The following is a 72089-nucleotide window of genomic DNA, read 5'->3' on the forward strand; positions in this document are numbered from 1 at the left end:
GTGTTAGTACATTTTATCCCTTTGAGAAAAAGCCCATTACAGGCAAGACTGTGCCCTCTCTGCAGAGAAAGCAAAGGAATTAATTCAGTTGGTCCAATGAAAACTAAAACTTGGACAATTATCAGAATCCTTTGTCTTTCTGATATGATTTTTAAGTATAGTGCTGTGAGAATTTTATAAATGGGTGAATTCCAATACTTTCATATATTTGGCTGAAAAGATTTTGCTTATAGGAGCTTAGTTAACTTTGAATGATAATCATTAAAAGTTGTGATAGTAACAGTGATCCTTCTTTCTGGAATAAGTTTATAACACTGCAAACTGAAAGCAATTCCTGAAAATTGTTGTCAGCAGAGGTACTGTCTACATTTTGTTTTGCACAATTTCATTTTTCCACTTACAGTGTTACTTCATATGCCCTTCTTAACTTTACAAACATGGTGGGTAAATGATTGTGCTGTGACCATGATCTTCAGGAAGTTATCTGACTCTTCACTTCTGCATAACTACATCAGACTCTTTCAGAGCTCACTTTACTCATACCCAAGGGTGTGCACCAGACCAAAATGACTGTTCAGTTATATTCTCTCATTCATTTGAAAATTCAGGCTCAAAGAGATGAAATTTATGTTGTTTCCCAGACTCTTTGGGGAGGTAAGCAAATATCTACCTTATTGAAAAAAATCTTAATTCTTCAGCATAAGAAATAAAAGCCAGATTGAGAGAATCCAGAATAACCAAAATAATTATTTATATTATCTTCGAAGATAGCTCTAAAGAGAAATTAACCACCATTATCATGTAGATGGTGATAAAGAGGGAAATGACAGGTCATGGAAAGTCTGATTTAATATTTTCTGAACTGTTCATTCTTCAACAACCAGGATAATAATAATGATGGCAGTGGTAATTCTCAAAAGGAATTAGACATTTGCATACTGCTCAGCCTGTGAGATGATAGCCATTTGGAAAGACGAGGATGTTGTTGGGCAGGTAAGAAGCTATGCCCAGGAATGCTAATTGCCTCCTATTGTGATGACCATGGTTTCATTTATTACCATGGGCTAATGGCTTTACTTACATTACCTGATTGAATCCACACAACACTTAATGAGGTGGGCACTGTTCTCACGGTTTTACAGATGAGGAAACTGGGGAGTCAGAGTTTATGAAACTTGCCTAAAGTCACAGAGCATAAGGTGGAGAGAGAGGAGTGCCAACATGTATGCTCCTTGAGATCGTCAGACCCAATTTACTGTATGAAATTAAAGGCATAAAATTTGGGCGGGAGAAATATTTCCCAAAGTTACATGCTGTTTTTTTTTAATCCTCTATAATGTATATCCCCAGTCCAATTTCTTCAAGAGCTGTCCCCATTCTCAGTTTGCATAGTGTAAAATTTTTGGCAACAAACCTGCCAGAATGACTGAAGGCTTCACCCAAGAGTTTCCACATTGCATTAAATAATAAAGTCTCCAAACTGCCTGAAAGATAATTATTTATGTATGAAATAATTATATTGTATTTTGATATGAGAAAATTTCTCTCCTCAAAGTCTATATGAATAACCACCACTTATGGCTGAAAACATTAAGAGGAGTGGCTTTTACTTTCAAAAGATTGCAAAACACTTTCCCAGCACCTTCATTTCAGAAAGTAATATTCCTATTGAAAGTTCCTTTAGACTTTTCCCTGAACCGGGTCTTCTGTGACCCTGGCTTCCAGAGTTGTCATCTGCAATGTCTACTCTGGTCTAAGGAGGAGCCCCTCACCTTCGCTGTCCACAAAGCCCAGCCTCAGGAGCGAGAGGGAGGAAGAACAAGCCCAGATGCTGTCACAGTGAAAAATTTCTAGTGAGGCATAAGCCTTCACACACATAGTTTCAAGAGAGATTTCAGCCAGACCTAGCAGTCCCAGTAGTTGTCAGAGACTCTGGTTGATTCCCACCTTCAGCAAAAATCCTTTAGGGCAGCAAGCGCAGCAGGAAACCTGTCATTAACAACCACCATAGTGTCACATCAGCGATTCTCAGGAGTGTCGGCTCCACTATTTAACTCAGCTATTTACCTCATCTGGGAGAGCTTTGTTTGATTGTCAGAAAATAGAACATGTACATTTGTCTGTCATAAACACACACAAGCTCTCCAGAGCACAAATAAACAAAACGATCATGTACATTGGTAAATGTGTTTGCATTATTTAACTAAACCAGATGAAGCATGTGAATAACCCTGCATATCAAGTACCATCGAGTAACTCACTTGTAATCTGTCTTGTACAATACAGCCATTGCCACTCATTCCACTCACCCAATTCAGACCCTGGAAATGTACTATTTTTAGACTGGCTTTGTACACTACTATTTACAAAGCGCACTGTTAAATCCTTTGAATAGCAGCCAAGAAGTTGGGTGAGAACCTAGAAACCTGCCACACAGATCAGCATCCTAATCAACCCTGGGACAGCCAGCACTAAAGATCTGCCTTTGTTTCCTTTTCTTCTTTCCCTTTGTCTCCAAAGGAATATCAATGTAAAAAGGCAAGGGGACAAAGAGGTGGGCCTTATCTGTTCTTGTTGTTCAAATGGGTTGCTTTACTCACTCTCCTAGATAACAGCCCATGTGTCAACATCTTTGGCAGTTTAAGTTGTTCTTTGTCAAAACCACTTTTGGAAACGATTTGACCATTTATTTACTTGGAAGCCAATGTGAACGTAGCAGGTGCGTCATGGAAAACTCTGACTTAGGTGCTTCACAGCAGTTTGGATTTGGTCACATGACAGCCCACTGCTCCTGGCCAATCCACTGCTGGTGAGCTGGCCAAGTGGCCACACGGGAAGGAGGGACAGAAAAGAAAATAGTAGGCAAAGTGTTGGCGTGAGGCAGGTGGTGGATGAGGCAATCGCAGAGAAAGGATTGCAACACCAGGGAGGAGATGAAGGGCCTCATCATTTGGCAGCCAACAAGAAACCTGAAAGAACTAAGTTTGGCTCTGTTTCTACAGCTTGAGAAAAGCTGAGAACGGAAGCAATGACTGGGCTAATTCTGGACAAAATTTTTTAAAAATGATTTTTGAGAGGAATCCAGATCCTTGCTTCAATTCTTAGCTTCTATGTAAATTGCTCATTTTCCAAAATTCTTTAATTTTTTTCAGGTGACTTGAAGTGATTTGTATTTCATGGGATCATTTGAGACATCCCTGGTAGCCTAAAATGTGAAGAGTTTAATCCTTTTCCTTTTGCTCACCTTCCTCATGGTGCCATTTTGTTTCTTCCCTTAGCCTGGATTGGCCAGTGAAAGTGGTAAAGCCAGACTGTAGCCAAACAGTGGTATCCTGTCCTACTCCTGTACCTGTACTTGGATGTCCTCATGTTCTCCACAGTAGTATATCTTTCTCCTTACAGAACTAGTCAGAGAAATAGAAATGGATTTTGAGTACTTTGGATGAAAAGTGGTTCTGAATCTAAGGCATTTTTATTATTTCAAGTTAATAGGGTCTTTATGTTCTTTATAATATTAGAGATATTTTGTGAGAAAGTAGTGTGCGAAAACGATAAACAACAATGACAACAAAAGTTATCTGCTTTTCCAGCCCATGTGTGCCAGGTACTATTCTGGACACTTTATACAGTATCTCTACCCATACCAACAGCTCTGCAAGTTAAGTATCATTTTCCACATTGTGAGAGAGCACTGAGAATTAGAAGGGTACTCTGGCAAGGTCACCAGCCAATCAATGGCAGATCTGAAATTCAAACCTAGGTTTGTTGTGTCCTTTCTACCACACAAGGCAACACTATTTGCAAATGTGAACCCATTCCAAGCTGTCAAAGGGAAACTGGCTTTACCTTGATGAATGTCAAGTATATATATTGGGTTCAGATATTTTAACAGATTCAATACGTTTATCTCAGGATTCCTAGAGAAGAGTAATAGGACTGTTACTGGGTTCTCACTTGTAGAATTATGCTTATCTGCTACTACTTTTAATTCTTCAGTATCTTCTAAGTATTCCATTTCACCTGATTCTTTTCCTGGAATGGTGGTATGGAGAACATGGTCTATAGTAACAGTGCATAAGAATAGCCTGGCTTTCCTTTAGATGCATGAATAAAGGAGAAAAGAAAATTTCCCCAAACCTGAGCATGTAGGCAGCACCATTATATGTCAGGCCTGCACACATACACAGTTTGACCCAAACCAATCATTGGACAAAGCTTGGGCAAGGATTGGTGCTAAATAGGAAAGGGAGCAAAGGTCATGAAGAGTTGCAAAGAAAACAGGAAGCAGGTATTGGTAAATTTCACATGTACAATAGTATTGCTATTAGAGTGAATGTCTGCTCAGTATATTATTCTCACTTTCTTCCTCTGTGTCCATTTATTGGTTGGTCACCATCACCCTATTGGGTCCTAGTATAGGTCCTTTTTCTCTTATTTTTTTATTTGAGTATAGTTGACACACAAGGCAGTATACGTCTTAATATAGATTCTAGAAAGTGAAAACTGCCTTTTATAGTTCTAAAACCAAAGCTTTGGGCCTCAATGTGGATTGTAGATATCAGTATACTCTTTATTACCTGGGCTTTTTTCGTTTGCTTGTATCTCCATGTTCCATTTCTGTTTTGTCTAAAAAGAAAATGAAATAGAATTACCTCCTACACTCATACTGCTATTGACATTAAATTTCATCTTCTTTTATTATGATCAGCAAAGTTACTCATAACATTGGAATTTGTTTTTTTGCTTTTAGAGTTATAGCTACTGCTGTTGTTGGAATAATTAGTATTGCTTTGGCACTGTATTCCACCTAAACTCATGGCATTTGTGTACTATTTACCTTTCAGAAAAGCTATTTTCAAAGAAGAAAAAGAAAATGGGAGTACAGACTTCCAACAGCACACATTTTTTCTGCTCTCTCCTTGGCTCCAAAAGAGGATGCGTGAAACAGAATTTCAGGCTGTAATTAATGCAGCTCTTCATAAGATAAGAGGTTCTTTTATCTATAGAAAAATTGCTGCATTAATTCTCAATGAGAATCAAAAGGCTTTGGTTAATGCTCTTTCTACAAGAGGAATTCACCTTTTCTCCTCTCTACATACTTGCAATCAAATTTTAATATATTGTTACAGGAAACTGGAGGTGAATAAACATGCAATGATAATAATATTATTTTATAGGTCTAAGTCTATAAGCCTTAAATATTATGTGTAGATAAATTTTGAATATAGATTACATACAGAATGTCCAAATAATATGGAATTTATAGTAATGTACTTTCAAGCACAGACCTTAATTGAATACAACTTAGTTCTGGCTCTTTGGGGGGCAGGTAAACAAATTGGGAAATGCATCCTCATTTGACATAGTGAGGAAAAAGGGCTATATATAATTCCTTGTTATGTCCTAAAGTACTGTCCAAACAAGAAAGAAACCTCTGCTGTTTCTATCTTGATTTACATATCTCCTTGTAAAACACACACTGCAATTTAGAAATCATATTTTCTTTATGTATGTTTTATGTGTGGGCTTGGAATGATTGATGATGTATTGGCACTATGTTCTGCCCAAATGCATGGTATTTGTATACCATTTAACTTTCTTAAAAATTTATTTTCAAACAAACAAAAATAAGAAGAATGGGAGTACAGAAATGACTAGAAGTTAGAGACCACAAGATTCTTCCCTAAGGTCCTGTCAAAGAAGACCCCACTGTAAGGTAGTAAGACCTGTGTCGCATTGGTAATTCGTTGGCCTTTTGTATGGTCCTCATTTTCCACATCCATACACAGTCAGATAACCATTCTTTCCCTTCTGTCATGATACCATGTGAGGTAGGTGTTAAAGGAGCACAAAGGCTTTGTCATCGGCACAAAGGCTAGGATGGTCAATCAAAGAAGGAAATTAGGTAGTTTTACTAAAAAATGTGCATGGTTTCTGGTGTGATTACTGCAAGTAAAAATAGGAAGTTTCAGCAACAAAGTTATTGTCATTTAATGTATAGTAGCAATTTTTACTTAGGTGAAAAGATGTTTGTAATACTTCAAAAAAAAGAGAAGACAATAATATAGAGAGTAGCAGTATAATTCTGTGTCTGTCCAGTGCTTACTTCTCCCTTGCACATCCACACCTGTGTGTGCACACATACACCCATGCAGAAAAGTGTTCTTTCTAACATGTTCACAGAGACAAGACTTTTAAGCTCAGAACCTCTTGAGAGTAAGAAACTTTTCTTGGTAGACCACCAACTGATTCTGAGAGAACAAACCTAACAGAGCCATTTTCCTTGGTTCTTTTTGCTCATATTGTTCACGTTCACACAAGGAGGGCTGTTAGGTAGGGTAAGACCCACAAAGGAGATAAAAGTGAATTATTCTGCTCTAGCTGTCAAGCAATCCTAAGCTTCAGTTAACCCGGTATCTCTTTTCCTTGCCTCTGGCCCTCAGTTTTCCTTTTGTATCCTGAAAATACCATTGACATTAAATTGGGTCAGTGGGAAAAAAATCTGTCACCAGCTACAGCTTACAATTTTGGCCCCCAAGAAAACATTTGGTAAACAACTCTTATCTTGAGTGCACACTATACAAGGCTCTGAGGGTGGTATTTGAATCTATTCATCTTAGGAAAAGATGTTGGTTATTTTACACTCAAATTTCCACAATTAGAACATTTGCCTAATGCCATTCCAATGTGCTATGTTTTACAGAAGGACTTTCATTTTTCATTTTTTTAAAAGATTTTATTTTTAAGTAATCTCTACACTCAACATGGGGCTTGAATTTACAACCCAGAGATTAAGAGTTGCACACTCTACCAACTAAGCCAGCCAGGTGCCCCTACAAAAAGACTTAAATCAATATAAGTAGATATATACTCCATAGAAGTCCTTGCAATATACATCAGTGGACATGTGTAAATATTTTCATAGTAACACTATTTTAAATAGACTAAACTATTTGGAAATAGCCTAAATAACCATTGAGAGGAAAATAAAGTGTGGCATAGTCCAATATGGAATTCCGTAAAACAGTAAAAATGGACTACAACTATATACAACAATATGGATGTTTCTTAACATAATAATGTGTGAAAAAGCAAGTTCCAAAGATTACTTACAGCATAAAATCCACTTTAAAGGAAAAAAGTAACTAAAACATTCCCTTGGGGGTTATGTGTATACATAGAGTGATAACACTATATAAAAGTGCAAAGAATAGTGGCTATATTAGGTATGGGGAGGGAGGGATGTGGGATGGAAGAATGGTATATAGGTAGATAACTGTCAATGATTTGAATGTGAAACATTATGTTTGCTTATGAAAATGACAAACATTAATAATCAAATAAAAAGACCATGCATGGGGTAAAACTCAATATGAAATAAAGTATTGGCAGATTATATGGTGATATTTACATAAAAATACAGGAAACAGTTTCGTGCAAAATAAAATAAGTAACTGAAGTCATCATAAGGACAACATACTACAGGATCTGGATCTGGCCACTTCCACTTATCCCTCACATCTGATCTATCCTTCCCTGATTCCTTTAGGAGCCATCTCCCTTCTAGTTTGAGTCCTTAATAAGTGGATATTCCCTATGACTTTGTCATTAATTCTCTTCTCTTGTCTCTGTATACTCTCTCCTTTGAAGACCACATTCACTCCCTGTTTCTCCAACTGCCTTTCAGAAGATCCCCAGACTTAATCCACTCAACACTGATTTCCCTCCAACAGCATTAATCCCAGCTGATCACAGATATATTTCTCTTTGGATTCGAGGCATTTCCTCAGTCAACCACCAGGGTGACCATGAACTAGTCACATAAGCTATCAATTGATTTCCTCATCTCTGAAAAGAGAGATTTGTGCATATAATTTTTTTTAATTTTTTTATGTTTATTTATTTTTGAGAAAGAGAAACAGAGCATTAGTGGGGGAGGGGCAGAGAGAGAGACACAGAATCCTAAGCAGGCTCCAGGCTCTGAGCTGTCAGCACAGAGCCCAACACAGGGCTCCAACCCATGAACCATGAAAGCATGACCTGAGCCCAAGCCAGACACTTAACCAACTGAGCCACCCAGGTGCCCCATTGTGCATATAATTTCTAAGGTCCTTACCACCTCTAAATTTCTATGAATTTATGATTATTGACTCTTCTTGACAAAAAGCTGTTTGTCCAGGATACCACCATTATTCTTGGCTTATCTTTGACTCATATCTAGTTCTGTTTGCTTATACCCAATCTGATACCAAATTTTGTCATTTCTTCTTTTGAAATGTCCCTTAAATTCACCCCATTTTTTCCTATTCCCCTGGTTTTACCTTAATCCTGGACATTATCAGTTTATACTTTTATTACTTTAAATATATCTTAACAGATTTTCCTGCTTCCCATTCTGTCCTTGTTTCAAAAACCACTTCCAGATTATTCATGGAAGTAGCTTAGAAAAATTGTCAGGGGTGCCTGGGTGGCTCAGTTGGTTAAGCTCCTGACTTGGCTCAGGTCATGATCTCGCAGTTCACGAGTTCGAGCCCCGGATCAGGCTCTGTGCTGACAGCTCAGAGCCTGGAGCCTGCTTCAGATTCTGTGTCTCCCTCTCTCTCTCTCTGCCTCTCCCTTGCTTACACTCTTGTCTCTCTCTCAAAAGTAATAAACATAAAACATTTTTTTAAAAAAAGAGAAAAATTATGTCAGACCAGTTTAAAAGCCCATTATCCTGTATTACCTTCTAAAGCAATTTTAGTACTGCTAACAACTTTAAGATCTTCTGTAATGCATAAGATCTTTCCGACTTTCTCTCTCACCAAGTCTCAGCACTTATATTGCGCTGAAACTAGAGTCATCAATGTCAAAAATTTCTGCCTCTGAACCTTTATGCCAATTCCTCAAGCCAAAATGTTCTTTTCTCTCTTTTTTTAAAACCAAAGTACCAACTAAAATTTCACCTATTTACATATTTCTCCATATCTCAAATCTCTGGTTAACTTCCTCTCTCTTCTCATTCAAATACCACAGTAGTTAACATTTGATTATAGACAACTGATTATTATTTTTTAATTTTTCAAATTATTGAGGTCTTAAAATCTTCCAACTGAGCTATAATATTCCTGAAGGTAGGAACCATATCTCAAACCTTTCTTATAGTCCCCTTAGTATTCATTCAGTAAATATTAATCTCTAGAACTAAAAATATGTACATCTTTAAAAAAATAATATCTATGACAATATGTTCAATTTATCCCTTACTGAGCATTTGTATAATGCACTGTGATAGGCACAAAGGTCCTTCAAAGTTGAGTATATACTTATTCTCCTGAAGAAGCTCAGAATCTATTGAGCTTGGGGTAATACATCTTTCTTTCTTTCTTTCTTTCTTTCTTTCTTTCTTTCTTTCTTTCTTTCTTTCTTTCTCTTTCTCCTCTCCTTTCTTTCTCCTCTTCTTTCTTTCTTTCTTTCTTTCTTTCTCCTCTTCTTTCTTTCTTTCTTTCTTTCTTTCTTTCTTTCTTTCTTTCTCCTCTCCTTTCTTTCTCCTTTCTTTCTTTCTTTCTTTCTTTCTTTCTTTCTTTCTTTCTTTCCTCCTTTCTTTCTTTTAATGTTTATTTTTGAGAGAGAGAGAGAGAGAGAGCAAGTGCGAGCAGAGGAGGGGCAGAGAGAAAGGGGGACAGAGGATCTAAAGCAGGCTCTGTACTGACAGCAGCAAGCCAATATGGGGCTCAAACTTAAAAATCGTGAGATCATGACCTGAGCCAAAATCAAGAACTGGATGCTTAACTAGCCACCCAGGTGTCCAGTTATCTAATTTTTTTTATGGTTGGAGACAGTTATTAAGCTTCTTTAGAGTAGAATTGCAAAATTATTAAATACTAATTTCTGTGGGTACAGATATGGTTAAACCAGCTGATAAATGGTTAATACCTGGTGCTAAGTGGTACAAAAATAATGCCACACATTTGATATTTGGGGATAGTTATGCCTTTTTCTTAGCCAAAGTCCAGAGCTCAACCAACTGAGCCACCCAGGTGCCCCATCTGCTTTCAAATTTTTAGACCTAAAACTAGTCTCTCTCTAGAGATCCCATTTATGTCCAAGTGCCTTTAACTTCCCTAATAGGAGGTTTCATAGGCACTCACCTCCAATTCAACTTGTTCATTGTTTGCTTCTATACCTGTCTCCCCGGTACAGCTTTGTCAATTTTTGCTTTATATAATTTAAAGCTATGTTATTAGCTCTATTTAAAAATTGTTGGGGCACCTGGGTGGCGCAGTCGGTTAAGCGTCGGACTTCAGCCAGGTCACGATCTCGCGGTCCATGAGTTCGAGCCCCGCGTCAGGCTCTGGGTTGATGGCTCGGAGCCTGGAGCCTGTTTCCGATTCTGTCTCCCTCTCTCTCTGCCCCTCCCCCGTTCATGCTCTGTCTCCCTCTGTCCCAAAAATAAATTAAAAAAAAAAAAAACGTTGATAAAAATTGTTATGTTTTGGGGCACCTGGATGGCTCAGTTGGTTAAGCAGCCAACTTCGACTCTCAGGTCATGATCTCACGATTTGTGAGTTTGAGCCCCACATCAGACTCCACAATGTCATTGCAGAGCCTGCTTGGGATTCTCTCTCTGTCCCTCCCCTCTTCTCTTTTTTTCTGTCTCTCAAGATAAACTTAAAAAAATTTTTTTTTTAATTGCTATGTTTTAGGGGTGCCTGGCTGATTCAGTCAGTAGAGCATGTGACTCTTGACCTCAGGGTTGTAGGCTTGAGCCCCAGGTTGGTTATAGAGGATACTTAAAAATAAAATCTATTAAAAATTTTTGTTATATTGTCCTGGAAGCTCTTCCTCTTATCATTTAATCCCCAATGATATTTCAGTCCTTAAAGAATATTTCATTTGATACTAATATAGAAACCATAGCTTTCTTTTGTTTAGAATTTGCCTATTTTATTTTCAATTCTTTTCCTTGAAACTATACTCTTAAATTTTAGGTATTGTAAAGAGTGTAAAGATGAGTTCTTTTTTTCTCTCAGTCCAACTGAGAATCTCTACCTTTAATTGGAGGATTTAATCCATTTATATATATTGTGATTTCTAATCAAAGTTATTTCTCTTTTTTTGGATCTTTTCTTTGCCTGTTTTTTCTTCCTTTAAAAAATTATTCCTAGCCCTCTTTTGGATCAATTATTTTTCCCTATCCCCCTACCCCCACTATTGCTTTGGACAGTATATACCCTATAACTATTCTCTTAATGTTTATCCTTAAATGTAAAAAACATATTCAGGGGCACCTGGGTGGCTTAGTTGGTTGAACATCCGACTTTGGCTCAGGTCATGATCTTGTGGTTTGTGAGGTCTAGTCCCACATCAGGTTCACTGCTGTCAGCTTGGAGCGCATTTCGAATTCTCTGTCCCCCTCTCTCTGCCCCTCTCCCACTTGTGCTCTCTCTCAAAAATAAAATAACACTAAAAAAAATTCATATACTTAATCAGTTGCTCTACTAATTTTTCAAACACAAGAAACTTACACCCTTTTAACTTTATTTTCCAAGTAATTGTTGTTTGAATTTTAGTTATTTCTCTGTATTAACCCCAAAGTAGATATTATTATTTAATTACATATGCATTCAGTTACATATTTAACAATTACTTTGCTCATCATTCTTTATTATGCTTAAATTGTCTGGGTAAAATTTTTCTTCCTGAAGTACATCTTTCAGAAATTCTGCTATCAAGTTTATTGTATATATGTATATGTATATTTCTATAAATAAATATATGTGTATGTTGGATGTTGGTATGTGCAGAAATTTTTTTTAATGTTTATTTATTTTTGAGAGGTAGAGAGAGAGAGAGAGAGAGAGCAAAAGCAGGGAAAGAGCAGAGAAAAAGGGAGACACAGAATCTGAAGCAGGCTCAAGGCTCTGAGCTGTCAGCACAGAGCCCAACATGGGACTCGAACTCACGAATCACGAGATCATGACCCAGCCAAAGTTGGACACTTAACCCAACTGAGCCACCCAGGCACCCCAGAGATTTTTTTTTTTAAACTCATGCCCTTTCATGATTATCAGAGTACATATTTATAGGTTGACAGTTATTTTTTTCTCAGCATTTCGAAGATACTATTCTTTAGGCTTCTATTGCTATCAGCATAATAACTTAAAAAAATTTTTTTTAAGCAAGCAGGGGAGGGGCAGAGAGAGAGGGAGACACAGAATCCAAAGCAGGTTTCAGGCTCTGAGCTGTCAGCACAGAGTCCAAGTGGGACTTGAACCCAGGAGTTGTGAGATCATGCCCTGAGCTGAAGTTGGAAGCTCAACCCACTGAGTCACCCAGGAGCCCCTTAGCATAATAACTTATAAAGATAGCATGTCTTTTTTCTCTGATTACTTTTAATATATTTTCTGTGGGACCCAAGGAATTTAACAAAAATCTCCTACCCCTGGACAAGCAGAGCAAGACTAACTCCATTTTGTGCTACACCCACCATCTCATGTATAACCTCCACATGACCTGCTTATTGCTTAAGACACTCCCCCACCCTAGTCAAGCCGCTGAGCACACCCTTACTGGAAACCGGCTCATATAGGAATGTGGAACCCCTAACCGTCAAAGAATGTAAACCCCGCCTTTTGCCCGCCAAACTTGTGCGCTAGTTCTTAAACCTCGCCTTTTGCCTGCCAAACTTGCGCGCCAATTCTGACCAGAGTGATAGGCTAGTTCAAACAGTTACTATAGGGTAAATTGTAATTCAATTGGCCACCTGTGTGTGGACTGACATGACTGTGCAACTTTCTGTGTGTGTTACAATCTCATTGGCCACTGGCCCCTATAAAACTGCTACTCCTCTTAACCTAGGGGTCCAAGTCCCTGCTCCGCTGTGTCGGGTATCCTTGGGCCCAAGCTCGAGCTTGCAAATAAACCCTCGTGCGTTTGCATTGGTATTGGGTCCTTGGTGGTCTCTCAGATTCGAAATCAGGGGCATTACATTCTCTTTCCTTTGATTTTTTTTTTTTCCACACAGTTTCCCCACAATGTGTCTAAGTGTATATTTTCATTTGGGTCTCATTGTGCTTTCAGAATCTGAGGACTCATGTCTTTATTCTGGAAAATTCTCAGCTATTATTTCTTTGAATATTGTGTCTCCCTGATTATCTCTATTCTCTTTTTCTAGTAATCCAAATAATTCTTCTCATTCTTCCATATCTTTTACTGTTTTAAATATCTTTATCTTCCAATTTACTAATTTTCCTTTTTTGTAAAAAAATTTCTATGTAATGGAGTTTTTAAATTAAGCCATTATATATTTTTTAGAAGTTCTGTTTTCTTCATTTTCCTGATTTTTAATCTTCAAGTAGCTTATTCTTTTCTTATGGTTTAAAGTAATTCCTTCAGGTCTTTATTTTTAAATGATCTTTTTATAGTTTCTTTTTCTATTTTTAATGTTTATTTATTTATTTTTGAGATAGAGAGAGCACAGTGGGGAAGGGGCAGAGGGAGGGAGAGAATTCTAAGGAGCCTCCACCCTGTCGGCACAGAGCCTCACGCAGGGTCAGAACTCATGAACTATGAGATCATGGCCTGAGCCGAAATGAAGTCAGATGGCTGACTGAGCCACCCAGGTGCTCTTGCTTATTTTATAGTCTTAAGCTAGTAGTTCTATTATCTGAAGGCACTGGGAATTTAACTCTGCTGTTTGTGGTCTCTGTGGCTTCTTATTCATGGTGAAGTTCCTCTTTCCCCACATGTGTTTTATAGTTTTTGATTAAGCTCATCTTTAGCAAGGCTTTATCTGTAGGAATCCCACATGGATTACATTGAAGGTATGTCCCTACTAAGCAGTTTTCCATTTGCCTCTAATGGGCAAATCTGTGTTATCACTCGGTCTTTTTATGTGGGTATCTAGACTGAAAGATTTCTGAACCATTCAAACAGTGTAAATTCAAACCCAAATCTACATGAAGCTTTTTTCCCCCTTCCACCCAAAGCCCAGGCCAAGACAGGCAAAATTCCTTATCACCTCCCAGTGCCCATAGTTGATTTTTTTTTTCTTTTATTGAGGGTATAGCCCTCATCAGTCCTGGCTTTATGTAACCTTCTCAGTTCTAACTCTACTTCACAGGCACTCAACGCCTAATTTCCTGTATTTGTATGGACTTTTGAGATTATATCCAAGACCAGAAAGTTCGCTAGAATATCAATTCACACCTAGCTTTTAGGTTTTTTTTCTCTCTTAATTTTTAGTACTTGGGGATTTACTTTCCATAACTGTAAGCTCAACTATGCATTTAATGCTATTTTTCAGAAGGAACTCCACTGTCAGATCTGATTTATGCTATCTTCTGAAATTCAAGTACACTGATTTAGATCTGGCTCTTGCTTCTCCATCAACCTTTGTGAACTTGACATTTTATACTATTCTAGAAGCAACCTTACCCAGGACTCAGACTTTGGATCCCTTCCCTCCATTCCTACTCCTGCCCCAACTTCCAGGGATCCTGGCCAGGGCCAGACTCTGTACTCCTGCCAGCCTAGAAGGTAATATTGGCCAATGATAGCCTCCTATCTCATTACTGAATCAATACTCCCTTACCATCAGGTCCATCCTTAACACTGCCTCTAGAATGACTTTTTCTAAAACCCAGATCTGATTATATCACCCCCTATATAAAATCCTCTGCATCAAAATGAAGCCTATTCTATTAAAAAAAGAAAGAGTGTTATATTATTTTTAAAAAGTCAATGTTCTAAGAGCCAAAGAAAGGCTGTAGAGATGTTCTAGATTAAAAGAGTAAAAGGATACAACTAAATGCAATGCTTTATCTTAGAATGGATCCTATACTGGAAGGGAGAAAATGCTTTAAAAGATGTCACTACTTTAGTCGACAAAATTGGCATATGAACTCCAGATTAGATAAAAAGTATTGTATTAATTAGGATTAAATTTTATTAATTAGGATTTAAATTGCATTAAAAAGGATTAAATTTAAAGTTGATAACCATTCAATGATTATGAAGAGAGTATCCCTATTGTTAGGAAAAGTACACAGAAATATCTAGAAGAGGACCATGATTACTCTTAAATGGCATTTTAAAAAGAATGTATGTATACGTATATGTATGTGCACATGTATGTATGTATGTATGTATGTATAATGAAAAGGAGAGTGAGAAATCAAATGAAAAGCAAATGGGACAAAATATTAACAATAAGTGAATCTGGGCATAGGATATATATTGGTGTTTCTTGTACTATATAAACTTGTAACTTTTCGGTAAATTGAAATTATTTATACACAAAAATTTTAAAACGAAGCAAAACACAAAACCCTCCATTGTTTCTCCACTGCCAGAGGATGTAATTAGACACTTAGCAGCTTGGCTCTGACCCCATTCTAGCTGCAACTGCTACCATTTCCCCTCTCTTGCCCCAATTAGCAGGTTCCTGCTTCCCTTTCCCCAAACATACCACAGCTTCCTATCTTTGCATATGCAGGTCCCTCTGCCTGGAGTTCTTTCTGCTTTCCTGCTCAGAAAATCCTCATTTCCCCAAGGTCCAGCTCACAATGATCTCTTCCATGAAGTTTTCTGAAAACTCTTACAGAAAGCTAGAAACAATATACTATGTTTAAAATAAGAAATTTGTAAAATAAAAGATTTTGAAAGAGTTGGCTCATTTCACTGTACAATTTTTTTAAGTGCATGTATGTACATATGTATGTATGTATTTAAGTAACCTCTACACCCAACATGGGCTGGTGAACTCACTACCCTGAGATCTAGAGTCGCATGCTCTTCCCACTGAGCCAGCCAGGGGCGCACAAATATTTTTAACTTTAAAATTTTCTGCATGATTTAGTGTATATAGTTTCAAAGTCTTCACTCAACATGAAACTTGTATTTGAAACGTTCTATGTTACAATATGTTATGCTATAACCTTTTGTACATCCTATAAGATAGAATGCTATATCATAATTATTTCTTGAGTACTGGTTTAGCCAGTCACAGTGTGGGATGGGAACTATCATCTTTATATTCTAACATTTGGCAAGATGCCTAGGATGTAGTGGAATCTAAATTAATTGAATGGTCATTGTGTAAAACAACCTAATTATCAAATATAATTTTAACATGCATATACACTCATCTCCCAAGTTTAACATCACTATCATCCTAGCAAATGAATAGCAAACATTTAGCAAAAATGTTTTCACTGAAACTACTTCTTCCCATGGGCAATCTAATAAATAGAATTTACATTTCTTCTGTTCTATCCAGGCAAAATGGCAAGTAAGGAGTGGGTGAATAAGGGCTATGGGTCTATACAAAGTGAAGCCTTTTAAGAGCAAATTTACATAGAACCAAATCTAGTTATGGTCAGAATTTGAAAATCCCACCAGACTCAAAGCAATTTGTAAGTAACAAAATCCCATTTCAAGTCTATTTGTCTCTGGTTTCTTACAGTGTCTGTAGATAAATGTGTGTAGGTAAATCAGTCTTTGAACAAACATCAACATTTGTGTGGCTAGATTTGTCAGATAAATGTGTGTATTCATCTGTCTCTGTGCTTAGAAAACAAGTAATTTTATACTTTAAATTTATCAGGACAATTATATTAGTGGATATTTAAATAACCACTGTGGAAGTGGAAATTTTTCCCTTCTTTCCTTATAGGTTCTTTGGCTGGTCTAATAATTAAATTGATTCTAAACAGATTAATGGAAGAAAAACAAACAAAATTACTTATATAAGGGAGCCCCATAAAGCTAAGAAAGTTTCAAAAAGCAGCCTCAATAACATCCAGAGCTAAAGAAAGGGGTAGGAGTCTGGGGATACCAAGGGAAGGAGGGCCATTCAGAGGGAAACAGAGAAGTTTAGAAAACAAAGATTGCCCTGTCATGCAGATTAAGTTTCTTAGGTAAAAAGGTCCACCTATGGTAATAGCTCTCTTCCTAGTATCGCCCCCTTTCCAATGTAAATTTAGGCCATTAATGTGAAGGTTAAGAGATTCTCCTGAATCTGCTGGGTTTTCATTGCTTTTAGCTCAAAATAATCCTTGTGACCAAAGTAGCATATTTGGGGGTGATAAATTCTGCTCCCCTTCAGCAGCATCCAAGTGCTATGTTTTCTAGAGAATAAAGAAATACAGTGCATTCTAGGATCTAAATTAAAGTTAAAAATCAAAGTAAATTTCTATTTTTATGGTCTGAAACCTACTGAAAATGAGACATGAACCCCAAATCTAATTTAAATTTTAGCGAAGAATATCCTAGCATATCAGTTGTTTCCTGGAATTTTAACTAATATTTGAAGAGGTGGGAAGAGACATTTTCCTTCTTTTTAAAAAAAAAAATTTTTTTAATGTTTATTCATTTTTGAGACAGAGAGAGCATGAATGGAGGAGGGTCAGAGAGAGGGAGACACAGAGTCTGAAGCAGGCTCCAGGCTCTGAGCTGTCAGCACAGGGCCTGACGTGGGGCTCGAACTCATGGACCACCGTGAGATAGCTGAAGTCGGACGCTTAACCGACTGAGCCACCCAGGCGCCCCTCCTTTTTTTTTAAAGAAAGAGTTAAATAACTACTAAGAATTTTATTTTATTTTTTATTACAAACCTATAATATTTTGAGTACTTTTGTGTTTTAGTGCAACATGAAGTCTATAGATTCTGATATTAGGTGTCTCAGACCACATTCTTTACAAATAAAAAATCATCTTATTTAATTGAATCTCCCCTTCACATTATAATTCATAGCATTTGATTTCTTTTCAGTGTTACTACTCTTTTCAGAAGTTAAAAATTGAAGATGTGCTGCAACCAGAGCACTTGAGTTACAAAACTCAGTGATTATATTTTATATAAAATCCTCTGATCTACAATTAGGGACTAATGAGAACATGCTGTTGACTCACAAAGGTTGAGAGCCTTGTATGTGACGACCCAGAATAAATTCTAACTCCTTGAGTTCTAACAATAAGCTACAGCACATTATTTTCTCTCTCTTTTCTTAACTCCACCTCTGCCCCACATATGACATTATGACTCAGAGAACTAGAGATGTCTTTCCTAGAAGAAAATTAGATCAAACAAAATTGCTATTGGCAAATACTTGGAGAGCTTGGCTCTAGAGACTAGAACCCATGGGTGGAAATCATAGACCTACCAGTACCAACTCAGTGTAAAGACTTTCCAACATTAACAGCTACCTCATAACAGAATGGACTGCTCTGAGAGAATCCAACTTCCCATTAGGGGAAGTGTTCAAGGAGCAGCAGGTGACCATCTGCAAGGCTATTGTCAAGGGGATTCCAACACTGGACCAGACACTGCTATAGTAATCCAAAGTCTAAGACTCTATAATGCTGCTATATTGGAGACTTAACACTTACAATATTATTATCATTCCATCTAGTTCCTGTCACTATCAAAGTCTTGCCTGACATTTTGTCAGTATAGGTTAAAGTCATTGGAAATGGTCCCTGCACCAGACCTAAGTGTCAGTTTCCTGATCTAGAAAGTGAGAGGATTGATGAAATGTGTTCGAGAATTCTGTCTACTTTTAGCCAGATTTTTAACCCGTAAGGAGGGGGCCAGTGTGTATTTAGTTCACTAACGCTTTTTGGTTAACATGTAAGAAATTTAATAAATGCATGATATTTTTTAACAACATTTATAACCTTTGGGAATCTGTTCATTTTCATTGGTTCAATTTTGGTCATTTTGATTGCTTTTGTCAGTGGGGAAAGATAATGCCACATAATTAAAATAATAAATAACCTCCCCAATAATTTATGTTTGTTAACCTTGTGACAAGACCTCCAGCTATATTTTGTTAGAACTAACTAAAAATAGCACATAACTTGCAGCTTATGCAAATTTTCACAATTTAAAAACTGAAGATATGCTGTGACCAGAGTTCTTAAATTACAAAGCCCAATGATTATATTTGATTTAAGATCTTCTGATGTATAATTAGGGACTAATAAGGACATGATGTTGACTCAAAAAGGTTGAGAAGCTTGTATATGATGGCCCAGAGTAAATCCTAAATCCTTGAATTCTAATAATAAGTCATAGCACTATATATATAAAATACATATAGTACTATGTATATAAAATATAGATAGTGGGAATGCAAGCTGGTGCAGCCACTCTGGAAAACAGTATGGAGGTTCCTCAAAAAACTAAAAATAGAACTACTTTATGACCCAGCAATTGCAATATTAGGCATTTATCCAAGGGATACAGGGGTGCTGTTTCGAAGGGACATATGCCCCCCCATGTTTATAGCAGCACTATCAACAATAGCCAAAGTATGGAAAGAACCCAAATGTCCATCGATGGATGAATGGATAAAGAAGAGGTGGTATATATATATATACAATGGAATATTACTCGGCAATCAAAAGGAATGAAATCTTGCTCTTTGCAACTACGTGGATGGAACTGGAGGGTATTATGCTAAGTGAAATTAGTCAGAGAAAGACAAAAATCATATTACTTCACTCATATGAGGACTTTAAGAGACAAAACAGATGAACATAAGGGAAGGGAAACAAAAATAATATAAAAACGGGGAGGGGGACAAAACAGAAGAGACTCATAAATATGGAGAACAAAAGGAGGGTTATGGGAGGGGTTGTGGGAGGAGGGATGGGCTAAATGGGTAAGGGGCACTAAGGAATCTACTCCTGAAATCGTTGTTGCACTACATGCTAACTAATTTGGATATAAATTTTTAAAAATAAAAAATAAAATAAAAAAATAAAAATAATAACACATCTGGAAAAAATATAGATAGTATCTATTTATGTATATGTAATATATAATAATATATATATTTATACTTGTATATATGTATGTGAGCATGTGTGTGTGTATATATATATATATATATATTTATATAGATAGATAGATATGGCATATACCACTTGCAGATTGCAGATTCCTTGGACCAGCATACCCTAGGCATTTCGAGTACGGAGATGCATCTTCTAGGATTGCCTATACCACATTCTCTGGGATGGGATAACTCCTAACCTCTGAGGTCCCTAACACCTCATGTAGGATCCTTCAACCCCAATCTGTGGGATTCTTTAACACCTCACCTGTGAAATAGCCAATAACCAGCAGGTGTTAAAATTGAAGTCTCTGGGACCAAAGCTACATTAAGCTGTACAGGGGCTGAAACGCAACTTCTGATTCAAGAATATCCAGAACAGTGGCATGTGCAGAAATCCCTACAGAAACACCCCAACCTCAGGCCAAGTGAGCCAAACCCTTGGACTGTTAGGGTCAGTGATCACTACTAAGCCTGTCAACTTATTTTTTACCAATCAATTCCCAAATAGAATCCATTTTAGTTGTCAATCCTCTAGCATGATTGTTCTACTATTCTATGAATGAGTCCTCCATTCCTCCTCACTTGCCCAAACCTGCCACTATGCGCTCCACAGGTTTCATACTCAGCAAACCCTCCTGTATCATCAACTTCTCTGAAGCCTCTTCACCTTCTTGCTCCAATGAAACCTGACTTTTGCCTGCAGATACCGCTTCTCCTGTGGACCTCTCAAATAGTGGTTGTTTATCCTCTCACACAGCAGGGGGAGTTGGTATTTCATTGTGCCCATTGCCATTTCCAGAGCCTTACTCCATTACACTCTTGTAGCCCTCTCCTCTGAGTCAGTGCCACACCCCCTAATACAACCCCCGCTCCATCCCCCACCATAGCTTTCATCTCTGGGCCTCCCATTCACTCTTTGGTCTCCTAGCAGGCGCTCCTCTCAACCCCAGTCATTTCAAAATTCAGAGTTTCCATAGGATAGTCTGGCTTCCATCTCTAATGGCTTCAACTTCTGTCCATCTCTGCTGCGCACTCTTGGGGTCACACCCTGGATCTTGTCATCATCTGCCATTGCTCCACTGACAAAGTTGCTGATTCAAACATCTTGCTTTCTGACCACACCTGCCACTCCTTCAGTCTTTCCCTCCCACTATGATTATTCCGTATCTGAATTTGGATTTTCAGTTCATTGACGTCCTTTACTTTCATGCCTTGTTTCCTTATCCAGCCCAAATCCCATGGCCTGTCATTTCGGTAACACCTTTGCCAGTACCCTGAATTCCCTAGCCCCCACCCTTCTGGCAGAATCTGAGCTCTGCATCTACCCTCTTTTTTTTCTCTCTCTCTCTCTTTATTTCTACACCCAAGCTGCCTTTTCAGAGAAAGTTAATACAACAAGAAAGAATGGTGTAATTATGAATTCACGATCACCAAACTGAGAGAGTTCCTCAACATTCCTTAACTTACTTAGCAAGCTTCCTATAGTTCCTTGGTCTCACTCTCCACAGCCATCTGAAACTCTTCTCTCTTCAACCTGTAAACACTAATCTCCCATCTCCCACCCAAATCTCTTCTTTCAGGGAAGAGACCAAAGTCTTTAACAAGGCCTACAAGTCCTTGTAAGCTTTTGATCTTACTTATCTTTCCAGTTTCATTTGATACTGTTCTCACCTTTTCTTTCCAGCGATGGTGGCCTTCTTTCAGTTTGTAAACTGTCTCCCTCACTAATACAGCCTTTGCACATGGCCTCCTCTCAACCTATAATGGTTTTGCTCACCATTCTGCTGGTTGATTCCTGTTCATCATTTAGACCAGTGCTGTCCGATAGAACTTTCTGCAATGATACAAATGTTCTATACCTGCACTGTAGTAGGCACTAGCCATGTGTGGCTTTTGAGCACTTGAATGTGGCTAGTGTGACTGAAAAGCTGAATTTTATATTTTATTTAATTTTAATTAACTTAAAATTAAATCACACAGTTATTGGTTTCCAGTTCTGTTGATATGGCTTTAGATCTTACTCAAGCCAAGCCTCCTTAGGCAGCCTTCTCTAAATCCGCATCTGGATTCAGATCTTTTCCCTCATGGCCCTTATCCCTTCCTATGGTGCCTATCTTAGTTTTTAATTACATGTTAATTGTGTGTTTATTTGATTGTGCCTGCATTTGCTCATCATTGTATGCCCAGCATCTTGCATAGCTTCTGGCACATCACAAACACTTTTCAATGTATGAATAAATGAATGAACTTTGCTAGGGGAAGAAGTAAGGGTGCAGATTAAAATTGTTGCCAATAATCTTTAGTGCATCATCTTTGTGGTCCAAAGAAAGATGAGTACGCTCCTGGAGTTGAGGTGCCACTAAGGAATCAACTGGACAACCCATCTTCTGGGTCAATTGGCTAACACTGGTGCCAGTGGATGAACAGACAGATAATACAGACTCCTTGTCAAGGCTAAAGGCAAGCTTCTTGCCCTCGAACTATAGGTATCATCTCATTATCAACACCTTATCAAGTTACCAACTGCCAAAACAATATCTTCCTCCAGCAGAGCTATGGACCTGATAATGTATTCTGATGTACACTGGCTGCTACTGATTTGTTGTAATTAAAAAAATATTGGTATAGGGGTGCCTGGATGACACAGTCGGTCAAGCTTGCTTGAGATTCTCTCTGTTTCTCTTTCTGCCCCTCTCCCCTGCTCATGCTTTCTGTCTCTAAAATAAATAAATAATTTTTTTAAAAATTAAAAAAATACTGGCATAATATATTTGAAAGTAAAGACATTATTTCAACACCTGATTTACTCAGTTTAACATATGGCTTATATCTAAATGTGTTTTTAAAAGATTAGACACTCTCAAATGGATAGAATTATAATTTCCCCTGTTTTTAAGGGTTACATAATTAAATGTAGGCATGCAATTTTTGTGGAAACAGATATATTATCTAGAACACCCCAAAATATTCTGGCTGTATCTCCTACTGATATTCCCCTCAGGAAAAAAATAGGGGGAAAAAATTAACCTCACGGAGGCCCTTCCACATCTAACTCCTGAATTGTTCTAAAAATTTTGAGTAATTTGAGAATTCCTTTCCAAGTAAAAAACTTTTGAAGACTCTCCATTTTATTGTAATTATATTTTTAGTGTTCAGTTGAGTGAGAAAATGTATACTAATAAAAGCTTCCATAAACCTAGTAATGTTCTGAAGTTAATAACTGCCACAGTGTTTCTTATTTAAAAATAAGAGTATAAACATATGCATATTATTTACTTACAGTGTAAACAACGTGTGTTTTGGGAACACACACTTGCTCTCCTATCCCCATATCTCTACCATAGTTCATAACCCTTAGGTAGGGAACCATTAGAAAGAGTTTTAACCATATTTTGTTTTTGTTATACATTTGGTATTCAACATCCCACTGATCCAATATTTAAAGCAAGAAATGGAATCACTGAACAGAGATAATCTTAGGCAAAATACAAAGGTCTTTTTTTGCTTATTATATGTGCTTTTGACAAAAAAAAAAAAAATCACAAAAACTGGAGATATTCCAAGAGTTTATCTGAGCTGTTTCTTGCGATGCAATAGTATTGTATCGAAATCATTCATAATAGAAATCACCAGATGATGTAGGTGCATTCAGCAATGAAACAATGCTACCATTTTACACTGGCTTTTAGTATATTCAGAAAATAAAAGTGTTATCTCTCCAGTTATGACTATTGACATTGAAAATTCTCAACTTCCAAGCTCTTTTGGTTTTAGCTCTACTGTTTATATATGTTGAGTTGAGGAGTGAAATATTAGTGTCTATTTCACAAGAGACCAGCTATAAGATCATTTCCTGGATAGTAGCACCTTCCTTTTACTGATTTAAATCATACTTTAGCCACCAGGTATTCACTCATGACCTTTCTTCCACTCGTTTTTATGATAATAGTTTACATCAATTTGGTGTTTACATGTAAATGCCATCATTCTTAGAAGAACTTAATCCTCACCTTACTAGTTATGATAAGCATTAACATCAGTGATTCAAGAGAACATGAAAGCTTGCCCATTTTAAGAACTTTTGTTTTGTTTTGTTTTTGTTCTTTGCTTTTTTGGTTTTGTAAAATGTGATACATTCCATTCACATTTTAATGGAAACATACCTAGATGGCAACCAAAAAGCCAGCTTCCTTTGGACAGTAGTTATTAGGAGCCAGCTATTAAAAGTTGCTCCATTTGTAGTTAATTTTCCCATCCTCAAGCTCTAGTTCTAGAGCTTCTGGTTTTGCAAGGCATCTTAAATGAGTCATAGAGAAACAGCTGTTCCTTTAAGACCAGATTTATTTAGGTTGTGCTGACTCTGAACTTCTGAATCATAAGCTCACCTCCTTCTTGATCATGTAAACACTCTGGTCCCTACTTTGCAGCCCTTTCCTGATTTAAGCACTTTGCCCTTCACAAACAAATCCATTTTTGCCTATATCCCAAAATGAATGCACCCACCCTAGTTTTGGAAACTTGAACTTTGCTAATGGACTTCTTTGCCTGTTCAACCTCCAAGATGCATGGCAGCAATTTGACTACTAGCAACCTGCCTAGATAGCAAAATGCATATTCACTTTAATTTCTATATAGCCAGGTTATAAGCATGCTTCAGGGAGAATTCTAAGCTACTCCTGACTTATTTATATTGATTGGTAATTCCTAATCCTCTGTTAATTCAACAATTAATACTAATCTGTCACATATCATAAATCATGAAAGATTATTTCCCAGACTATTTTAGCATCATAGGTTCTCAATAAATATTTGCTGAATCAATGAGTAAATCAGTTTATAGTGTTGGGTGGGAAAAACAAAGAATCAGATCTCTTTTCTGAAACCACAGCATAAACAGGTGTGAGGAATGCTGACTCATGTAACTGTGGTAATCCCCTCTCCCAGTATCCCAGTGTGAAGTCAACATGGCCCAGGAGAAGTGTTAAGTGCTTTGCACACACTGTGTTGTAAAGTGTAAGCTGTCAATCTATTTGTGAAACAGTGTAAAATTTTCTTTAAAATATAAACTAAAATCGAAGACAACCTCTGAGTGTCATCCTACAAAGGTGGTAGCTTCTACCACCATGACCATTTTGTCTTTCCACAAGTTTCCGCTCTTCTTCTGCCTCCTCTGACCAAAATCTGAGGCAACTCAGGAAATTTCTAGTCCTGTGTATTTTTAAAAATTTTTTAGCTTTAATAAAAACACAAGGAATACACCAAGTAATTCCTTCTCACTCTATGAATAGCAATCCAAGCAATCCAAAGAATGATTTCTAAAAAAAAAAAAAAAAATATTGAAGCACACACAAGAATTTACACTATACTCCAGTGGGTAATAATGGATTGAAAACTATCAATGTTTTGTAGTATAAGGAAAACCCTGACTATATAATAAAACTAAAAACAAAATGTTGGTCAGTGAAACAGAAAATAATCCAGACTGCACACCTTGAATTGCTGACCTTTTCCTATAGCTGGTCAACATTTTTCATCTCATTTTAATTCACAAATTATGACTTTCTTAAGTTAAATTCTATATTCCATTGGCATAAAATAGCAGTATAGCCAGGAAATATTTTTTTGCGTTTTACATGTTAAGATCTTTACCCTCACATAAAGTTTGTGTCTTTAAAATAAATTGAGGTGGCTCAGTCAGTTAAGCACTGACTTTGGCTCAGGTCATGATCTCATGGTTCATGAGTTCAAGCCCTGCGTTGGTCTCTGTGCTGACAGCTCAGAGCCTGGAGTCTGCTTCAGATTCTGTGTGTGTCTCTCTCTGCTCCTCCCTCTCTGTCTCTCTCTCTCTCTCTCTCAAATATAAATAAAAAACCAAAAATTTTTTGAAAATAATTTGATACCTTATGATTAACATATCAGACTGATGTGTGTATGTGTATGTGTATATATTCATCTTATTATAGTACACATGAAGCTATAACAAACATATGTACAAATCCCAGCCAACGATCCATTCCTAGGGAATGCTGGTCAAACCAAATTCTGATTTAGCCAAAGAACTTGGTCCTTTGGACTTTTCTGCTACCTAAGGTATAAACGAATGTAAAGTTTTCTATCTGGAATTTCAGGGGCAATTAAAACTCTGAATAACTCCTTTCCCCTTGGCTGTGTCTTTATTGGTTGGCAATTAATGACTTGGCTTTTGACCAACATAAGAAAAAAAAAATACTTTTTTCTCTTGTGATGACAGATGTCATTTTTCAGTGCTCAGATGCCAATGGGAATTGACCCTGACAGTCATAAGCAATAAAGTTTTGTACAGATAAAATCCTGTTTAGTAGAGGAGAATTTTCCATTAGGAAATTCCTTCTAATAAGAAATAATTAGAAACAACTTCTTCTTTTTTTTCCAGGGAAATAGCCCCATGAATGGCTCTCATTCCAGGCCCTACCACGGTGACATCTCTATTGTACTACCAACTCACCAATGTGGTGACGGGAGCCATGGGACTAAGCTGTGGTGGTGACTAAGCATACCCCTAATGTCTCCGAGTTTCCAAGGCCACCCCAAAGTTGTATGAAGCATTAGTCAGCCTAAGGGGAGGTCTGTCTGACCTCATCACCACAAAGCAGGAAAGGGTTTTGTAGAATATTATTTTTCAGTATCTTTAAAAAGCACAAGCAAGGATATATGAAACTTAGAAACTGGCGTCTAGGAAATTTAACCTCTTAAAATGTGGGCATTATCGAATGATACAGTCATTCGCCAGCTGCTGCTGAATAAATACGATAATACATACAAAGGATGAAGGAAAACTTTTAATAATTAGCACAGTATTCAGAACTAATGATAAGATTATTAAAGTTACACATCAGCCTACACAAAGCAACAATTTTCTTCCAAAAAGAGTTGATAAGTGCTACTGTCCAGTGAGGCATTTATTTTCAAACTAAACTCAATTAAGAAGCTGGGCTGCCGGCCATAGCTCCTACAGAAACCAACATACGCTTCTTCCTCCCCTCTGACAGCCCAGCCCAGTGATGAGTGCATTGGACTAGTTGAATTGCATTTCCTACTGTTTGTACCAATGTGGCATCCAGCTTCAGAACTATCCAGAGTGGAGGTCAGGCCCATGCTCCCTGTGTGGCTTCGTCCACCCTTGTCGTCCGGACCTGCCCAAGGTTTCACCAGCATCACCTCTGACTCATACTTAGCCTTCAATAGCAAGATGGAGTCGTCAACAATGAGGGCCTGGCCAAGGGCCAGCCCATTGGTACTAAAGCAATGCCTGACACAACACAGTCTACTGGGCCAGACATTTATGGGAAATGGCTGACAGCTGGATAAACAAGCAGCTCCTTTTGGTGAGCTGCAGAGGAAACAGAACATAGTCTTTAAGTATATGGTTCAAATGACTGTGTTGCTGTGAGCTGCTAGAAACTGCATTAGACGGAGATGCCAGCAGGACGTCTTTGGAAATGGGGTGGCTATCCTTCAGCAAAGGCACTGGCAGAAAGAAAGAGGCAGAATGGCAAACTGTGCAGGCCCAAAGAGCAAGCCAGAGGAAAGGCTCTATGTAGACATGTCAGGTGCAAGAGACATCTGGCCACGTGCCTTTGGTTGCCAGCAGGTCCACTCAAAAAAGATGGTAGGAGTGCTGTGTGTACTACCCCCACCATCCAAACCACTCCACACTGAATTCTGAACCCCACTAAACAAGTAGAGCCTTGTGTTGGTCAGGAACCAAAAGACTCAAGATAGAAGCCAAAAGTAGAAGTCACTGGTAGAGCAACATCGACAAAAGCTGTGTAGTTAGGTGATCAGGGTATGTGTGTGTGTGTCCCACCCCTGCACGCCAGAAAGTGAGTCATTTGTTCAGCTTAGTTTATTTAGGTTTTAAGGCAGTTTGGGTGTTTGAGACATATTTAGTACAGATAAGTTTAATGTAGCATCAGGAAGAATTACCAACTCTTTCCTTTATGTGGCTTTTCAGAACAACAAAATGAGCTGGGTGCCGGCAAATAGCAGTCAGCTGAGGTAAGCAGCCATTCTAGGCGCAAATGCCCTTGTGCCAGGAAAACAAGAACGAGCATGAGCGAGAAGCAGGAAAATGAAATCCACAAACACAATTCTTGATTTATAGCTGTGAGACAATGCTTCCTCTTCTTGGACCCCAGGATCTGCAAACTCACAGGACTCACAGGACAGTGGGTGTGCAGTGGCCCCCCCAGCAAAGGCAGTCAGTAACAGGAGTAGAATTACACCCCAGTTTGCCTGCCTCTTTGTGCCTGTGGGTCATTGCCAGGCAATCCTAATTTCACAAAAAGTGGGAAGCCAATGTGTTCAGATTAAATAGTAGAGGATTAGACCTAAAGAGATTACTAGTAAAAAAAATTCTGGAAGAAAAAAAATTATTTTTTAAGCATGGGTGAGAAAGGAAGTTTCTTTGTTGCTATGTTGGAAAGCTTTGCAACTATTGATTTATTAAGGAATATCAGGACAGTCTGGCACACAGTTTTGAGTTCATGGATTCATCTCTATCCCTTTCCAGAAAGGTTCATAACTCTAAATTGGAGGTCTGAAGGTCTGTTCTTTAATGAAAGCTTTTGTGTTTTGAGGTCTTGTCTGAGTTGGACCCACACAGGATGAAAACAGTGAAAAACACTGAAAGGGGTGAAAAACATTGAAAGGGGTGAAAAACACTGGCTCAGTTTCAATGATCAGATTATCGTTCAAGATTATTTTCTTAGAGATAGTGAGTCCACAGAAAGCCTTTGAGTAAAGGCAAATGAAAGACTTGGATCTAAAAACAGGCTTTTAAAAGTAGAAATAGATATAGGTAATAGAGAGTTGAAAACAAAAACATACTAGTCAGAAGAGAAGGAGTAGAAAGAGAAGTAGAAAGACTCTGGGGGAGACACTCTCTAAAGAAAGCTAGGAGAGAATAGGATTGTGGCTTCTTGGCTTTATTTTCAGTTCGTGCCTTACACAATTCATTTAGTACAAGGTGAGACCGGGCTCCCATGTTTTCTGGTCTGCTCTGCAAGTATGGGGAGGAGAGTGAACTATACCCAGTCTTCTCTCACCTCAATGTCAGATATATGTGAGATGGGGGCAGAGGTGGGAGGATTTATATAGGGGCTGTGTAATTACTGGGAACTCCAGCTAATGGAACAGACTGGCCAAGAGGGACTATATCATTGAGTTCAATAATCCTTATTGACTGTGCCAGACCCTGAACTAGGCACTGGGGATGCTCAGATGAATAAAAGGTGGCTTCTGCAACTGAGGAGTTCACCATCAAAGGAGACAGATGAAAAAACTGAAAATTATGATTCAATATGTATCAGGATACAGGTGGGAAACTGAGCTGCAGGGCTGAGGAAAAGGGGAACCTCACCCAAGTGAGAAGGTCCTGACCTCAGTCCCCACAGAACAGAACAAACAGCTCACAAGAATGCTGTGCAGCTTGGGACCTGGGCTGCTTCCAAGGATATCACCACCTCTAGCTGTCTCATATCTTCTCTCTCTCTTTTCTCACTGGCTTCTACTTTAGGTCTCTCCAGTACTATGTGCATTCTGTTCCAGCTCTTCTATGCCCTCAAGCTGCTGGCTGAGCTTTTTCCTTTTACTGCCAAAGCATAGCCTACATTTTTCTACATTTCCTTCCTATCCTTTCATTCTTTACCTACCCTTGATGTCAAGTGGTCACTCGTACCATTTTACATTAGCTTCCCTCTTTTTCAAAAAATTTTTTATTAACTACTCTATATCCAACACCCCCAAGATCAAGAGCTGCATGCTCTACCAACTGAGGCAGCCAGGCATCCCAACAAATATATATATATATTTGGAAATTTATATATATATATATATATTTGGAAATTTATATATATATATTTGGAAATTTATATATATATATATTTGGAAATTTATATATATATATATATAATGTTTATTCATTTTTGAGAGAGCAATAGAGTGTGAGTGGGGGAGGGGCAGAGAGAGAGAGGGAGATACAGAATCTGAAGCAGGCTCTAGGCTCTGAGCTGTCAGCACAGAGCCCAACAGAGAGTTCAAATGCATCGACCATGAGATCATGACCTGAGCTGAAGTCGGACACTTAACTGACTGAGCCACAAATATATTTTTAATTTTTTAATTTTTATTTATTTTTAAAAATTTTATTTATTTATTTATTTATTTATTTATTTATTTATTTATTTTGAGAGAGCGCAAACATGAGCAGGGGAGGGGCAGAGAGAGAAGGAAAGCGAATCCCAAGCATGCTCTGTGCTATCAGCACAGAGCCCAATACAGGGCTTAATCTCAAGAGCCATGAGATCATGACCTGAGTCAAAACCAAGAATCAGATGCTTAACTGACTGAGCCACCCAGATGCCCATATATTTTTTATTTTTTAAATAAGCTCCATGCCCAATGAGGGGTTTGAACTCATGGCTGAGATCAAGAGTTGCATGCTGCCCTGACTCAGCCAGCCAGGCACCCTTACAGTAGCTTCCTCTTAAACAAGAGTCACTAGTCTCTTCCTGGTGACTCCAAATCCAATGGCCCTCATTGAACTTACACAGAGCTGACTCTGGTAAATACCACCTTATCCATTAAAATTCTTCCCTCCTTCAGCCTCCCAGGCCTCTCTGCCTTTTTTCTTCCCATACTTCTTCTTTTCTGTTTCCTTCATTGGCACCATTAGCTTCATTCTTGGACTATGATTGTCTTCTAAGAAGCAGACAATTTAGGATCACTGAGAGTGTCATTTACAAAGCCTGATAATGAATCCGAGAATGGGAGATTCCATCCCCTAAGTGGGAGGGCTCCCCAATGAATAGCAACAGGGACCTCACCTATGTTCAGAGTTGCAACTCTTTTCTATGCAGATGACATCCATATCTTTAACTCTAGTTCCAATCCTTCACTTTATTTCTAGTCCAGAATTTCCAATTGTATATCAGTCAGGTCCACATCCATGATCATCTGTGTCTCTGAGTGCCTAGCACAGTGCATTGCAGAGGTATAGATAGGCACAAAAATATTAATGAATGAATGAATGAATAAAATATCTCAGCCCTATCTATCTTCTATCTATCTTCTGCCTTCCCTTCCTTATTCTGGTTTCTTGCACATTGTTGTCTTCCAAGAAGCAGACAATTTAGGGTCAACAGAGGAGTATCATGTACAAAGCCTGATAATAGATTCTTGTTTCAACCACCAAAAGAGTGGTATTGTTGTTTTATGCCCCTCCATTCTCTTTTCAGGGCCTCATGTGATCTTGTGGCAAGTACTGTTACTCCTGGTAACATCGATTCATCTTATAGTTGACTGGCATTGGAACTGACATACAAAGTGATTTGTACCTCCAGCTTCAACATGGGAAAAGCTACAAACACAGCAACAAAAACCTGAAAGCTTCATTTTCCCATGATCTTTAATCCCAAAACAACAGCAACAATAATAGTAGCACTTGTTATATGCCAGGCACTGTGTTGTGCTAATATATATATATATATATATATATATATATATATATATATTCTCTTTCTGAATCTTCTCAAAAACCTTAGAAGGCAGAAAACATAGAGGAGGAAATGGAGGCTTAGGAAAACTGAAGTAACTGGTTCAAGGTAACCGACTCCAGGGCATAAAAGTGAACATCCATCCACTTCACTCCACTTCACTACAGCCTCTTGCATCTACTGGATTCAATTAGAGAGGACCTGAGTTGGTTTGCAACTCCAACAACTGAGTGCCTCCTACATGCTAAGCAATGTGGGATACAAAGATTTAAAAAGATCAAGCCCAGGATCTCAAGAAACTTGCAGTCTAGAGGAAAAGCACCAAGATAGGACTGATGCCTGGAAGGTGAAATGAGACTTTCAGATGAAAGGGTTGTATTTACACAAATCACACACTGTTCCATATTACAGGTCTCTGCCCTTGAAGAAGATTCCAGCTGCTGGAGTTTTGCCTATGTGATGTTGCAGATTTAGCTTCCCCTCCTCCTTGATCAGGCTCCTCTGTCTTTCTAAAGCTCATACTATACATATAATTTCCATTCAAATTCAAAATCTTTCTGATTATTGTAGTGAATGCAATGTTATTCAAGGATTTTTTTTTCTGAAAGAGCACCTATCTGACATGCATTTTTAATTTTATGTGCAATATGCAAATGTCATCACTGTAGTTGTTAACCGCAGTGCAGGATTGCAATTAACTATGGAGCTGTGCATTTTAGTTATATGCTAATGCTAATGAGATTTTCATAAAGCAAGTCCAATTACCAGCCCTATTTTTTAACTGCAAGAGCTAGTGCAAAGCAAAGGTGTTGACTTCCTTTGGAATAAATTACCCTTTGTCCTTGGCTCCTTCATCATATTCAATCATCCTAAAAAGTAACTCTTGCTACTTTGAATATTTTATCCTGCCTTGTTCTACAGTACAATATTAATGGAGACTGTTTAGATTGTTTAGAAACCAATTTACACTGCATAGGCAGAGAGAAAACTTCCTCCCAATGTAAACTGCTCCAACAGAGGAGCAGAGCTTTGAATAGTCAAAGTAAACAGGACCTGGAGGAGACTGAAGACTCAGACAGTGAATTAGCAAAAATAAACCACAAGTGAGCACATACAATGTTACCTTGGAGTGAGGAAGCCGCATGCTGTGAATGGTTATTTAAACTCAGATTTATGATCAGATGCGTCACTGGTTGAGAAGAACAACCTTGGAAGGATAGTCATTCATTCATTCATTATTCAAAACATAGTTGTGGGGGCTTCCGTGTGCCAGATGCTGAACTAGGCATGGAGGTTCAAATACAAATAAGATGGGGAGGGGAGGGTTACTTAGGGATTAGAAGTGAAGGGGGATTTTCATGTTATATTTTGTTGTTAATCGATTCTTTTACAAAATGAAAGTGTTCATGAGTACCTGCCTTTTGGTGAGCTTATAGTCAAACAGAAGGATACAAACATGTCAAATAATTTTGTGATAAAGTGTGATACATGTTAAAATACTTGTTTTAAGGGGGACAGAATGAAGGAAAAGTTCAGTTGGGAGAAAGGAGGTGAAAGGGGACAAGTGGCCTCACAAAGACAAGGAGATAATCTTGAGTTGAGCTTTGAAGGGGAATGGATATTTGCTAGAAGGATGAGGTGGGAGGTCAGCCAGAAAAGAGCAACAGAAAGGAAGCCCAGAGAGGTGAAACAGCCCAGGCTTCTGCAAGCAATCAGGGTAACTGGTGTCACAGGGTGTGAGGAGGACCAGAGGTGAAAGGTGAAGTTGGAAAGGAGGCACTGAGGGGTTGTAAGCAGGAGAATAAACAAATCATGCCTGCCTCTCAGAGTTGCCACTTGGGCAGCAAAGTGAAAGACATGTGTGGGGGTTGGTGGAGGTAAATCACCTACTCATACGTTGTTTTTGGCCACCCTTTGCAAGAACCTTTTCTCTGTTCAGATCAGACTGAGACAAATCATCAAATGTATTTTCCTTTAAGAGGAAGTTTTCTATGTCCCTGTGGAAGGCTATCAAACGATAAGTCCTCTTTTTACCTTTAATATTTTCACTAAACAAGAAAGCAGAAAGAAAATACGGGAGATAGGAATGAAAGCTTGATGATGTTAATGTATAGTTTGAGTATCTTTCCTGCTCTGAGTCAACTTCTAAACAAGGTAAAAGGAGCATAGAAACAAAAGCAACAAGAGAAGAATGAGAGAGGGAAAATTAGGGAAGAGAGAATGATATAAATATTACCAAAAGCTGACTAGAATTATGTATGGGTAATGGGGCCACCTTTTCTTCTTTCATACCCAACCCTACCCCTGCCCCCAGTCCCCTTCACCTCTATCATGGAGAGGAAAGCCAGACATTGGGAAAGGACAATGGGACATGGAATCTACCAGAGTTAAGTCAGTGGAAGCAGACTTGGTAATATTTATCAAGGTTGGGAAAGAGAAGTTCTTTTAAAATTAAAATGAAGTAATTTTAGAATAAAATTTTAAGAACATCCTAAGAGTGTGGGTTTTAGAATCTGAAAGAAGAGTTGCACCTGTTTGTGTCATAAATTGGAGTGATTTATTTATTTATTTATTTATTTATTTTTTTTTTAATTTTTTTTTTTTCCAACGTTTATTTATTTTTGGGACACAGAGAGACAGAGCATGAACGGGGGAGGGGCAGAGAGAGAGGGAGACACAGAATCGGAAACAGGCTCCAGGCTCTGAGCCATCAGCCCAGAGCCTGACGCGGGGCTCGAACTCACGGACCGCAAGATCGTGACCTGGCTGAAGTCGGACGCCTAACCGACTGCGCCACCCAGGCGCCCCTGGAGTGATTTAAAGAAGTAAACATAGTTCTATTTCACTCCTCTGCCATCCCATGGGCATCATTCTTATGATACAACTGAAAGAACTCCAGTGATCACATCTGCATTCCAGGTATCTGGATGGAAGAAGGGACTAGAAGAATAGGACAAAGGAACATGTGCCCATTATCTTTTAATGACGCTTTCTAAATTAAAATTTTTTTAAGTTTATTTATTTATTTTGAGAGAAACAGAAACAACATGAGTGGGAGGGGCAGAGAGAGAGATTGGGAGAGAGAGAATCCCAAGCATGCTCTGTGCTGCCAGCACAGAACCCAAAGTGGGGCTTGAACTCATGAAACCGTGAGATCATGACCTGAACTGAAACCAAGAGTTCGATGCTTAACCAACTGAACTGCCCAGGTGCCCCAATGATACTTTCTAAATGCTTCTATACTACAATTCCACTTACATCTCATTGACTAGAACTTAGTCACATTTCCATGTGATCAAACAGATGGATTGCCCTCTACTAGAAGGAGATCTACTCCACTCTAAGGCTGGAAGATTAAGCATCTCAGGACATAGACAAGTAAGTGTAATGGGAAGTTGAAGAATTTTTATCAGATGTCTTCTATTTTAACGGTGAAATATGAAGTAAAGTTATCTGAGAGTGAAGGGGTAGGAATTAAAGACAAGCAAATAGTAGGATTGGTCCAGGATTAGGGTTTTGCTAAATAACATTAGTGGAATAACCACAGGTCACAGTAACTGAGAAATATGGGCAATATATTCTGGATAGGAGGAAACTCAAGACAAGAATGGCTGCTGGATAGGCAGAAAGGAGAGAAGAGGAGTGAAGTGAAGTGAGTAAGCTGGAAGGATGGGAGGCTGTGGTCAGAGGGACAGTTTAATGTAGGTGTTATTTTGGAGAAGGAGCAGTTGCAGGTGATATCCAGGTCCAGGGTAAAGCTATGGGAATGGAACAAGGATGGAATGGGGATGGTTACTGGAACATGAGGAATTCAAAGAACTGAATGGTCAGTGGTAAAATGGGCCACAGAGAAAGACAATGAGACAGATGCTGAAGTCTTCAATGCCTGAGGAGGAATGAGCAGAAAACCAAAAGGGAATAACATCATGGAAGGGCAGAGAGTGTTCTAAAGGCATGAGCCTTAAAGGCAGGAATCGTGAGACAGATATTGATGGTTTCTAACCAAGAGTCTTCCCTCACCCTCTTTTTATTTATTATTTTATTTATTTATTTATTTATTTATTTATTTATTTATTTATTTATTTATTTATTTATTTTTATTTTGCAGATAGAGTCTTCCTTCCCCCATAGAGGTCATGAGCTAACACCCAGCAAACAGAACTAGGAGGCGATATGTTGGTGTGAAGGGTGTTATGGACTAAAAGATTATGTCCCCTGAAAATTCAGATGTGGAAATACTATCTGCCCCCCACAATGTGATGGTATTAGGAAGTGAAGTCTCTGGGATATAGTTACATTATGAAGCAGAAACCCTCATGAATGGGATTTGTGCCCTTATAAAAAAAGTCCAAGAGAAATTTTCTCTTGGCCATGTGAGGATACAACTAGATTCAGCAGTCTGAAAACCAAGAAGAGTGCTTTCACCAGGCATCAGGTCTATAGTGCCTTGATCTTGGATTTTACAGCCTCCAGAACTGTGAAAAATAAGTGTTTGCTGTTTAAGCCACCCAGTATGTAGTATATAGTATATAGTATATAGTATATAGTATATAGTATATAGTATATAGTACTCTGTTAAGTAGCCCAAACAGACTAAGGTAGCTCTTGGGAAAGATTTTCTCCTTCTTAAGAAATTATAAATGAGAATTATTCTTTCTACCTTTGGACATAGACATAAGCTGGATAATGGCCCTCATAAAAGTCTAGGTTGCTAATCCCTAGAATTTATGTTACCTTGTATGGGAAAAGAGTCTTTGCAGTTGTCTTTGCAGAGTCTTTGCAGGATCATGAGACATTACTCTGGATTATCTAGGTGGGTCCCAAATACAATGACAGGTATCCTAAATGTCTCTCACAAGAGAGAGGCAGAAGGAAATTAGATTCAGACAGAAGAAAGACACAGAGAGGGGAAGGCAATGTAGATGGATGCAGAGACTGAAGTGATGTAGCCACAAGCCAAGCAATATTGGCAGCCACCACGAGCTAGGAGAGGCAAGGAACAGATCCTTTACTAGAACCTGTGGAGGGAGTATGCCCCGCTGACACCTTGATTTCAGCTTAGTGATACTGATTTTAGACTTCTGGTCTCTAACCACTGAGAGAATAAATTTCCATTTAAGCCACCAAGTTTGTGATAATTTGTGACAGCAGCTATAAGACAATAATACTGACATAGCTATGAGGGGTGTGATGTCTGGAGTTGCAGCAGCCATTTCATGATCATGAGGGAACAAGCCTAGGATAAACCTCAACATGTTGGAGCAAATAGAGTGGAAATATGAAAAGAGCTGCTGAATTAGCCAGCTATCACTCAAGCCTTTGAGTTTGTGTAATGTGAGATCATCAATGTCCTTATTGTTTATTGCTCTTGTAGTTGAATATTTTGTTACTTGCAACCAAAGGCATACTAATTCATACAGGCCTATCCAAAAGAGCAAGGCAGTCACGGTTGGGAAGTGGCAGTGAGTACTGAGGAAGAGACTTGCCCTACTTGCCAATCCTCAGGATAGTCTATAAAATATGGGAAATAGCTTCCACTGAGGAGCAAAACAGATTCTCAGGGGAGAGCCAGAAGAAAATGTTCAGAAAAAAAGGTTTAGGGATAGATGTATTTGTTAATTACACAATAAGCTTCTTAAAGGACAGTTAAAGTGTTTAGGAAGAAGGAGAGGAGTGGGAGATGTTCTTAGAAAAGGGTTATGTGAGGGGCACCTGGCTGGCTCAGTTGGTTAAGCATCCGACTTTGGCTCAGGTCATGATCTCACAGTTTGTGAGTTCAAGCCCCATGTCGGGCTCTGGGCTGACAGCCTGAAGCCTGCTTCGGATTCTGTGTCTCCCTCTCTCTCTCTGCCCCTCCCCTGTTCGTACTCTGTCTCTCTCTTTTAAAAATAAATAAACATTAACAATTAAAAAAAAAGGATTATGTGAATCAGTATAGAGCATTATTGTCATAAGATTATATAGAGAGAGTGGGGAATAGGGAGAGACTCACACTTTGGACAGTGACCAAAGGAAATAGGTAGAAAGCTTGGTGGATTAAACCAGCCCTAGGGTTGCCAAGAAAGTATGTTTCTACCATATCAGGGCAATAGTTGTTTTTACACTTAGTGTTAAGATTCACCTGTGGTGTTTGTTAAACATGTTAAACATTCCCTGGCCCCAGCCCAAGATCCTTACTCAGCAGATCTCAGTAGGGTCCAGAAATCCACATTTATAATAAGCATCCTAAGTGATTCAAATACAGTTGATCCAGGACCACATCTGAATCACTGTCTAGGGTAATGGCTTTCAAATGTTTTATTATTATTATTATTATTATTATTATTATTATTATTATTTTCAAGTTAGTTAACATACAGTGTAGTCTTGGTTTCAGGAGCAAAACCCAATGATTCATCTCTTACATATGACACCCAGTGCTCATCCCAAAGAGTGCCCTCCCTAATGTGTGTCACCCATTTAACCCACCCCCTGAAATGTTTTTAACTAAAATGTACATTAAGAAATACATGTTATAGCATAAGCCAAATACCACCCCCCCACACACACACACATGCACATGCACAAGGTAGGTGAAACAATCTGGCTTAATATTTTAGAAGTTTATTTTTCTTTATTTTTTATGTTCATTTACTTATTTTTGAGGGGGGGGCAAGGGCAAGGGGAAAAAGAAAGAGAGAGCGAGAGAGAGAGAGAGCGAGCGAGAGCAAGAGCGAGAGCGAGAGAGAGAATCCCAAGCAGGCTCAATACTCAACACAGAGGCTGATGTGAGGCTCGAACTCACCAGCCTGAGCTGAGATCAAGAGCTGGACACTCAACTGACTGAGTTACCCAGGTGCCCCTAGAGGTTTATTTTTCATTCACATAAAGCCCAAAGCTGATATCCCTGCTCAGGTGACTCTGGTGAGTGGCACTCTTCCAAATGATGACTCAGGGACCCAGGCTGCTTCCACACTGTTGCTCTGACAGTTTGTGGCTTCAAGGTTCCCTGGTGTCATCCAGCTGGCATATGGAAGGAAGGAAGAGTGGAGGAGCCTAGGTGGGAGAGTTTATGTGCTATATCTGGAAGTGTCATTTTCCCTTTGGACATACTCGTGCAGCCAGATCTCAGTCACGCTGCTGGTAGTAAGGGAGATTGGAAAGTGTAGAGGAGCCCCCAAGTTTCAGTAAGCACTACCAGACTCTCCATTTTAGATAGGTAGAGTTGTGTGTATTTAACTAAAACCAATTTTTCACAAAATAATACTTATTCCTACCACATGCAATATCCTCTGATATTTTTTTAGTTTTGTTCCATTCCATTCCATTCTCTTTATTTGTCAAGACACCAGTCTCCACAACTAAGTGTCGTGTTCTACCAAACAATCCCCTTTTGGAAAGCTCTGTCCTGCAGCCCATTGGTATCTGTCCAAAGGGCTGGATGGCCCCACAATTTGAGGGGCTCTGTTTCCTCTGAATGTACATTCAGTACCCCCACAGTCAGGCACACAGCAGGAACTCGCTAAGTGGTTTTCACTGCTGCTCTTATAATCGTGGCGGTGATGAGGAGGGAATAGAGAAAAGATATAAAGTCTCTTTTTCCCCTGAGAGCAGTACGTTTCTGCAACTAACAAAGCATAAAATAGCCTCTTTTGGTATTTTGGTTTAAGACTCTAGAATTGAAAACATGCACCTGGGGTAAGATGCAGGAGGAAGAAAGTGCTGGAGGGAGAGAATATTTGAATTGAGGGCAGGAATAACGTACAGAGATGCTCTGCTTGCATACTGTGCTGTTGGCTTTCTCCTTGCACTTACCGCAATTCTCCAAGCCACAATTCACCAGACTTGCTAACTTTGCCAGGTTGAAAATGCCAGAAACCCAGAATCATAGAGGTTCCTACCCTTTCTGACCTTGACTAACTACATGATTACTTCTTGGACCAGTGACCCTCAACTGTATTTCTTTTTTTTTTTTTTAATTTAAATTTTTTAAATGTTTTTTTTTTTTTAATTTATATTTGAAGGAGAGAGAGAGAGACAGAGAATGAGTGGGAGAGGAGCAGAGAGAGAGGGAGACATAGAATTTGAAGCAGGCTCCAGGCTCTATGCTGTCAGCACAGAGCCCGACACAGGGCTCAAACTCACAGACGGTGAGATCATGACCTGAGCTGAAGTTGGATGCTCAACCGACTGAGCCACCCAGGCATCCTGACCCTCAACTGTATTTCTGAAGCTCAGGAAGGAGCTGGACAGGTAGGAAAGAAGGAACTGCCCTGACACCTGCTCCCCCTACCTCCTAAACTCCTCTTGCCTTTCCTGCTGCCTCAGATGGTGATATGGCAAGGGAAGAGAGACAAGGAGAAGGAACAAGGGGATTTGGAAAAGTGAGATGGGAAAAGGGAGGGCAAAGAGTAGGAGAGAGGATAAGGAAAATGGGGCGGGGGGAATGGAGGGGGAAGTACTCCAGAGCAGTTTTCACCAGCTGAAAAGAAAAAAAAAACTTAAAGTACTCTTTTTAAAAAAATTTTTAAAATGTTTATTTATTTTTGAGAGAGAGACACACACACAGAGCATGAGTGGGGGAGGACAAAAAGAGAGAGAGTGAAACAAGAATTCTAAGCAGGCTCCGGGCTCTGAGCTGTCAGCACTGAACCTGATGCGGGGCTTGAACTCACGAACTGCAAGATTGTGACCTAAGCTGAAGTCGGATGCCCAACCGACTGAGTCACCCAGGTGCCCCCTAAAGTACTCTTTACCTCTCTTCCCACCTCAAGTATGGATTAAGAAGAAACAATTAAAGGATGCAGACAATTTCCAAGTCTGCAGATTCTGAAAGGATTTTTTATGACAAATGAAAAGTACCTGATTGGAGCACCTGGCTGTCTCAGTTAGAAGAGTGAGCAACTCTTGATCTCAGGGTCATGAATTTGAGCCCCACACGGGGTGTAGAGATTACTTAAATAAATAGTACTTAAAAAAATTTCTTGATCAAAATGCTAAATGCCATAAGAATCATAGAATAAGGACTGCTCATTTCAGACATGTTAGTATGAGGATCTTGGCTTGAAAATTAGAAAGAAGGGGACATTGGGAAAGTCAGTGAGGGGTGCTAAACCAGAGAGAGCTGGAGCAGCTCTCAGCCCATCCTTCCCCTGGGCTAACTTCAGCCTTCTGAGAGTCTGTGGAGGTGAGACTAGCTAGTCCAGCTTTCTATTTTTAATTCACAGTGTGGAGATAAGAGTTAAATATAAAGCAGATTAAGACTTCCTTTAAATCTCCTCTACAAAAGAAAAACTGGAATTAATCTACAGGGGCACTCTATGGATAGCTCAATATCATCATTTTCTAAGAATAAAATTAGAAGCAGAAAACTGTGTCCTTATCCTTTTGACATCCAAGAATTATCACCATCAAAGTACTACAGCCCATGAAATTACTTTCCAGGTTGCACTCATTAGATTGAGCATTTTCATTCTGTAGACCTGTGGTTTTAATGGAAAAGAAAAGAAAAAAAAATCCCCTCACTTCATAAGACAACTGTTCCTATATGGTAGCCAATTAATGGAATGCTAATGCATGTGGAAGTCATTATAAAATCACAGATGCAGAACTGAGAAGCAGATTTCAAACATCGATAGACCTGGGCTTGTGGAAGTTTGGACTATGAGAGTGTTGGGTTCAGGTAATGCACGGTAGTCTTTTTTATTCCTTGCACACTGAAGCAAAAGAGCCACTCAACGACAAGCTGTGATTTTTCATTTTGTTTTGTTTTAAACTTTTCTTATAATATTACCTTTATGGATTAGTCATTAAACAGGAAGCTAATCTGGCTGCTAGAGCCTTTGTCACTGAATGTGTTATCTAGATAACATGTCAGCAACAGAGCAAAGAGATTAACAGTGAGGCTCTGGAGAAGTCAGTCTGGGTTCAAACCCTAGTCTCACTAATTACTCACTGTGTGACCCTGGGCAAGTTGCTTAATCTCTCTGTGCCTGAGTTTCCACTTGTGTAAAAGGAAGATAATGATAGTCCATGCCTCAAGTAAGAATTAATTGACAAAATGTATGCAAAGCAGTAAATCAATTCCTGGCATTTTGGTGAGTACTCACCAGCAGCTGGTGGTTATTAGTATTATGGTGTTGGAGATGGGAGGAAAATGAATCTGGAATGGATGTGCACTCTGGTAGCTTAGTCCAAACTCTCTGAGGTATCCAGTCCTCAGGACATCTCAGGCCTTGTCCTGTGGAGGAAGAGAAATGAGTCAATTTTCTCCAATGATTCTCTGTGTATCTGAAGTCACTGCAACACACTGGGCCATGGATGGCACGTGATGCTTCAGTGTGTGCTCTCAGACCATTCTAGCAAGTCATGATGCTTTTCTGAACAGTTCTCTGTGTGCATGGTGCCTTTAGGGACGTAGGAGAATTACAAGACAAAGCTCTGTCCATAGCATATATGAAGACTAGTTGGAGAGAATCCACACACCCAGGAAATTCTGCAGACTCTTGATAGGGCCTAGGATGAGAAGGAACTGTATGTATGAGGAGTAGCAAGGATACAAAGATGAGTAAGAACTGATCTCTGCTTTCAAGTTTACAATTAGCAGAGGGATAAAGTTAAGATAAGACATAAGGCTGAGTGAGTTATGTCTATCAAAGCAGCACAAACCGATTGTGAGGGAGTTTCCAAAGAGGAATTCTAAAATGTGTTCTAATTATAATCAGAGAGCAGCACTGCACTAATTCATTTCACAAATACTTATCCGGCATCTATCATTTTCCAGGTAGGGGGCTAGGATAAGCCTGTGCCCTTGTGTCGCTGATGTTCTAGCGGGCAAAAACTCAATAAGCAGACAAAAAAGCGTCATGTATATGCGTAATATGTCAAGGGATGTTAAAGATTTTTTTTTTAAGTTTATTTATTTTGAGAGAAGGGGGTGGGAAGGAGCAGAGGGAGAAAGAGAGAATCCCAGGCAGGCTCCGCACTGTCAGTGCACAGCCCAATGCAGGGCTCAAACTCATGAACCATGAGATCATGACCTGAGTCAAAGTTGGATGCTTAACCGACTGAGCCACACAGGCACCCCAAGGGATGTTAAATGTTATAAAGAAAAATAAAGCAGGATAAGAGGTTGGGGAGTGATGGAGGAGGCGCTATGTAACAAGTTGCTAATTATGAGAGAAGGGAAAAAGTGCAAAAGAAGTTAGAGAAGGTGAAAAATGAATGTGGACTGAAATAATCATGGGAGAATTCTGTGATCTAAGTGGGCAGGAAGGAGGTGGTAGGAGTGGGGGGAGCAGGTCCTTCCAGGCATGGGGTAGGGAGAGCAGACTGCAGCCAGATGGCTGTAAGAGTCAAGCCAGAGGAGAGGCAGGTGCTGCCAGGGAGAGGTGGGCACAAGCAGGCAGGGTGGGTGGGCAGATTACCCAGCTATCTGAAGCCAGAGGTGCTGGGCCTGATGAGGGCTATTAGGTGTAAATGTCAAAAGCTACTGAAAACAGCCTGGGGAAAAACATCAGCAATCCCAGTTTTCATTTCAGCTGATGAACAGGAATGAGAGCCTTGGGACTGCACCTGGGCCTGATGATATCAAAACACCTTTTCTTTCTAACTTGCATGGCTGCTTGTCATAAAGACCCTCCAAATGAGTCTCTCTCCATGGGGCTATCAGCAGCCCCACATTTACATCCTTCTATGCTAGGAAGGTTCAGAAGTGTCTTGCTTCTGGTGCCAGTTCATGATTCTCTGTGTTTTGAGTGGGGCGCTTACCTCTGCAGCGGTTGGGGTTGGGAGACATTACACTTGGAATGATGACACCCGAACCACAGAGAGAAGAGGAAAGGTACCTCAAAGGAAAGAAAGCTGCATTAGGGAAAATGCCCACTGTAAGCAGGGTTTCAGTTCCATGTCTGGGCCTTAGTTTTACTTCCTTTTCCTTCAGTGGCCACATCTCCAGAAGCCTGCGTGCTCACCTTGGCAGCCTTCCCCATTGCTCTGAGGTTTGCTCCCTCAAATTTTTGTGGGTCAAGCAACCAAATAAGTAGGCCTTTAAAAGATACCTAGCATATAAGCATGAATATGGCTTTGAATGAGAGCTTAAAGAGAATCATTCACAGCTTGAGCTATATGGGGTTACTCAGAGGCCTTCTGTAAGAATTGTGTCTATATTTCTGTGGGATGAGTTGGCTGAAATTCTAGGCACCACAGAATATTCTGTATGAAGTAAACGTAATTCTTTTTTTTTAATGTTTATTTATTTTTGAGAGAGACATAGAGTGAGTGGGGGAGGGGCAGAGAGAGGGGGAGACACAAAATCCAAAGCAGGCTCTAGGCTCTGAGCTGTCAGCACAGAGCCCAACATGGGGCTCGAACCCTTGAGCCATGAGATCACGACCTGAGCCAAAGTCGGATGCTCAACTGACTAAGCCACTCAGGCACCCCGTAATTGTAATCCTTTAATGTAAAGTCAAGAGGTCAGGAATCCTGGGAGTTTGCCTGGCTTGTAAATTCAAAAGACGCACTCCAATCCAGGGTATGTATAAGATGTATTATGTCTTCTTCTTTTTTTTAATGTTTATTTATTTTTGAGAGAGAGACAGACAGAGTGTGAGCAGGGGAGGGGCAGCAAGAGCCGGAGACACAGAATTGGCAGGCAGGCTCCAGACTCTGAGCTATTAGCACAGAGCCCAATGCAGGGCCCAAACTAACAAACTATGAGGCCATGACCCGAGCTGAAGCTGGACGCTCAACCCACTGAACCACCCAGGCGCCCCTTATGTCTTTTTTTTAATGTTTATTTAAGAAAGCAAGTGGGGGAGCAGCAGAGAGAGAGAGAGAGGGACAGAAGATCCCAAGCGGGCTCTGCACTAATAGCAGAGAGCCTGATGCTGAGCTCAAGCTCACAAACTGTGGATCATGCCCTGAGCCAATCAGATGCTTAACCAACTGAGCCACCCAGGCACCCCTCTTTTTTTTAATGGTGTTTTTTTAAGCAACCTCTATACCCAACATGGGGTTTGAACTCATGACCTAGACATCAAGAGTCATATCCTCTACCAACTGAACCAGCAAGATATCCCACTTCCTTTTTTTTTTTTTTTTAAGTCAGTATCTCTGATGAACAGCTCTCTTGGAAGTTCCACTAGCTTTGCTCAGACTGAGCTATTTTACTTCAATAACCAGCATATTCTATGTCCCACTGAGATAAAACTGTTTGGAAGTTTATTAATTATTCAACAAATATATGGAGCACCCAAAATGTGCAAAGTACAATGCTACATTCTAGGGATTCAGAGGAGGACAAGACAGGTAGCCCCTGCTCTCCAGCAAGTAGGTAAAGACCACATCCCTCTGGGCTTCTTAAATGGGTGTCTCTAAACACTCCAGCAGAGAAATTCTGCTTCTAGCAATGTGCAAGAACCAACTGGCTGCTGTCATTAGTTCTCTCTTAGCACTGCACCCTGTTTTAGCAACCAAATGATTAACCACAGATTCTATGGAGTCACATGTTCAAAATATTATAAAACATTCATAAAATCAGAGTAAGGTGAAAATCATGAGTCAGCAAAAGTAGTGGTATTTCCTATAGGAGGGCACCATGCTGGAAACCAACACACACCACGTCTAACTAAATCCAACTCAGGCAATGTTTCCTCTGGCTTTGGTTAGGCACTAAATTAAATGGTTGACTTGCATTTAGGGGCAATATTGTTGATGAAAATGTATCTTTAAAACACCAGAATTGCATTCAGCATCTGATAAACTAGGACAGATTGAGAGAACAGCAGATCAATATGTAGGCTATTTTGAAATACTAACTGATGAATTACATTTGCTTTTAATAATTCTAATGGCCCTGTAGCTCCCAAACATTGAATCAAAGGAATCCAATGCATCAAAGTCTCTGTGGGGATGGGTCTGAAAGTAGCCTCACTCTCCCATCCCCAGCTGAGGGTTCCTGAGTTCTCTAGGGAGGGCACAGACATGCACCAGAAGGGCCATTGGACCAGAAGTGGCCTGGGTTGGGTCAAGGGCAATGTGTAGACAGTGGATTTGGAGTCTGGATTGGCAACCATAAGCACTGGGATGCTGTCACAATGCCCAGACTCTAGGAAGGAAAAAGTCACATCTCAGCGAAGGTCAGCAAAGACCAGAGAATGGTGCTCAGATGAGACCTATACCTTGGGTCTCTCCTGAGCAGAAGGGCAGAAGGATGGTAAGGAGAAGAATCCTGCAGTTGCCCAAATATATACCCAAAGAGACAAAGTATTAAACTAGAAGGGACTGAGTTATTTTGATATAACAACATGTTTACATTGTATCAGAAATGAGGGCTTGAGAGTTAAATTGTACTCAGTGATAGAAAACAAAGTTACATTTCTGTTCATATGAATAGTCAATGCAGTGTAAGTCACCACATGTCTCCCAGGTCACATTCTCTCAAACATACCCTCAGTAGGTGAAATGATGGGATCACCGTCACAATTAAAATGGTTCTCTCTATATATTGAGATAAATATTTAATTTATCTAAATTAATTAATTTAATTAATTAATTTAATTTAATATTTAATTTTCATAACTGAAATGCATGCAGGGCCCCATATTCCCATAGTCTTTGTTCCCCCATTCCTATGGCTCTCATAACAGAAGACTAAAAGAACACAACAGTTTGCCTGGATATGCAACATAACTCACCAAAAGCACAGGAGAAATGAGGAGTTTGGTTTCCTTTCTGGGTTCAAATGAGACTGAATCTTTTGTCATTTTGGTTCTAAGCATTTCTAACTCTACAAGCTACTCAGGAATCATTATATTCTATCTTGTTATCCACTATTAAGTAAGGCACAGTTGTTCAGTAAATACTTGTTGATTAATAAATTAAAAGATTATACTCATAAACTGGATTGGTCAGCAAGAACTGGGGCAGGTTATATATTCATACTTTAACATGAACCAATAGAGTATATGGAAATTTACTTGGATAATGTGACACTGAAACCCTACCTGACCTGAAATCCTATGATTTCTAGTCCAAACCACCCAGTGCAATAGCAGTTTCATCTTTAGGGATAAAAGAATATTGATTCTCTTATAGAGAAGCAGCATTATCTTTTACTATCCTCAGTCTAGTTCTCCAAAATGCTATTTTTGAGAAACCTCAGCTAGAAAGGCAAACAACAAGGTGGGTTGGGCTTGGTATTGGAAAGGTGGAAATAGATCCTCCTTCCACCTTGTTGAAAGAACTACTCAATTAGGTCAGATAGGAGACTAAAAACCCATTTGTGCTGCCCAGGGCAGAGCTCAGTGAGATTATTAAAAGGTAGAAACTGAGAACAAATCTATTACAGAAATGCAATTAGCTTTGGAGAGCAGTGTCTCAGAGCCATCCCCATGGAACCAAGGTGGCTTTTCCCAGTGACCAGGACATGAGTTGCACAGCTGCTTGGGCCTTGAGGGCCTAAGGAGAGAAAGTGAGCAGAGGCGAGCATGTTTGTGGAGATCCCAGTGCCCAGTGAGGGTGTTCCTGTGCTCACGTGCTGGCAGGCTGCCCAGAAGGAGCCAGCCCAGCTGTTGGGTCTGGTGGCAGTCTATTTTTTGCTCCTGATGATACCGGGGGCAAAATCCCAGCTCTCTAGTCAGTGGGGCATTTCCAGGCAAAAGCTCTGGTAAGCATTCAGTTCAGTGGTCATTGCAAATCAGGAAGGGCTAAATGAATGGCAGGCAGATACATCTACCCTTTCAAAGAAAGCTAATTTGGATGTTTTATGGCCAGTTACACTATGATACTCGCAACTAGAGTAACAGCTACCAACCAAAATTCTCTAAATCATATTTATTATAAAATTCCAGAGCTGAAGGGACTTTGGAGATTGTCTAGTTTTAAGAAAGCATCCGGAGAGATTGAGGCTCACCAAAATTACAGAGTTCTCTCACAGCAAAGCCGGGAAGAAAACCCAAATAGGCCAGGGATCTTTTCATTATACCTAACAGCTTTTGTGAATATGTAAGACATTTCTCCCTTGTCACCGTGTGATCCTCATAGCTCCCTTCCCCCAAGTATCTGAAAAGGGTGTTTCTGAGGGTAAATATCTGGAAAGATTTTGTAAGTGTTGTTTAGGTTTTCATGTGCTGCCAACATCCTTTCTAACATTTTGTGACATTTTCCTAAACATATTTATTCTTCTAACTGCAAAGATGAAAATAATAATTCAAAAGATATAGAAATAAAAAAATAGAAGTTTTCATAATTCCCAACTTTTAGAGATAGCCGCAATAAAGATATAACAACATGTTTACATTGTTTGGCATACATCTTTTAGATCTTCTTCAAGTGTATATATATATATATATATATATATATATATATATATATACATATATATATAATTTATTATAATATATAATATATAATATATAATAGATTTTATGTTTTATATAAATATATCATATATATATATATATATAAAGTATATGCTCTAATATATGAACTGCCAACAATTTAATGCAGCAGGATAGGAAAACTCAATCATACCATTAAGCTTCTGCTGTTTTAGAAGAAGCATACTGGTTATTCTTGGTGGATGGAAGATGAGCTAATGAATATCTAAAGAGTGAGATTTCTTATCCAGTGAATGATTGGCCAGTCTTTATGAAGTCTAGACTCTTTTTTTAACTCTATACTCCCTTCACCACCCCATTGCACCCTCACCCCTCACTACCCCCACTGCTAACATTGTTTTTCAAGCCCAAAGATTTTCAAGCCAAAGAATTTAAACTGGGATCAAGGCTGCATACTTAGAAAATAAGAAGGTAGAGGGACTCAAGCTTTGGGAGAGAAAGGAGGGAGAACTGGTTTCTAGAAGACAATAGGATGGGGATGTTGCATGTTCCTAAAGCCCTGGAGCTATTGGGGGCTCTAGTGGTATTGGATGTGTATGTCTAGCAGGCCAGAAACTCAGCACCCCAAGTGGGTCTCTCACTAAAAATATCAGTGCCAAGCTTGCACAGAAGAGCTAGACATTGCCAGGGGAGTTGCCAACACACAAACAGATTATGTGGGCAGGAGGACCAAGTGCTCAGATATAAACCCAACTGCTGGATCATCAGGGACTTCATCCCCATTCATCCTTGATCATAAGCCCTAGAGTTCTTTTATGACCCTAAATGGGTGAAAGGAGTTCCCTGAAAGATGACTGAGATTAGATTTCCCAACAATCCTGATGGAGGGAATTGAATCTCATTGAAATGGATTTAGAAAAATAGGCATGTGATGATTCTTTTCCCTATGGGCTGTGGAGCAAATCAAACATGTAACATTTATGTGATATGATGAACCCTGATATGATTTTATTTACATATCAGGATACCTAGTGATGCAAAAATTATTTCAATTTGAACATCTACCCACACTAAATAGGTAAATTTATTCAAGAAAGATTAAATACTCAAAAGTAAACAAAATTTCAGAAGAAATTTCAGGAGACTATATGTATAAGCTATGGATCAAAGAGACCATTATATAGTTTACATCAACACAAGAAGTTTAGAAGTGAAATTGATGGTTACCAGAGGGAGGTGGAAGGGAGGACAGGTGAAATAGGTGATGGGGATTAAGGAGGGGACTTGTCATGATGAGCACTGGGTGATGTATGGAGTGTTGAATCACTATATTGTACACCTGAAACTAATATTACACTATATGTCAACTAACTAGAGTTTAATTTTTTTAATGTCTGTTTATTTTTGAGAGAGAGAGAGAGACAAAACATGAGTGGTGAAGGAACAGAGAGAGAGGGAGACACAAAATCTGAAGCAGGCTCCAGGCTCTCAGCTGTCAGCACAGAGCCTGACACAGGGCTCAAACTCATGAACAGCAAGATCATGACCTGAGCTGAAGTTGGACACTTAACTGACTGAGCCACCCAGGTGCCCCAACTAACTGGAATTAAAAAAAAAAACTTTAAAAAAGAAACCTAAGTGATAAAAGATGGATATATTTGATACATAAAAATGTAAAAATTTTGGTATAGAAAGACATACAATTGATAAAATTAAAACAAATGCTAGAATAGGGGTAATTGGCAAAGATACGTCAGATAAGGGGTTAATATCAATAACATGCAAACAACACCTACAAATTAATAAGAAATGATAAACAATGCAACAGACATAATGGAAAATAATATGAATAGAAAATTCCCACATGAACAAATCCAAATGATGATTAAACCCATAAAAAGATGCTTTATTTCACTAGTTGTCAGGGAAATGTAAATTAACATAACAATATTTTTTTCTCATTCATTAGATAGTTTTTTGAAAGAGATACACAAACATTAGCACTAGAAATTTAAGTAAAATTTAAACACACACATATACATACATACACACACATATCGTTTAACTTAGAAATCCCATTTCTGGGAAATCTATACCACAGGTATATCATGGCATAAGGGTAAGGAAAGATGCCTGTAATAAGACACAGAAAAAGCATGAAACATAAAGGAAAATGTTGATAAACTGCCTCTATTAATGTTTACTTCTACATGCCAACAGATGTCCAGAACACATTTGAAAGAAAGGTTATAAACTGGCAGAAGATAGGTGCCATTCATATAACAATCAAAAGATTAATATCCAGGGGTGCCTGCGTGGCTCATTTGGTTGAGCATCGGACTCTTGATTTTGGCTCAGGTCATAATCCCAGGTTCGTGGGATTGAGCCCCATTTGGGGCTCTATGCTGAGTGTGGAGCCTCCGTAAGATTCTCTCCCTCTCTCTCTCTCTCTCTCTCTCTTTCTCTCTTTCTCTCTCTCCCTCTGCCCCTCTCCCTCACTTGTGCATGCATGCTCTCTCTCTCTCAAAAAAAATATTAATACCCAGAAATATTTGTTTTATCTACACAAAATTACCAATAATCAGTAATTTTTTACCTACAAAAATGGCAAATTCATATGATTCAAACTACCTCAAATTATTCTTCAAAATCAATGAGAAAAAGATAACCAATCCAAGAGGAAAAGAATAGACAAAGGATATAAATTCACACATGAGGAAAACCAAATGGCTAATAAATGTTTGAAAATATGCTTACCTCTCTAGAAATCTGTGAACTAAAAGCTATAATAAGATACCATTTCATATTACAAGACTGACAAAGATGAAAATAAATTGGCAAAAATGTAGGGAAATAGAAATTCTTACACGCTATAGGAGTGCAAATTAGTATAAGTTTGGCAATACCATGTGAAGTTGATGAAAAGTATAGTAGCTGACCCATCAACTTCATAGCTGGGTATATACACCAACTAGAACCTCAAGAAGACATGTATGAGGAGAATAAATGAAGCATGCTTTGTAATAGTGAATAATTGGAGGGGCACTGAAGTGGCTCAGTCGGTTAAGCATCTGACTTCGGCTCAGGTCATGACCTTGCAGTTTGTCAGTGTGTGCTGACAGCTTGGAGCCTGGAGCCTGCTTAAGATTCTGTGTCTCCCTCTCTCTCTGCCCCTCCTTTCCTTGTGCTCTCTCTCTCTCTCTCTCTCTCTCTCTCTCTTTCTCTCTCAAAAGTGAATAAACATTCAAAAAAATTAAAAAAAGAAATTGCATTAAAAAATAATGAATAACTGGAAACAATATGAATAACATTGTATTTTATAAGTAAATATCAGATACATAAACTGTGCTACACTCAGTATGTCAGAATAAAGAATTGGAGCTATATGTGTCAATGTGGATAAGTCTTAAAAGACACAATGTTGAATAAAAAACAAATTGCAAAAGATACCTAAAGTATGAACCTAGTTATACAAATTTTAAAATTACAGAGGGGTGCCTGGGTAGCTCAGTCAGTTAAGCATCTGACTTTGGCTCAGGTCATGACAACATCAGGCTCTGTGCTGACAGCTCAGAGCCTGGAACCTGCTTTAGATTCTGTGTCTCCCTCTCTGTCTGCTCCTTCCCCACTCCCACTCTGTCTCTCTCTCTCAAAATAAATATTAAAAAAAATTTTAATTACACAGAACCATATATACATAGCAAAATGTGGATGAGAACAATACATAGCTGATTCCAGATAGTGGTTAGGGGCACCTGGGTGTCCCAGTTGGTTAAGCATCCGACTTCGGCTCAGGTCATGATCTCATGGTTGATGATTCAGAGCCTGGAGCCTGCTTTGGATTCTGTGTCTCCCTCTCTCTCTGCCCTTCCCTGACTTACACTCCGTTTCTCTCTCTCTCTCAAAAATAAATAAACATGAAATGAAATGAAATGAAATGAAATGAAATGAAATGAAATGAAATGAAGTAAAATAAAATAGTGTTTAGGGAGGGAAAAAAGTGGAATGGAAGAGGAAAAAAGAGGCTTTTAAAAAATCATTTAAAAAAACTCACATAAATATGACAAAACATTAACAACTTTAAAAAATAATGTTAGGTACTTCAGTGTTTTTGGATTATCAACTATTTTTTCCCCTATATGTTTGAAATTTAAAAAGATTAAAAGGTTCAATATGTAAGGTTCCATGAACAAAGATGTTCATAAAGCTGGGATCAATGCCAGTGCCCATTGATAGGGCAGTAGTTGAGGAAACCATGGTACATTCATACCATGTACTTCACTCATTTGTGGCTTGCAACAAACAGAATTGGGCTTTTGTTTAATTTAACTATTAAAAATAATGTAACATTTATTTAGTATCTCATATTGCTGAAATAATGAAAAATGGAATCCTATGATATATAGTGTTCTGAAGCCGGCTATGTAATATTTCATCATATAGAAGCAGGTGACATCATAGGTGAATGTTTGCCCACTTGCCTCATCCTGTTTATTAATGATACATTTTCTTCCCTCTGCCCCTCCTGTGTCTGAAGTTTTCAGTTGGAGAGTCATTTGCCAACCTCCAATTCCTCTGTGGCTATGGCTAAAACTTCTGGGTCACATCATTTTGCAGGAGAATAAATTATGACACCAGGGTCTTTGGTTTGATTTCTAATTAAGCAGAAAGGCCCTTACTAACTAACTCATCAATTTATGTGGGTGGCAAATGTCAGAAAGCACTTTGGGATTTCAGCTTTCTTCTTCCTTGTCATCAAGGGAAGTGTTCCTCCACCAACTTGTACCTCCATGTCCACAGCACCTTCATTAAGAGCTTAGTTAAACTCCTGTCACTGTACTACTGTACTTCTAGGTCATGCTAGGCAGGAGATTAAGTTACAGACATTCTTAAAGCATCTCTGCTGAGTATCAAGGGATTGGAGAAAAAGTAGATAATGGGTATAGGACAATACTAATAATAGATAAATGGCTAACAGGAGGCCCACATGCCAGACCCCCCTGTGCTATCTCCACGAACTCAGTGCTGTATAAATACAGCCCATGAAGATTGTTGCTCTGTCACCAAGGTTACACCATTATTTGAAAGATTCAATAACATTCAATCGTTCCTTAAAGACATTCTGCTCTCTCTAAACTCTTCCTTTGGCTGATATTTTAAGAACTATCTCTATACTTTGGATGTGTAGTCTACTGATGTTCAACAGCTGTGAAAGGATCACTCATGTACCACACCATGGCCTTCCAAAGCCCTTGTCATCCAGAAATAAAATTCCATTTCTTAGGAGGAAAATGAAAGTTTTTTTTTTTTTTTTGTTTTTTTTTTTTAATGTTGAGAGTTTCTTCTCACCACAGCAGATTGGATCAAAATCTCCCAAAGAGGCACGGAGACAAAGGGAAATGATCTGAAGCTTCCTGGTGAAAGCAGGTCACATTATTTTCCCTTCCTCCTCTTTCCTGTCAACACCTCTGCAGGAGGTGTGCTTTCATAAAGGCAACCGCACACATGGGCTTCTCCTACCTGGGAAACAGGACTCGAATTGATAACTACCATGGGCACACGGGCCACTTGCAAACTGTTCCCGCTTGAGTATTTAAAAGCATTTTTGGTCAATTGAGGACAAAGGAAATGCCCTTTTCTGTGTTGGGAGAAAACAAGTTAACAACTTCAATTGCTTCCCCTGCAGTGGCCAGCTGATTTCCAAGATCTTTACCAGTAATGGTTTGGATGCTAGGGCATTCTTCCTGTGATGCTGACATATCCGGACAGCAGAGCGCTAGTGTCATGCTGGGGTAGCTAGGGGGCATGGACTTGGCAGGGGGAATCTGTAAAACTCAGAATCCAGTTCCCAGAGACAGAATAACATTAGATGTCAAATATGGCATAGTAAAGAAGAAAGTGCCTTTGTTTTAGATTATATCTAATTCATAGTACTAATGCCCACTCAAACATTAAAATTACCCCCCAATTGAATGCATTTGCTGTTCTTTAAGATGTACTTTTAAACCTCCACCTTGTAATAATTCTGGCCTTTTATAGAGCCTATAAGCCTAAGGCCATACATTCTCATCATGATTCACTTGAAAGAGCCTGTAACGTTTTTGGCGAGGAAGCACTACTTCTTATTTTTCTCATACTTTTAAGTAATTCTCCTAAAAGGTAACAATTATGGGTCTGGTCCAGGACTGGAGAGTGTTGCCTCCCATGAATGGGGGAAATAGGTATTCCGGCACTCCACAGTCCAATTTAAAATGCTTCTGTGACAGATGCTGAGACTTATCTGTGAATTAAGTTTTGGCTTTCGGATCAGCTCATAGCCTGGGAACCAAGGGCCCTGAGGTATTAGCCTGTTTCTCCTTGAAATTCTCTCAAGAACTTAAAACACCTCAGTGCTTTCTGATAGACTTTACATCTTAAGGTATTATATGTTACTTGATTGTATTTGGGGAGATGTGAAAAGTGAAGGGTTAGAGGCTGAAGATGAGGAGGAAGGGTCAGTCAAGAGTCTTTGGAGGGCAGGCTGCTGCAGCTTTATCTGCATATCACCTCTTTGGGGGGCTACCTCTGTTTCTTACATTCCTCATCCTTTCTCACTATACGTGACATAACCCGTACCATACAGGCATTCTGCCATTTTTGCTAGCCTTGAAGCAATTAACTCATAACTCAACTACCCAGGCTGATATAAATGTGTGATTTTCTTTATTCAGCATTTTTTTTTGTGAGGTAGAGGGACAAGAATTCTCTCTAGAGAGTGACTAAAGGTGATTTGGTGGCTCAGTCGGTTAATCCATTTCGTGGGTTCGAGCCCCATGTTGGGCCCTGTGCTGACAGCTTGGAGCCTGGAGCCTCCTTTGGATTCTGTGTCTCCCTCTCTCTCTGCCCCTCCCCTGCTTGTGCTCTGTTTCTCTCCCTGTCTCTCTCTCTCTCTCTTGCTCTCTCTCTCAAAAATAAAATATTTTTAAAAATTAAAAAAAAAGAGAAAGAAAGTAAGCAGACTATTACCATCAATGTCCCTGGCACACTCTGGCATCTCTTGTTATAATAAAAAGTATTTAAACGGCTTACTCTGATTTTGAATAATGAAATTTAATTGCACATTCTTGAACTTTTTTTCCCCATTTTCTGTAATTTATTTAAAATTTGTAGAGAAATTCAATACTATGATGCATTCTGCTAGAGAGCTTTAGTGCCCTAGACATTTAGGAGTACTTTAAACAATTACACTAAGTCAACACACTTCATTGCATTTTTTTTTTTCTTAGACTCCTCAAGTGGGGAGTTCGGAGGTGAGGAGTCCTTATATGATGCATAAGAAACCAGTGGAGAATGCCTACTGCCCCCTGTTGGTGAAAACATATATATATATATAAATGTTTTTATTTATTTTTGAGAGAGAGGCAGAGTGCGAGTGGGGGAGGGGAAGAGAGAGAGGGAGACACAGAATCTGAAGTAGGCTCCAGGCTCTGAGCTGTCAGCACAGAGCCCAATGCGGGGCTTGAACCCATGAACTGTGAGATCATGACCTGAGCCAAACTCGGACGCCCAACTGACCAAGCGACCCAGGGCCCCCAGACCAATATTCTTGAGACCTTTTTTTTTTTTTTTAATTTTTTTTAAACCTAGAGTTATCTTATGACAGTTCTTTTTTTTTTTTTAACGTTTATTTATTTTTGAGACAGAGAGAGACAGAGCATGAACGGGGGAGGGGCAGAGAGCGAGGGAGACACAGAATCTGAAGCAGGCTCCAGGCTCTGAGCCATCAGCCCAGAGCCCGACGCGGGGCTCGAAATCACAGACCGAGAGATCATGACCTGAGCTGAAGTCGGATGCTTAACCGAATGAGCCACCCAGGCGCCCCTCTTGAGACCTCTTAAACATTGTGCTGAAACCATAGTATTGGCTTCACACAATTTTAAATAATCATAAATATTTAGGTTTTTAAACAAATAAAATTGAGCAGTAAAAACCAGCCACTTTGTTTTTCTCAAATTATACTCTCACCCCTCTACCTTCTTTATTTTGTTTCCAATCAGGTTGATTATTATGTCATTTTAAACTTTAGGGCAGTCTACACCAAACTGTGACTTGTCTTAGGTACTAAAAATCCCTTTTATTTGTGATGATAGATACATGTATAAAACTTTTCTTACCATGTTCTTTGGAAACTATGTGTTGAAAGTAATTACATGGTGGGGGGGGGGGTAACTCTGGCTGTGGCAAGTGCTGAACTTGGAGTCATATGTAATAGTTGAAGTCTCAGCTCTGACACTTATTTAGTTGTAAGACTTGGACAAATCACCTAATCTCTTAGATCTCATTTGTGAAAATATAATAATAACATATAATACACAGGGTTGTTAAAAGGTTTAAATGAGATTATTTCAGTGAAAGTGTTTCTCAGGAGCTATACAATTGGAAGGTGTCATAACTAAAGGAGTGGCTAAGTATGGGCTTGCCCATGTAACTATTATCACACAGGTATTTGGAGGGAGCACCCTAGAGCATAGTAAGAATTACACATTAAACTTTAGATACTCTTTGAGATTAGCATTATTGCCACTGTTTAATATTTAATTCTTAGTGTTCTCTGGGAGATCAGATTCTGTGGAGAATGTAGATTTAGACATTCACTGACTACTTGAATCCCCAGCTAAAGTGCTTACATAAGAAAATCAGCTCATAGACATAAGAGAAGTCACTCCATGAAGCATTCTTAGAATGCACTTTCTTCAATAGCATGGCTACCTGTTTTAAATTTGTGAAGAGGGGAGGCTCTCAGCCAATCTCATTCCTCTGGGAATAATGAAAACTTATTACACTGAAGGTTTTTTGCAGGGGTTGTGCTTTTTGACTTGTTTTTTTTCTGCTATAAAGGGTCCATTATTGATAAAACAAACAGAACCAAAAAGTTAGAATCCCTGAAAATTCACCAAAATTATCTGGCTGCTGCTGCCCAACTATTTTTTAGTTCTTTTCAATCAATAAAAAGTTTATGCTTTTTAATTTGGATTTACTTCTTAGTCTTTAATCCAATTTTTGAACCTTACACTATCCCTGTCTAATTCATAAAGAAAATTCTGGAGTTTTAAAAGAACCACAATAAGTGAAACTCAAGATACTAATTTTTGTTTTTGTTCATTTGTTGGGGTGAAAGGATTGTCATATCTTATTTTGCACTCATTCTGTCCCCAGTAGGTTTTTCTTTGCTCACATCTCACACAGAGCATACTTAATTTAGTGAATTCATTTGATTGTATGGTAAACACTGCAGAGAACCTATGAGAGTCACCATCAGAAAAAAACAGAAAAAAGCATTTCAAGGATGCACTGGAACTGTTTCAAACACTGCAAGCTCTCTGAATTTCTAGGGGAAAAAATGATTGGGAAACTAACTTAGCACATAGCTATAAGTAATGAAGTATCTTCTTAAAAAATTTGTCTGACCATTTTAAGAGGAAGCTATAAAGCACAAGTTCTTGAATACATGCCAGCAAAAAGTATACCTCTTTTATCAATAGGGGATTAATAGAACTGGGCCTTTATGAGTCTATCCCCAGACTGAAGTCATTTGGTTCCTCTAGGAGGAATCCCGACTGACTGCTCTGGGACGGCATGTTCATTTTTATCAGGAGCAAGGAGAACCACTCACTGGGGCAGCAGGCTCTCACAGTGATTCCCAAGAGGCATTAACCCTCATTCCCTTTTCAGAATGAGCTCTGCTGTCTCCCATGTGACTGGATGACACTTGTAGGTAGGAGTGGTAAGGCAACATGGATCCACAAACACCTGGGTTTCTTATGTTGGCAATGATGTGTCAATGGGAAAACCACAGACAACGATCTGCCCACAAATTCCTGCGTTCACAGGCTCATTGCATCCTCTTTGATTCCCAGTGCAACCATTTCTGTATATTCTGTTATTATTCCAACTGAACCCCATTTCTTCCCTCTATTTGTGGTTATAGGAATGAAAAACTTGACCATCTTTCTCTTCATCATGACTATTTTTCCAAGTGTCTTGCCCGCCAAGTCTTATTTATCTGATTCTACTGATTTAATAAAGTCTATTTATACCAATAAAATTTCACTATGCATGACCACATAATTATACCTTTTTATATGTGGAACTTCTTAATTTCCCATTCATATTAATTTATTAAGTAAAATCTAGCTTTATTTTAATAAAATGTTTTCCTAATCAAATACTATCCAATAGATGTCAGCCATATAACACCATAGTTTTAATGTATATCAGAAAATAATAATGCCCATTAATGTGTTCATTTACCTTTCTAATGTTACTGAATTTCAAAAATGAGTTTCTGTATAAGTTCATTGTTATTAACAAATAAATATGAATGGATTCCCAAATATATTTGAATTTCATAGTTTATCATTTTATACAAGAGAAATACTCAGCTAATGTTTTTGCCTACCCTTCCTATGAGAATTTCACTTATCTTACAAATGATTAATACAGAGTGACTATAAATAGTATGTTTAAATAGTTTATACATTTTCTATGTAGTTATTCTTTTGCTATGGACTTTAACCTGTTAGACTTTATAATGCTGTAAAAGAACCATAAAGATACCCTTAGTCTGGAATTTTTTAATCAAAAATTTCCCCCATTTTCAGAAGGAACAATTATTCAGAAGTCTTGTAGATTAATTATTTCTTAAGAAGCTAGATCATTTGTAATGTGTCTTAGCCAACTGTCCAAGGTTAGCAAAATGCTATAACATTTCTGTTTGATGGCCTCAGGCAAAAAAACCACAGCATTCTCACTATTAATATCTCTTGACCTTTCAATTTACAAATAGACGCATCCCTGTGGCCTTTTTCTTCTTTTGTACATCCCTGAAAAACCAAGAATCTAGGGCTGGAAATAATAAATATTTCAATTTTCTTAGTTTTAAGACATAATCCTAGGCTTTTATATAAGGTATGGACTGTTTATTCATTTCATAAAATTTTCTCAGGCACCAATTATAAGCAAGTTACCATGTAAAGTGTCAGGTAAATAAGTCAAATATGCCCCCCAGAAGCTCATGATTTAACTGGAAAGAACAAAAACAGCAAAATACTACAGTGTGATATAAAAAGTAAGAAGTACCATAAGAGAAGCACAGACCAGATGATTTGGCAGGTTCAGAAAAGAGACATTATTGAATTTTGTGGGCTAGAGGCAAAGAGGAGGGAATTGATGATTAATTTAAAAAGGAAGTGGCATTTGAACTTGCCCTTGATAGACAGAATTTAAACATGTGGAAAGAAGATGTAAGTGTGGACATTACAGATTGAGGAAGCAGCATGATTAAGGGCATGGAGCTCAGAAAATATGGGGTAGTAAAAAAAAAGTTTCAAGTAGTTCAGTTGGAGAGAACAGGGTGTATAAATGAAAAATCATGGAAAATAAAATTGGAAAATTACTTTGAGAGCAAATCTACAGGGCTGTTAATACCAGATGATGGAATGTAGACTCTATTTTATAGACAGTGGAGTCCCACTGAAGGGGAATGACACATTCAACATGTTTCAGGGGTGTGTTGGCCTAAACTGGAAAAGGAGGTACCCGGAAGTGAAAATACCAACACCTTGGATATATTCTATAACAATTCAATAAGAAATAGCCTAGATTCTCTAGAAAACAGAGCCTGAAGCAAGTATTAAAGTGCTGGTACATTATTTGGGAAGGGCAAACCTAGGCCAGTGAGGCTGAGGAAAAAGAAAAGAAGGGGAGGAAGGATATGAAGTATGCAAAGAAAAATGCCTCACAGATAGCCTCTGCTTTGCGATGAGCCACGATAAAGCAAAGTGAGTTGCTCAGCAGGTCTGTTCCTGCTAGCACATGAAACATCTTGGAATAAGGTACAAGGAGAAACCTTATTTCTAGCATTCCTTGAGAAGGACAGAAGAGGAGGAGTCTACTTCCCAGTTACCTCACACTGCCTGTTTCTTGTTAATCAAAATTTTCCCCACTGAGAATTAACTATCTCGCAAATCAAGTGACCCCCCACCCCCGCCAACTATTAGGGACGCCAGATCCCACAACTTAATGCATTGTGTTTCATTTAAGTCTGGAAGTTATAGGAAAAGCTAACAATTAATTCTCAGTGAGTGCTCTTGGCGCGCGCGCGCGCGTGTGTGTGTGTGTGTGTGTGTGTGTGCGCCCGCGCGTGCACGTGCACATGTGTAGTTGAGAGGCGAGGAGTCAAGGGGCTCCCAAGACAAGTGATTGGTCAGTCTCAGCCAGGGTTGGGTAGGAGACCAAGTGGGAGACAGTAGGTGAGTATTTGAAGGTTCCAAAAGTGGGCAGTGGCCACGATATCTTAGGAGGTACATAACTTTTATGTTGGAAATAATGATTCAAGAAAAAGAGGAGCACTCATTCATACCATAGTTCGGGAATAATTATTTTGGTGGGCAATCATGTTCCTTGGGCTAAACTCTTTTCTCTGCAACATTATTTAGAAAATCACCTCCCTCTCAAGTATGAAGCTTGAGAACCACTGGCTTCAAGACATTTCTGTGAATTATCTGAGTTAGTATGACTTAAGTATTACATTTTTTTAATTCTAATTCTATGACTTGTCATAAAATTTTGGTATATACAACCCCAGTCTTTTGAAGTGGGGTTCAGAACTGTGTAATATCAAGTTCAGCATCATGAAGTAACATTTATCACCTGAGGATGGGATTATAAACACCAATCTAAACATAGTGGAACACATTTAGCCCTCTTGTTTACCAGGAAAATAAGGTCACAAAAGAGCCCTCTGCCTTTAAGTAAAATTCTCAATTGCAGATCACTTTTGAGTACCAATGCCAAAATGCAATAGTTCACCCTCAAGACTGAAGAGGGGAAGTTGACTTTTTTCCTACTCTTTAACCTGCTAAAAGCTGACACTAACCAATTTTACACTTATTTTTTCCTTGAATATTTTTTTTTCTAATCTAAAACAGGCTTGGTGCCCTGAAAAAGGAATTAAAATTCCAGTCAAACAGTCAGCCTCAAGTTGCTTCTGCCTCTGTGCGAAGCAAATAGCTGGTAACAACTCACTTTGAAACTTGGTCTCCTTGACTGTGAAATGAAGATAATAATACTTAACCTGCCCACCTCAGGGACTGTTTGAAGAACTAAATGAGATAGAGCTCTGCAAATACGAAAGTGTTTTTCAAAGTGAAGTTACTGTGCTTTCTGTAGAGTCAAGGCAGTTCTCTCTAACTGGGCAAAGTCAAAGCATGGACGGAACCTGACAACCGAGACAGGCTCAGGGCTGGGAAAAAAAGAAAATGCTTCAAATCTCTGCTTCACTCACAGTGTGGAAAATGCCCAAACCACACTGCATCTGATAGGGTTAAACTGAACCTAAATGTTTTAGGAATTTTAAATGCCTTTCTAAGAGATTTAGCCAAGGCTTCATCTATTAAAAGTCATGTTGCTAACCTACTATCTGTAGGTTTCCTCAGTACTTTGAAGATTTTTCTAGTGGTATTTGGCTTATTTTGTCTTTGATTTCAAATACCTTCTAAACCATTTACTATGTGTATGACATGGAGACTTTTTAACTCATCTAAGCCTCAGTTTCCTCATCTATAAATTGTGAATGAAAAGACCTAATTTGGGGGCACCTGGGTGGCTCAATTGGTTAAGCATCTGACTTCGGCTCAGATCATGATCTCACGGTTTGTGAGTTTGAGCCCCACATTGGGCTCTGTGCTGTCAGCACAGAGTCCACCTCAGATCCTCTGTCCCCCCACCCTGCACTTCCTTTGCTTGTGCTCTCTCTCTCTCTCAAAAAAATAAACAAACATTTAAAAAAGACCTAATTTGTAGGATTGTTATAAAGCTTAGAAATAATATTTCAGTTAATATTCAATAAATATTAGCTGTAAGTATCTGTTATTGTTAGCATGATACAGTAGAAAAAACAACAGCTTTAAAACCACACAATCCTGCATTTAAATCAGCTCTGTCACTTACAAAGAGCATAATCCTAAGCAACTTGAAACTTTTTGAGGTTGAGTTTTGAGACAATGATGTTTTCAGAGTATAATTGTGAGAATTTCAAAGGTATCTATAATAGATTGAGTGGTGGTCCCCCAAGAGATATATCCATTTCCTAATACCCAGAACCTGTGAATGTGACCTTATTGGGGAAAAAAGGTCTTTGTAGATGTAATTAAGTTAAGGATCCCACAATGAGATATTCCTGATTTGTCTGGATGGGTCCTAAATCCAATAAGTGTCCTTATAAGGGGCAGAAGAGGAGAAGACACAGAGAAGAGAAGGCAATGTGACCACAGAGGTAGAGATTAGAGTGATGTAACCATATTCCAAGGAAGAGAAGTGGCAAAGAAGAATCCCCCCCCAGGACCTACTAAAGGAGCATGGCCCTGCTGACACCTTTGATTTTGGATTTTTACCCTCCCAAACTTGTATTGTTTGAAGCCACTAAGTTCATGGTAATTTGTTCTCACAGCCTTAGGACACTAATACAGTATTTAATGTTGAGTGCCCCTGGTATGACACTGTTATGTGACAAGTGCTCAGCAAATGGTGGTTACATAGTGCTTCCTCACCTGTCTTCACTAGCTCCTCAATGAGTGAATACCTATATGAATCCATAGGTGGCCACCTGAGAGTCTGTTGCCAGGGAACAGGTGGCATGGTTAGCCTCAGCCCATGTAAGACAGAAGTCTGACCTGAGTTTTGTTAATACCTGGCTCTACCACAAGCAATTGACACTAGGATTCTCCTACTTTATATTAGCACAGATCCAGTCTCATTAAACACCGAAGAGTTTGTTCTCCTAAAACTCTCACTGTCCCCAAAGGTTTAGTATTAAAAAAAAATCTCTGTTCAAAGAAATGAACAATACACTTAAAGGTTCTTCTGGTAACAATGGCTCCCCTCATCCTGAAGTGCTATAAAAATTCAGAGAGCAATGTCACCCAGTTGTGGAAGATAAAAGAATAGCAACTAAAGCAGGCAGTCAGACTAAGGCAGGGGAGCAGTCTGTTATCTCTGGCCTGAAAATGGACCTGATTGCTAAAAAACAGAAATCACTCTACAGAAGGGTGTATGGGTGCATATAACAGACTTCTGTAGCTTGTTTCTGAGCTTAGCCTCCAGAATGAAGCAGGACTTTTGACATATTACCCCCAGGGGCTGCTCTCTTAGGTATGATTCTGTTGGAGCCAAGTATCTGTCAGTGGTGGGGTCCAAAATTTACACAGCACATACGAGATAGAGCAAACATGGAGCAATTTAAAAATTTCTCTAATAGATTAACTTCCTCATGAATCATCCTATGTAGAACAATGATCATAGCAAATCCTTAGTGGTGGTTGCTTTGTATGCCAGGAACTCATCTATGGACTTCACATGTAATAATCACTTAACCTCACACATCCTAGGAGGGGATACTATTAGGATCCCCATTTAGCAGATGAGCAAACAGTGTCAGAGAATTAAGTTATTTTGCCAAGGCCATAGAGCGCTCAAATGGAGCAGATTCATATCCGGGTCATCTGGCTCTAGAGTTCATGTCCTTCCTCATTATGAGGAACTGTGAGAAATAAAGTTAAAATTGCCAGTTAAGATGATCTATTCATGTCAGGTTTAATAATCTTTCAAATAAAATCCATCTCTTTTGGGTAAATGCTCAGCTATGTCCTGTGTCTATGACAGAGAGGCCCCTATGGCCCTGATGGTGTCTGGGCATGAGGTAGACATTACTGCGTAGAATACAGCTGGGAAGTCCTGTAGTCTGTTCTTTGTTGTTCTCTTTACCTGGCTAGTCTCCAGCACTGGCAGTGTCTAGCAGCTGGCTATCTCATGCCATGAGAGACTGGTCATGAGTGGCCAGAGGGCACCTCTTCTGTAGCCTGCTGGCAATTAGAATCCCATGGAAGTGTGTCCACTCTCCACATCAAATCTACTCCCTCAGCTTTGGGACTGAGGCCCTTCAACCTTCTGAGCAGTCTCTTGGTCTTCTCTAGGCCCACCAGAAACCTAGGAATTCTTATAATGTCAGTGTCAGCTCTGACAAACAGAAAAAGACTACCTCTGTCCTTTACCGACTTTCCTTATGCTACCAAGCCATTTACAAACCACCACCAGATGCTGCTCCAAAGGAGCTTACAGTATTCCCAGTTTGCATTCAGGGAGGTTGAAATGCAAACATTACAACTCAGATGTGCAAAAAAAATGTAGTCTTCTCTTATTTTCTATTATGGATCTCAACTTGGTATGGGGCCCCATTCCCACTCAGTAGCAGAGAGAATTTTTAAAAACTTAAACCTCAGTCTCCTCTACTTTTAGAAAAATCTCTTTCAGTTTAACTTACTCTATTTGAGGTAAAGATTCAATCAATTCAAAGTTAAATTTCCTAGTAGTGCTGATTCTCCCAAATCCCTCAAAAGGGTTCTTTTTTCCCTCCTTCCCAAGATGTCCTCCAAAGAGACGGAAGGAAGTCGGGAGTGGGAACTCTGCTCTTTTGGCTAGCAGACTTTTATTGGCCTGATCTGGTCTCTGAGTGCCCTCTGCTGGTGTCCACCAAGGTGTGGTTAATCTTGGTTGGTCTTGTGGGGGTTATGCTGAACCCACCCCTGGACTCAGAGGTCCCTGCCATTTACTCCAGGTATGAGGCTTCACCATTTGTGACCTCCTTATTTTCTCCCTAGTCCTCTGCAGATTCACTAGTTAATCAAAACCTCTCTGCATTCTTTTCAGGTACACATGGAACTGCTAATTTGGGGGTGGAGGTAATTTGAGGCAGTGGCTGAACCTGCAGTGAGACAGGCTCTTCTAATAAAGATGGTGGAAGAAGGCTTTGGCTTTTTCCTGGGTTTGCTGTGGAAGCATTTCTGCTATCAGTCCCTAACATCACAGGTGCCTCTAAGAATAATTCCATAATGTAATTGGGCAATTTCTTCTGGCTGTGTTGTACTTGGCTGATTTGTTCTTGGTTACATAACCACCAAGCCTCTTCTGTTCAGAGATTCTATGAACTACCTAATATGTTTTAATTTACCCTTTTTGTTTAGACTGACTTCAGGGGAGTCTGTTGTCTGCAACTCAGAACTCTGACCAATGCAGCAACCCTCTCTCCATTACCTATGTTTCTCCTCCTCTTACAACATAAACCAAGTATAACCATATTTAGAGAATTCACATAAATTACTATAAAAAATTGGGGCGCCTGGGTGGCGCAGTCGGTTAAGTGTCCGACTTCAGCCAGGTCACGATCTCGCGGTCCTCTCGTGGTCCATGAGTTCGAGCCCCGCGTCAGGCTCTGGGCTGATGGCTCAGAGCCTGGAGCCTGTTTCCGATTCTGTGTCTCCCTCTCTCTCTGCCCCTCCCCCATTCATGCTCTGTCTCTCTCTGTCCCAAAAATAAATAAACGTTGAAAAAAAAAATTAAAAAAAGAAATACCACAAAACTAGAGGCCTCTCTTAGTCAAGGTTGTCTTGGTTTTAAATAGGATACATTAACTTGAGCTATCTTTTGTCTAAAAGGAAAACCCACTAGGATACTAAGAGCTGTGTAGAGCTCTGGGAACTGGAAAACCATCAGTATACAAAGAGTATCGTTTATGCTTCTTCATGCACAGGTCCTGAGTTTATATTTGTTAAGTTTTAGCCACAAGTACAGACTATTTCTTGGCATCAGTTCCAAATTCTTGAAAGAAAGACCAAGCCTAGAGTCTTGTCTGAGAGAAGTCCAAGGTCAAGTTGGAAACACTGTAGGATAGACTGCTCTGATTCTCCTTTTCTGGAAATTATGTTAAAGATTCCAAATATGCCCTGGTGGTTATATTCTAAATCCTTACACCTTTTAAGAAGGCACCAGAAACCTCAAGTCAACAAATTAACTAGTTTTACCAACCCAAGTTTTCACCAGACAACTCAATCAATGGTAGAGTTCAGGTCTTCAAGAAGGCTGAGATTTACTGGCTTAAAGTGATATTTAGAGTTCCTTAATGAGACTTAGAATTATGGTCTAGAAACTCTAGAGCCCAACCATGCTCTAAGTAAGAGAGCAAGATGGGACATTTCCTGTTGTCTCAGGATTTTGGCTAAAGGCCCAAAGCTGAGGACAGTAAGTACTAAGCACTCACAAAAAAACCTTAAAAAAAAAAGACTTAATGACACATGGAAAAAACAGTCCAGCAATTACTGTCCCCTAGGGACTATATAAGACTAGAAGACTTTAAATGGATTATTAGAAAGGACCATGTGGAAATTGAGTGGTCTTTGACACCATCTCTCCAAGAGACACATTCAGAGGGACAGGCAACACTGCAATGAGGGGAGATGGCCATCTTTCTTCCCATCTGGATATCTGTAAAGCTTCCCATACTCAAAGGTATAGCATAATGGATACACTGGGGAACCCTACAACAACTTAATCCTGCATGAAACAAACTTTTCATCACCCAGGTAGACTCAAATCAAATAAGGGAAAGCACCTAGGGTAGAAAAGCAAAGCCAAACTAAAACAACAAAACTCTTGATTTGAAAGTAAAGCAGCAAGTAGGTGCATGTACATGAAGAACAAAATTACTCTGAAGGCAGGTGCTGACAATAATCCAAGAACTGGTTGTGGGCTGAAGACTAGGATATATTCCAGGATTGAGCAGGGTATGGGGAGACCCTAGCTGGTTGGTATACTGCTATGGGTCACAGTAAGTCAGTCACAGAGTCAAGGGCTCTGGAAGAACCCAAAGGGTACAGAGATGAGATGATAACAACACTGACAGGTGAAATACATTTACATCTAGTCTCTGATTCCTCTTCCCTGGCTCTACACAGAGAAGAGGGAACCACAGGCAACAAATGAGAGGAAAAGAAGAACAGGTAAAAGAAAAGACCACATTCTTTCCCTCTCAGGGACATTACAGCTGTGGGTTAGGCCTGATATGGAAGTGGGGAGAAGATTTAACTTACGTACACCTTAACACCATAACTGAGAGTGGCTGGAAAGCTATGTGTGAGGAACGGAGCTCTAAGAGTATATTTGCAGGTAATGACAGGAGACAAGTAAACTTAACTGAGTTCTGGCCATTCAATAAACAAGCTACTCTCACCCAGAAGGCAAGTAGCCTGACTCTCCTTCATAGTTGTCTCAAATTATTGTACATACACTTGTATATGATACCATGAAGAAGTATGGAAATTAGCCTGGGAAACGGAATTAAGGAAATCTGGCCTCCAAACAAATTAAAAACAAATCTCATGGTTCATGTTTTTATAGACTTACAGATACCACAGCCCAATTCATATCCACAGGAAACATATTTTAAAAGATGCCCGATATAACCCTGAAAGTGCAAAAGGTGCTTCCTTAGGATCTTAGTCATAAAAGAGGCCCTGCTACATTGCTTCTATTTCTAGGGGATTTCTGATTTATTGAGAAAATAATGCATATTTAAACCTCAATCATTTGGATGCACTAGGAGAAGGAATAAAAGATAAGTGAGGGGTTCAGTAGAACAATGGAGTATGAAAGCCAGTCATAGAATTAGGGGAGTGGATCATTTATTTTGTTATTTTTGTTTGATCACAATATCAAACAGCCCATATTTAAAGGAAGGATAAATGTTAAGATTAATGTGAATGAAAATCATCACATATCAATGGGCCTTAGAATGTACACAGTAATGTGTCATAAACCCTATATTTGCTTTTCTTTGTAGAATTAGATGCTGAAACTAGAAAATGAAACCATTTTAGTGAAATCCTTCATTTTCTAAAGCACTAATTAAAAAACAATCCTTTTACAAGTATTTACTGTTTTGAAAACAAATGCTTATTTTGAAGTTATTCTATAAGAATCATGTATTTGTACCTAGATTATCACAAATTTTATTTATTTTTTTTAAAAAGTTTTTTAGTGTTTATTTATTTTTGAGAGACAGGGCGCGAGTGGCGGAGGAGCAGAGAGAAAGGGAGACACAATCTGAAGCAGGCTCCAAGCTCTGAGCTGTCAGCACAGAGCCCGATGTGGAGCTCGAACTCACCAACCATGAGATCATGACCTGAGCCGAAGTCGGACGCCTAACTGACTGAGCCACCCAGGTGCCCCAATTATCCCAAATTTTAAATTCTTAGGGTTTTTTTTTAAATAGTAAGGCTAAATGAAGTGTTCTTATATTTTCTTTTTTCCATTTAAGTAATCCCTACACCTAACGTGGGGCTTGAATTCACAACCCTGAGATTAAGAGTTGCATACTCTAGCAACTGGGCCAGCCAGGTGTCTCTGTTCTTTTATTTTCTCAGCCATTTCAGAAGAAGACAGGTGTCGGAGGCAGGGGTTGGGGGGGGTGCAGTGCCTGGGTGGCTCCATCAGTTAAGTGGCCAACTCTTGATTGCGACTCAGGTCATGATCTCATGGTCGTGGGTCAAGCCCTGCTGACAGAGCAGAGCCTATGGGAGATTCTCTCTCTCCCTCTCTTTCTGCCTCTCCCTCTCTCTCTGCCTCTCCCCTGCTCATGCGCATACTCTCTCTCTAAAAATAAATAAATAACATTAAAATAATAAAAAAATAAAAATAAAAAGTTTTTAAAAAAGGACAGGTGGGGGCTGGCTAAAGGAAAGGAGTCCTTTCGACCCTGAAACCTTCATTAGAGGCAAACTTTTGGTAGATTCTGCACTTTTGATTAAGGACTAAGTGCAACAATGATTTCCTCAGCCTTCCATGGATAACTTACATTTGCAGAGCACCAGTGTTCAAAGGGCTTCACCAAAAGTATAGCAGTTACAGCTTTGAATCAATTGAGGAGGCCTGACTCCTAATATATTACAGACCAGCTTAGGGCCTCCAGCAAGCCAGTCAATGTCTCTGAGCTTCAATCTCCCCATTTATAAAATAAGGGCATTTTATGACCCATCTCAGTGTCCCTTCCAAGCCTAAGATTCAGTGGTCTTGCCCTCTTAGCAGTCAACTATACAGTGTAGCCACTCTGGCAAATGAGCAGAGGTTGGTGAGGCTTGGCAAGCTGATGAAATGTTTATGGACTCAGAACATGGTTAAAACTGATGTGTGAGTAGTTCAGACAAAGCAAAAAGAAACTACTTTTCTGAATACACTTGGTGATGTGTATGCAATTTATTTCCTAAAAAAAGACGGGAGTATTTTCATGGCTGGTGTGAGTCCAAAGTTGACACAGTTGCATGCAATGCATTCTGGTTATTTTAAATGCTAAGAAGTTTAGTGACAAGTGTTCTTCTGTTTCTTCTTTTTAAAAATTATTAGACTTTGGGGGTGAGGAGAAGATGTAGAGAGAAGCTTGAGTATTCCTTTCAAGAGCTTCTTCTTAACTTTGGCACACAGATAGTCCTCAAGAGGAAAGAAGAGATTTTTTCAACCATGTAGTTTTCCAGGAACAGGAAATTCATAGCAAAACATTTCCCTTTGTTTTGAAGTAGTCACAACACCACAAAACCCAAGGGTCCATACTGAGAAAGGCATCTATAGATCTTTGTATTTTGGCCAGGCTTCCCTGCTATATTGTTTATAAAAAACATACACATACATCTAAATTCACATACATGTAGGAAATTTAAATACAAATATCTTTTCACATACCTATCATATGCATACTAAAAGTAAGGTTATATAACAAGATTAGTCAGAAATATGCAGTATAGGGGTGCCTGGATGGCTCAGTTGGTTAAGCACCTGACTTCAGCTCAGGTCATGATCTCATGGTTCATGAGTTCGAGCCCCACATCGGAGTCTGTGCTGACAGCTGGGAGCCTGGAGCCTGCTTCAGATTCTGTGTCTCCCTTTCCCTCTGCCCCTTACCCACTCGCTTGATAGCTCTCTCTCTCAAAAATAAATAAACATAAAAAAGAAATATAAAAAGACTATAAAAATTGTAATCTTGCTCAAATTATCCTAATACTGTAGTACAATGATTATCAACCAGGATCCTGTGGCACTTTGATATGTCAGAGAAAGCTTCATAAGTGTGCTGACAAATTTTGAACAGTGTGCAAAATCTAGTTTGGCTACATATGAGTATGAAGGCTATTATTAAGATGTCCATCAGATGACCCATAGAGCTCAGTGGGCAAACAGACAATTGCTGGGAGTGGGACACAGGTGGTGGTAACATTAAACCAAAACAAAAAGGTATTTACTGGAACAAGGGAGAACTTTGCCTTTAGAGACCTGCAGGGAATAAGTCCAATCAACACATTGTTCTGTTCTACAGAAGCAAAGTGACAAAATGCAACCAATATGAGCTGTTATATCAGAGAAGCGATTGTTTTATAATTATTGTTGACTTTAATTTTCAATTTCTCCAAGTATACTGACAAAAATCCTAACACTTACAAGTACGTTATAAATACAAAAAGGGTGAAGATCATAATAAGAAAGCCTTTGGGTTTTGGTCCTGACTTTCCTATAATGCCCAAACCCACCTCCCAGTTGCTTGTTGGTCTCATGGGGCTGTTGGGTCAATCGAGGTACACTCTGATCTTGTGGAGACCATAGAATAAAGCCCTACAGGGGTAGACATTCCCAGTATCTGTCATCCAAGGAAAAAGGGTCTCTGAATGTAAAAAGATATTGTGAGATAGGTGGGAAGGGAAGAGGCATCTCTCTTTGGGATCTGGTCTGAGGCCACTGTCTGGTGGTAGAAATTGAAGATGTCCTCGAGAGGTAGTAGAAACAGGGCAGAGAGCTGAATCTAGCAGACCAGATCATCTGTTTTTATGTAACCCTTAGTATTTATTTCCCTTTTGTTATCCCAAAACTTTTGGAACACCAAATTTTTGTTTAAAAGTTCCATTTGGTCATAAACATGCTGAGTGCTTTGGAAAATTAAGGAGACAGTGGATCTGCTTTTGAGCCTGAGCATTTTTGGAGGAGAGTCCCACAGGGATTAATGTGGTGACAACAGTGTAAGTAAGAAAACACCAAGGGGAGAGGAATCCTGGGAACAAATGTTGGCCATAACACCTGGCTGCTCCTCTCAAGGTGACGATTCTTCCTTCACTGCTAAGTCTTGATGGATCAGATTTTCATTTACCAAGGACTCTCACAGGTTCCTTTATGCACATGTGAAGAAGGATGGAGGAGAGTTGGCTGGTAAGTTTGGCATTATAGGAAAGTCAGGATCAAAGCTAAAATGTAATCATAACAATGACTGACAAACCCTCAGCATGAGATCCTGACACAGGTTAAACTGCTGAAGGGACAACAACCCATTCATATTGTACTTTGGCAATTATTATAGATATTGAATTTAATACAAGCACCCGGAAGTGACATTTATCAGTTTGTTAGCTCTTAAATTAAGGAAAGTGTTGAATAGGATCAACTCCCAGGATTTCCTAATTTGGGAGTATTAAATTTCTCAGATTTAATTCTTTTATTAATTCTAATTAATTAATTAATTCTTTTATTGCAGTGATACCTTTGAAAAAAAATGGCTGTCATTCCTAAAACCAAGCTGAAGTTCAAGCCCAGTAAGATTTTCATTTATGGGGACAGAACGAGACGCCAAAGTGAAATAGGGAAATGAGACAAGAATCCAGATTAAAAATTCACTTTCTTAAAAACCAAAAAGAGTCACCCAAAAAACTACCACAACCCTTTGTCTATCAAGACCATGGCATTGAATCACTTAGACATATAAGTCAGGCCAGAATGCAAATTTCTAGAAAACCTTAGACTCAAACACACGTATCTATAAATTCTGTTCTTAACAGACATAAAACAATCCTCCCAACAGCAGACAGCAGTAAATATCACAGTTATCCTAGTTATCTTTACTGATGGCCATAAGATTATATGACTAAGAATAGTCTCCATGTAGGGAAAAGATTGATTGAAAAAATTTATAAAATGAATTTCTAGATATTAGCTCTAAATTTATGACTGATATTTACTCTAAACTGTAAGAGGTGGAGCGGCGCCTGGGTGGCTCAGTCAGTTAAGCATCTGACTCTTGATTTTGGCTTGGGTCATGATCTCATGATAGTGAGATGGAGCCCCCGTTGGGCTCTGTGCTGGGCATGGAGCCTACTTAGGATGCCCCTCACCCCTCCCCCACCAGCACTTGCTTCTCTCTCTTAAAAAAAAAAAAGAAAAAAACATTAAAGTGTAAGAGGTGGAAACTTTCCCTCTTCTCTCTCACCCCCAAATTAGCCCAAGATATAAAAATTACAATTTGAAAAATCAAACATAAGAAAATCACAAAGAAATAATATGTAAATTATTACTATCAATACTCAAGATTTGGCACAAAATAAAAAACACTGCAAATTCTATTCATAACACAATGACACTCCATATCTACTATATGACATTGTTTTCACATATGTTAATTTTCCCTGTTAATAATAATGGATTTGCATTGACCCATCAACATATTTTTTAGGGGC

General features: G+C 39.0%; 1 long non-coding RNA gene across 1 annotated transcript; it reads right to left on the reverse strand.

Annotated features, from left to right (window-relative positions):
- Positions 1-3328: 3328 nt before the first annotated feature.
- On the reverse strand, positions 3329-41573 carry LOC125163323 (uncharacterized). Its single transcript, XR_007151407.1, has 3 exons — positions 41449-41573; positions 4578-4626; positions 3329-3404 (listed from the first exon to the last, which is right to left on the reverse strand). It is a non-coding gene; the product is annotated as an uncharacterized LOC125163323 (long non-coding RNA).
- Positions 41574-72089: the final 30516 nt, after the last annotated feature.

The sequence above is a fragment of the Prionailurus viverrinus genome, chromosome B1, assembly GCF_022837055.1.
Source record: "Prionailurus viverrinus isolate Anna chromosome B1, UM_Priviv_1.0, whole genome shotgun sequence".
Taxonomy (NCBI): domain Eukaryota; kingdom Metazoa; phylum Chordata; class Mammalia; order Carnivora; family Felidae; genus Prionailurus; species Prionailurus viverrinus.